The sequence below is a fragment of the Pistacia vera genome, unplaced genomic scaffold, assembly GCF_008641045.1.
Source record: "Pistacia vera cultivar Batoury unplaced genomic scaffold, PisVer_v2 Contig111, whole genome shotgun sequence".
Taxonomy (NCBI): Eukaryota; Viridiplantae; Streptophyta; class Magnoliopsida; order Sapindales; family Anacardiaceae; genus Pistacia; species Pistacia vera.
This window is the reverse complement of record NW_022195149.1, coordinates 175479-244880: the sequence shown is the minus strand read 5'-3', so window position 1 is coordinate 244880 and position 69402 is coordinate 175479. Positions and strand designations below refer to the sequence as shown.

Genomic DNA, 69402 nt, shown 5'->3' with positions numbered 1-69402 from the left:
ACTCTGATAATTTAATCATAACTATATTAATCCAGATGTCGCTAATAGTTGTCTTAGTGCAAATTCAAAATATTATGATTGCTTTTATGGTTTTAAAGTTGACTCCATGGGATAATAATAAATAATATCTCGTAATAGAAATATAATAAGAAAAATATTAAGGGGTTGGCGTAACGGTTAAAAAAGTTTATTTTATTTCTTGAGTTTTTAGGTTCAAATTTTGATGCTACTTACTATAATAACATTACGATTTACCTGATCATTTGGGTTTGTAGTCTATAGGGTGTTTACTGGATTATAAAGATTAATTGAAGTGTATATAAATTGATTTGGATACTCTGATTAAAAAAATAATAATAATAAAATAATGAGAAAGCATAAGTGTTCTGTAGGGGGCATCAGTCGGTATTTGAAAAAAACAAAAGAGAGTTAATTAACCATTATAATAAGAAATTTATCTATTCAAATAATTAAAAAGTGGTGGTTTATACGAAATTTTTATCGACTGCACCAACCTATAACAACCATAATGATGAACCTCACGTAATATATAAAACTTTGTTTAAATAAGAACTAATTTAATAATATACTTAAATATAAATAAATCCCCTGATTAATATGGAAATCATATCAGGTGATTTAACAATGTGTTAAATTAACATGTAATTATAATGTTATATTACACATTAATTTTCAAAGAATACTATCGAGTTAATCTCAGACGTGGAGAGAGCAGTCCCATGATGAATAAGTGCGGGAAAACATAACACGTGGGTGGGCATAGTGTATATAAATGAAAGGGCAAAAACAGTCCGTACCTTCGGAGAAACTGATGTGAGTAGCGAGTGTTGAGTCAAAAGACACTCACATGCGTAGCACGAAACCAAAGAATAAAATAATACAAAATAAATAAATAAAATTAAACAAACAGAAGCCTCCACCTCACGTGCAAGGCCATGCCCCTTTCCTTCCGTATATTATTATTATATTCTATATCTACAGTCGACAGGCCCTGCATGATAGCCATGCCATGCGGCTGTGCCCGCAATACAACAAATACTTCACGTTTTACCAAATATATTTAAATTTCTTCGCAATTTAATTTAAGATTATGGAGCTACAGCCCATAATAAAATAACTCCTTTAATTTTATATGATAATTATTAACAAAATCCATTGAGAAACAGAGATGAAGACGAGGGGATCAGGTTCAAATTCCTAGAATTCTTTTGGTATTCTATTATATTGACAGTGGGGGTCATTATTTATAAATAATTAAAACAAAACAACACACTGTGTTGTTGCTGCTTTGACTTTAGTTAGTTTATACAAAATTCTCCGATTCTCTATAAAATTTTGGGTGGGCTGTCAAAATTCTAAAATGACAGCATTCACATATGAGTTTGGTAATTTAACGATGAACTGCCACGTGGTGTATGATTTGACACGAACAAATCGTTCTCTGCGCAGTTAAGTGAGGATCCCAACTCCGAACTATACCACTGTCTTCATCTCCATAGAAGAGGAACAGTAAAAGAAATCTGTTACATCCAGCTGTTCCCTCATATCAGTATCCGGATGGGCCACAATTCCAAGTGGGTCATGGATCCGATACGCCCCAAGATTTTCTTTGCAGCAATCAAGTATAAATTCTTTTACCAGTTTTTACTATCATAGTGTTTATGAATTCTGTTTAAAACTTTTACTCAATGACTAATTTTTTGACTATCATATTCCAAAATTTAATTTAATTTGGTCAAATATTTAAACTGACGTGATCGATATATCAAAATTGTATATGTCATGATCTGTGTTAGGATGAGAGTGGTTAAATATTGGTAGATGAAAAGAAAATGTAAGTTGGTTAAAATTGAAATCACCAACCAAAATCTCATCACTATCTTTGGTGATATTTCTTCTCTCTCACCATCTTCTTTTAATGTTTTACTATTTGTATGTAGCTTAACTAATCTTCAAAGTCTTAGAATAATAGACTGAGTAAAAGTCTACTTTTATTAATGTCTGAAATACTCGAATTCAAAAGTTTATATAACCTCCTTTTAATATTTTAGCATTTTTGATTTATCTGTTTCTCTCCCTTTCTGCCTGCTCCATCCAATACTTCTCTCTTTTCCTTTAATAACTTAAGTGAAAGCATGAAATTGAACCTTTTATATCATCAATAAAACTATGCTTACTCACAATCTTACTAACCATCTTACAATCCTGGAAAATATAATAATATAGTATGGGTATTATACGTATGATACTTGTACTATACTATTATATTTTCCAGGATTGTAAGATGGTTAATAAGATTGTGAATAAGCATAGCATTACACTTATATTCAGGCTAAAAGTTAAGTATGGATTATGGATAAATATGATTTGATAAATTACTTGGCCAGTAGCCACTACCGGATCATAATGTGATAGGCCCTAGCTAGCCACATGATAAAAGGCTATATAGAATACGGAATGGTCGACAAAATCAGAAACTGGCAGACGAAACAGAATTATAGATTATGATTTTATGCATTGGACTGACCAACCCAAGACCAAGACCCAGAAAGACTCCAGAGCTTGAGTTGAAAATCAAAGTGTAAGTAAATACCAGTAAAAACCACATTGACTGAGGAGGTTGCTTCTCCAGCACTCGTATTCACCACAGAGTATTATAGAGTACCCCTTTTTTTTTTTATCTTTTCATCAGTTTGAAAAAGGCAAAAGAGTTACTGAACAGATCTTATCTTTGACCTTGTCAACAAACCGGATAATGAACCACCCAGCAACATCAAAAGACGATTTTCAGTGTGATTCGTGAATCGTCTTCCATAAGCTTTAACCATAACAACTGGTCTTCTTATACAGTAATTTTATTATTCAGTTTAATTGGTTGTTTGATGATGATGTTGTCCAAAATCATATAGCCATCAATTGACGGCCCTGATTTATATGCAAAATCCTTCCCCAGCTGAGCCTTATTGCGGCTCGTCAACATATCCTTTCATTTCAAATCTGGTCCCACGTCTTTAAATAACACACTATTGACTGCAGCAAGCAACAATTAATAATTAATTCAATCCAACAGCTTATTGTTTTTAACTGAGGCTAATACTAACCCCATAAATACAAGCCTTCCCTCTCCCTTTCCTGGCGCTCTCTTCTTTCAAGTTTCTCTTCTCTCTCGAGCTTCGTGTCTCCAGACACAAACTCAAAACTTAAAATCAAAATCAAATCCAGCTCAACTTAGAATACTCACCTGAAGTAGCACCCCTTCCGTACACCACCAGCACTGAAGCCTCGCGGCACTTTTCACGGACGACACAATGCCGGTGTTTTCTGTCTCCGTTAAGCAGGTGGTGCCGGTGGACTACGAGGCCGAGGTTTCTCAGAGACTTCTGGAAGCCACGCTTTCCGGCGATCTGAAATCGGCAACGGAGTGCATCGCCGATCCTTTCGTCGATGTCAACTTTGTCGGCGCCGTTTGCTTGAAGACGAGGAAGACGGAGTTGGTGCTTCGCGAGGAATCGGCGAGCGAAGTTTGCGTTGAGTTCGAGGAGTTTAAAACTGACGTTACGGCTCTGTTCTTAGCTGCTCATAGTGGAAATGTCACTCTTGTGAAGAAACTACTGGTATATGATCAGATCATGGGCTAACGAATTCAAATTTATTCTACTGTTTTATTTGCATTGTCGTTTCGGACTTTTTCCACCGTTTTTGTGATATATTTTTTATCAAAAAAAATTTTATGAACGTTTTGAAAGTGAGTCTAAGTTTTGCTTATCAAAACATGTAGATCACTGCCAAAGCAAACTGAGATTTGAACAGTCGTTTCAAGTGAATTTTAAATATTTTCGTGCTTCTATGATTATTTGGATTTTGTTAAGTGTCCTCTGTTCATATTTCATTGAATTTTTATTTTTATTTGTACATTTTAGTACTTTATCAAATTTGCATTCGAACACTGTTGATCGGATCACTGGTGTAGAGGACTTAAAGCCGAGACTCCAAGCTCTAGTTATCCACATTGTTGATTTAAGTGAAATCAAAACTTTTAAACTGCATATTTTTCTTCTCTTATGAAATTTATTACGAGACAATAGATTAGTTTTTTTTTTCCTCCTCTAGTTTTATTGTTGAGATTTGCTGATCTCATGATTCTTTTGCACTTTTCGATCTTTGGCTTTCTAGATTGAAGAAGCTAAGGTTTCATGTTATGTTCCGTTCTGCGGGAATTAACTTAGAAAATAAAGCTCATTACCCCTTTTGTATCTTCAAAGATTCACTGTCTTCTTAACTTTAATGCTTTTTCCTGTTCCGGTCCCATATCTGATTTGCATTCATTGAACAATTTTATTTTAGTATTATTTTAGTTCCGTTTTGAAAGACTAGATACATAGTAGATAGGAATCCCTTCCATAATCTTTGAGAGTAATATCTGTAATTAGGCGATGGAATTAAAGCATTAGATATTTTGTATATTTAATGGAGAATATTTTATGCAAAAGGTCCATGCTGAGTTGTCTGATAATTAGTCAAACCCTGAAGTACATAACAGTACACATACATGAATGATGATGCATCGCCCTCATCGTTCTAATTAATGAACCTTCACTTACTTTTTCATGAAAGTTCCATGCTTCTTTGTCCATTACACCAATTTTTGTCCGTGTGTGGCCATGAATATCAGTTCTCAGTGAAGAAACCAAGATGCTTACTACAGTTGTAATTTTGTTTTGTATAGTTAACCTTATTAAGATTTTGAGCAAATACAAAAGAGAATTTTTTTTTTTTTTTTTTTTTTTTTAAAGAAAAGCATAAATGATATCTTGTGGAGTCTTTTCACCATCTTTGCAATGTACTGAAGATTGGAACTGAAATGACAGAGCGTTGGAGCTGATGTGAACCAGAAACTCTTCAGGGGCTTTGCGACAACGGTAGCAGTGAGGGAGGGCCATCTTAAGATTCTGGAGATCTTGCTTAAAGCCGGGGCTTCTCAGCCAGCTTGTGAAGAGGCTTTGATAGAAGCAAGCTGTCATGGTCGAGCAAAGCTTGCAGAGCTGCTCATGGGTTCTGATTTGATTCGGCCCCATGTTGCTGTGCATGCTCTCGTCATGGCATGCTGCAGGGGATTTGTGGATGTGGTGGACACTATCATGAAGGTAAATCGTCATACTTGATAATAATGTGGGTTGTCTAGTAGCAATTTTCAGAAGAGTTAGACCCTAGCAGTAAAACAAAAATTAGAGCAATCATTGTTCTGCTGTTATGTATTTCTTATTATGTTTTCTAGGGAATTTAGTAATCTCCTAAATCAGTTATTATATGACTACATGTTTGTTAATGACATAGTTGTTCCTAATGGCAGTGTCGAGTTGATGTGAGTGCAACTGATCGATTTCTACTACAGTCATTCAAGCCTTCTCTTCACACTAATGTAGATTGTACTCCACTTGTTGCTGCTGTTGTTAGTAGGCAGGTCTCTGTTGTCCGTTTATTGCTACAGGTGAGCTTCCCCCCTCCATTTTCAGTATCGAATTCTAAATAAAATGGATCACTATAAAGTCCAAGTTTGTAGGAGCCCATTTCTGGGAACTCTATTTGTCATTCCTTTAATGGCCAATGGATGGGTCTCCTGTATGAAATGTGATTATGTAACAACTGTACAGCTGGATCTGTACCTTCGGATGCTGATTTGTTCTGAACAATAGTTCTCATGCTCCTTGCATACATGATTTATTGATCTGTTCGACTAACTAAATATTGGATATAAAAACTTTTTATCGTATATGCTGATAATCTTTTTTTTTTTTTTTTTTTTTTTAATTTATATATCCTTTCTATTAATTTTGTTTCCCTCATACGACTGATAACCCTCTTTTGATTCCAAAATGAAGCAGGCTGGTGCAGACATAGATGTTAGAGTAAGACTTGGAGCATGGTCATGGGACACTACTATAGGTGAAGAATTTCGAGTTGGTGCTGGACTAGCTGAACCCTATGCGATCACCTGGTGTGCAGTGGAGTATTTTGAAGTTAGTGGTTCTATCTTACGCATGCTCCTGCAATACGTTTCCCCTGACAGTCCTCACTATGGAAGAACCCTCCTTCACCATGCAATCCTTTGTGGCAATTCAGGAGCAGTCAATGTCCTTCTGGGCTGTGGTGCCAATGTAGAATGCCCTATAATAACAACCCAGAAAACTGAGTTCCGTCCTATACACATTGCTGCACGTCTTGGCTTGTCCACCATTCTTCAATCCCTGATTGATTTTGGTTGTGATGTGAACTCCAAGACAGAATCTGGTGACACAGCTCTGATGATATGTGTGAAATATAAGCAAGAAGATTGTCTCAAGGTTTTGGCCCAGGCTGGTGCTGATTTTGGGTTAGTCAATGTTGCTGGTGAGTCCACAAGTTCAATTGCTGGTTCAAACTGGTGGTCCCTTGGTTTTCAACAAGCAGTAGTAGATGTAATTAAAGCTGGAAAAATTCCAAAATCAAGCAATATATCTGTCTTTTCTCCCCTGATGTTTGTAGCCCAGTCTGGTGATATTGAGGCCTTGAAAGCTCTAATTCGATGGGGAGAGGTTAATCTTGATTATCAGGATGATAATGGCTTCTCTGCTGTCATGGTCGCTGCTTTGAAGGGTCATGTTGAAGTATTTCGTCTATTGGTATTTGCTGGGGCTGATGTTAAGCTGCTCAACAAATCTGGCAAAACTGCAATTATGCTTTCTGAGTTGAACCAGAACCGTGACCTCTTTGAGAAGGTGATGCTTGAATTTGCACTTGAAAAGGGAAACCGTTTTGCTGGAGGGTTCTATGCTTTACATTGTGCAGCACGTCGTGGGGACTTGGATGCAGTCAAGTTGTTAACAAGTAGGGGTTATGATGTTAATGTCCCTGATGGCAGTGGTTATACTCCACTCATGTTAGCAGCAAGAGAAGGCCATGGATCCATGTGTGAACTGTTGATCAGAAGAGGAGCCATTTGCGATATCAAGAATGCTAAAGGTGAAACAGCACTCTCGCTTGCAAGAAAGATTTCCGAATCGAAAAATGATGCAGAACGTGTGATTCTAGATGAGCTGGCTCGCAAGCTGGTGTTAAGTGGTGCCCAAGTACAAAAACACACCAAGGGAGGCAAAAGCACTCCACATGGTAAAGATCTAAGAATGTTGGGGTCAGAAGGTGTGCTGCGGTGGGGAAATTCAAGGCGTAAAAATGTAATATGCCGAATGGCAGAATTGGGGCCAAGCCCCGCATTTAGGAGGAATAGGCAGCGGAAAGGTGATGCTGATGAACCTGGAGTGTTTCGGGTAGTGACTACCAAGAACAAGGAGGTGCATTTTGTGTGCGAGGGCGGGTTGGAAGTGGCTGAGCTGTGGGTGAGGGGAATAATGCTTGTGACAAGGGGTGCCATTTGTGGTAAATAGATGTGACATGAGTAGTAGCATATCTGCGTTAACGATGTATAGGAATAGGAGTACTTCGCCTTGAAGTACTTGGAATGGCTGGTTTTTCATATAAAAGTTTTGATCCCTGTAGTTGTAAATGTCTCTCTTTCTGTTTCTCTTGTTTAAAAAAGGTAGGTTGGACATCGTTTGATCACCTTAGTAGGGCTGTAAAACAATGCTGCAACATTTCTACGATAGCCGCGATTATCAAGATCTTTATTTTAAGAAATAAACTAAAAACTGATTGAGCTCCTCATAATCCGACGATAAACAATTTCCAGATGGATATAAGCCCCAAAATAGTTATTTTGAATGTTAGAAGGCTAAACCGTTTTCTTTATTAGCAACCTCAAATCTTCCATGAGGTCTCGATCCACCAATCAGTTTTATATGACTACATGTTTGTTCGTGAATCGTCTTCCATAAGCTTTAACCATAACAACTGGTCTTCTTATACAGTAATTTTATTATTCAGTTTAATTGGTTGTTTGATGATGATGTTGTCCAAAATCATATAGCCATCAATTGACGGCCCTGATTTATATGCAAAATCCTTCCCCAGCTGAGCCTTATTGCGGCTCGTCAACATATCCTTTCATTTTAAATCTGGTCCCACGTCTTTAAATAACACACTATTGACTGCAGCAAGCAACAATTAATAATTAATTCAATCCAACAGCTTATTGTTTTTAACTGAGGCTAATACTAACCCCATAAATACAAGCCTTCCCTCTCCCTTTCCTGGCGCTCTCTTCTTTCAAGTTTCTCTTCTCTCTCGAGCTTCGTGTCTCCAGACACAAACTCAAAACTTAAAATCAAAATCAAATCCAGCTCAACTTAGAATACTCACCTGAAGTAGCACCCCTTCCGTACACCACCAGCACTGAAGCCTCGCGGCACTTTTCACGGACGACACAATGCCGGTGTTTTCTGTCTCCGTTAAGCAGGTGGTGCCGGTGGACTACGAGGCCGAGGTTTCTCAGAGACTTCTGGAAGCCACGCTTTCCGGCGATCTGAAATCGGCAACGGAGTGCATCGCCGATCCTTTCGTCGATGTCAACTTTGTCGGCGCCGTTTGCTTGAAGACGAGGAAGACGGAGTTGGTGCTTCGCGAGGAATCGGCGAGCGAAGTTTGCGTTGAGTTCGAGGAGTTTAAAACTGACGTTACGGCTCTGTTCTTAGCTGCTCATAGTGGAAATGTCACTCTTGTGAAGAAACTACTGGTATATGATCAGATCATGGGCTAACGAATTCAAATTTATTCTACTGTTTTATTTGCATTGTCGTTTCGGACTTTTTCCACCGTTTTTGTGATATATTTTTTATCAAAAAAAATTTTATGAACGTTTTGAAAGTGAGTCTAAGTTTTGCTTATCAAAACATGTAGATCACTGCCAAAGCAAACTGAGATTTGAACAGTCGTTTCAAGTGAATTTTAAATATTTTCGTGCTTCTATGATTATTTGGATTTTGTTAAGTGTCCTCTGTTCATATTTCATTGAATTTTTATTTTTATTTGTACATTTTAGTACTTTATCAAATTTGCATTCGAACACTGTTGATCGGATCACTGGTGTAGAGGACTTAAAGCCGAGACTCCAAGCTCTAGTTATCCACATTGTTGATTTAAGTGAAATCAAAACTTTTAAACTGCATATTTTTCTTCTCTTATGAAATTTATTACGAGACAATAGATTAGTTTTTTTTTTCCTCCTCTAGTTTTATTGTTGAGATTTGCTGATCTCATGATTCTTTTGCACTTTTCGATCTTTGGCTTTCTAGATTGAAGAAGCTAAGGTTTCATGTTATGTTCCGTTCTGCGGGAATTAACTTAGAAAATAAAGCTCATTACCCCTTTTGTATCTTCAAAGATTCACTGTCTTCTTAACTTTAATGCTTTTTCCTGTTCCGGTCCCATATCTGATTTGCATTCATTGAACAATTTTATTTTAGTATTATTTTAGTTCCGTTTTGAAAGACTAGATACATAGTAGATAGGAATCCCTTCCATAATCTTTGAGAGTAATATCTGTAATTAGGCGATGGAATTAAAGCATTAGATATTTTGTATATTTAATGGAGAATATTTTATGCAAAAGGCCCATGCTGAGTTGTCTGATAATTAGTCAAACCCTGAAGTACATAACAGTACACATACATGAATGATGATGCATCGCCCTCATCGTTCTAATTAATGAACCTTCACTTACTTTTTCATGAAAGTTCCATGCTTCTTTGTCCATTACACCAATTTTTGTCCGTGTGTGGCCATGAATATCAGTTCTCAGTGAAGAAACCAAGATGCTTACTACAGTTGTAATTTTGTTTTGTATAGTTAACCTTATTAAGATTTTGAGCAAATACAAAAGAGAATTTTTTTTTTTTTTTTTTTTTTTTTAAAGAAAAGCATAAATGATATCTTGTGGAGTCTTTTCACCATCTTTGCAATGTACTGAAGATTGGAACTGAAATGACAGAGCGTTGGAGCTGATGTGAACCAGAAACTCTTCAGGGGCTTTGCGACAACGGTAGCAGTGAGGGAGGGCCATCTTAAGATTCTGGAGATCTTGCTTAAAGCCGGGGCTTCTCAGCCAGCTTGTGAAGAGGCTTTGATAGAAGCAAGCTGTCATGGTCGAGCAAAGCTTGCAGAGCTGCTCATGGGTTCTGATTTGATTCGGCCCCATGTTGCTGTGCATGCTCTCGTCATGGCATGCTGCAGGGGATTTGTGGATGTGGTGGACACTATCATGAAGGTAAATCGTCATACTTGATAATAATGTGGGTTGTCTAGTAGCAATTTTCAGAAGAGTTAGACCCTAGCAGTAAAACAAAAATTAGAGCAATCATTGTTCTGCTGTTATGTATTTCTTATTATGTTTTCTAGGGAATTTAGTAATCTCCTAAATCAGTTATTATATGACTACATGTTTGTTAATGACATAGTTGTTCCTAATGGCAGTGTCGAGTTGATGTGAGTGCAACTGATCGATTTCTACTACAGTCATTCAAGCCTTCTCTTCACACTAATGTAGATTGTACTCCACTTGTTGCTGCTGTTGTTAGTAGGCAGGTCTCTGTTGTCCGTTTATTGCTACAGGTGAGCTTCCCCCCTCCATTTTCAGTATCGAATTCTAAATAAAATGGATCACTATAAAGTCCAAGTTTGTAGGAGCCCATTTCTGGGAACTCTATTTGTCATTCCTTTAATGGCCAATGGATGGGTCTCCTGTATGAAATGTGATTATGTAACAACTGTACAGCTGGATCTGTACCTTCGGATGCTGATTTGTTCTGAACAATAGTTCTCATGCTCCTTGCATACATGATTGGTTGATCTGTTCGACTAACTAAATATTGGATATAAAAACTTTTTATCGTATATGCTGATAATCTTTTTTTTTTTTTTTTTTTTTTTAATTTATATATCCTTTCTATTAATTTTGTTTTCCTCATATGACTGATAAACCTCTTTTGATTCCAAAATGAAGCAGGCTGGTGCAGACACAGATATTAGAGTAAGACTTGGAGCATGGTCATGGGACACTACTATAGGTGAAGAATTTCGAGTTGGTGCTGGACTAGCTGAACCCTATGCGATCACCTGGTGTGCAGTGGAGTATTTTGAAGTTAGTGGTTCTATCTTACGCATGCTCCTGCAATACGTTTCCCCTGACAGTCCTCACTATGGAAGAACCCTCCTTCACCATGCAATCCTTTGTGGCAATTCAGGAGCAGTCAATGTCCTTCTGGGCTGTGGTGCCAATGTAGAATGCCCTATAATAACAACCCAGAAAACTGAGTTCCGTCCTATACACATTGCTGCACGTCTTGGCTTGTCCACCATTCTTCAATCCCTGATTGATTTTGGTTGTGATGTGAACTCCAAGACAGAATCTGGTGACACAGCTCTGATGATATGTGTGAAATATAAGCAAGAAGATTGTCTCAAGGTTTTGGCCCAGGCTGGTGCTGATTTTGGGTTAGTCAATGTTGCTGGTGAGTCCACAAGTTCAATTGCTGGTTCAAACTGGTGGTCCCTTGGTTTTCAACAAGCAGTAGTAGATGTAATTAAAGCTGGAAAAATTCCAAAATCAAGCAATATATCTGTCTTTTCTCCCCTGATGTTTGTAGCCCAGTCTGGTGATATTGAGGCCTTGAAAGCTCTAATTCGATGGGGAGAGGTTAATCTTGATTATCAGGATGATAATGGCTTCTCTGCTGTCATGGTCGCTGCTTTGAAGGGTCATGTTGAAGTATTTCGTCTATTGGTATTTGCTGGGGCTGATGTTAAGCTGCTCAACAAATCTGGCAAAACTGCAATTATGCTTTCTGAGTTGAACCAGAACCGTGACCTCTTTGAGAAGGTGATGCTTGAATTTGCACTTGAAAAGGGAAACCGTTTTGCTGGAGGGTTCTATGCTTTACATTGTGCAGCACGTCGTGGGGACTTGGATGCAGTCAAGTTGTTAACAAGTAGGGGTTATGATGTTAATGTCCCTGATGGCAGTGGTTATACTCCACTCATGTTAGCAGCAAGAGAAGGCCATGGATCCATGTGTGAACTGTTGATCAGAAGAGGAGCCATTTGCGATATCAAGAATGCTAAAGGTGAAACAGCACTCTCGCTTGCAAGAAAGATTTCCGAATCGAAAAATGATGCAGAACGTGTGATTCTAGATGAGCTGGCTCGCAAGCTGGTGTTAAGTGGTGCCCAAGTACAAAAACACACCAAGGGAGGCAAAAGCACTCCACATGGTAAAGATCTAAGAATGTTGGGGTCAGAAGGTGTGCTGCGGTGGGGAAATTCAAGGCGTAAAAATGTAATATGCCGAATGGCAGAATTGGGGCCAAGCCCCGCATTTAGGAGGAATAGGCAGCGGAAAGGTGATGCTGATGAACCTGGAGTGTTTCGGGTAGTGACTACCAAGAACAAGGAGGTGCATTTTGTGTGCGAGGGCGGGTTGGAAGTGGCTGAGCTGTGGGTGAGGGGAATAATGCTTGTGACAAGGGGTGCCATTTGTGGTAAATAGATGTGACATGAGTAGTAGCATATCTGCGTTAACGATGTATAGGAATAGGAGTACTTCGCCTTGAAGTACTTGGAATGGCTGGTTTTTCATATAAAAGTTTTGATCCCTGTAGTTGTAAATGTCTCTCTTTCTGTTTCTCTTGTTTAAAAAAGGTAGGTTGGACATCGTTCGATCACCTTTGTAGGGCTGTAAAACAATGCTGCAACATTTCTACGATAGCCGCGATTATCAAGATCTTTATTTGAAGAACTAAACTAAAACTGATTGAGCTCCTCATAATCCGACGATAAACAATTTCCAGATGGATATAAGCCCAAAAATAGTTATTTTGAATGTTAGAAGGCTAAACCGTTTTCTTTATTAGCACCTCAAATCTTCCATGAGGTCTCGATCCACCAGTAATACTACACTTACAAACTTTTTTCATTAACTTTCTCTCATAAAAGCGAAATGTCAGATTATAATTAATCAGATCGAAATGAGTCTCGCCTAACCAAATATGAGTTAATCAATTACGAACTGTCACGTCAATGTTAATGAGAAAAGTTTATAAAAAATGTTTGTCAACCTATCTTTATTCTTGAAGAAATATATCACCAATTATGGTGTATGGAACACGAATAGAGCAAAATTTAAGATTTTAATCATTAATTATTAAAAAATAAAGATGGAAAAAGAAATTAATCTTATTCATTATGGATATTAATAATTTAGGGGTGAGCGATTTTGGGTACCCTGCATTTCTCGAGGGAATCAGAATCGGAACTGCACAGTATAGCTTCCCAAAAAAAGGAACTGGAACTGCACAGTGCAGGTTCTTAAATTTAAGGAACTGGAACCTAAAATGTAAGTTCTGGTTCCTTTTCCGGGTACCCTGTAAAAAATGAATTACCCCGTATTAGTTTAAAAAATGACAAAAATACCTTAAAAATTTACAAATGCACCCCTAACAAATTTTGATTACTCATTTATTTGTGTCCAGTGTAACTCATAAATCCTCTAATCTCTAAGCAACATTTGATTCAATTAATTCATCACAATTCACATAAAATTCCTCAATCAAAACCAAAACACAAACAATTATTCATCACAATTCACATTAAATAACTTCACCAAAATCATTCAAATAAACAACAATATAGAAAGTTAGAAATTGCCACCAACTTCTTTGATGCTCCCCTACTAAATACTAATGTAGTAAATTTAATGTTATAAATTATTAATGTTTATAATGTAATATAGTAATGTTGTAATTAATTAAGTAATTATTTAATTATAATGTAATGTTATAATTAATTAAGTAATCATACTATATATTTATAATATAATATTATAATTAATTAAATTTCTAATTATTTGATTAAATATTGTATTAATGTTTATAATGTAATGTTATAATTAATTAAATAATCATACTATAAATTCAAAATGTAATGTTACAATTAATTAGATTTTTTAACCATTTAATTAAGTAATGTACTAATAACCAATGTAGTAAATTAATAATGTTTATAATGTAATATTATAAAGTTATAATTAATTAAGCAATTATTTAACAATAATGTAACATTATGATCAATTAAATTTCTAATCATTTAATTAATTACTAATGTTTATAACATAATGTTATAATTAATTAAGTAATTGTTTAATTATGTAATGTTATAATTTATTAAGTAATTATACTACAATGTAAATTGAAATGTTATAATTAATAAAGTATTATCCTATTTAACTATAATGTAATATTATAATTAATTAAATTTTTAATCATTTAATTAAGTATTGTATTAATGTTTATAATAGAATATTATAATTAATTAAGTAATTATACTATAAATTTATAATGTAATATTATAATTAATTAAAATTCTAATCATTTAATTAAGTATTGTGTAAATTACTAATGTTTATAATATAATGTCATAATCAATTAAGTAATCATTTAATTATGTAATGTTATAATTAATTATGTGATCATACTATAATATAATGTTATAATGAATTAAGTAATCATACTATAAATCTATAATCTAATATTATAATTAATTAAATTTTTAATCATCAATTAAGTAATGTACTAATGTTTATAGTGGAATGTTATAATTGATTAAGTAATCATATTATAAATCTATAATGTAATATTATAATTAATTAAACTTTTAATTATTTAATTAAGTAATGTAATAATGTAGTAAATTACTAATATTTATAATGTAATGTTATAAATTTATAACTAATTAAGTAAACATTTAACTATGTAATGCTATAATTAATTAAGTGATCATAATATAATGTAATGTAATATAATAATCTTATAATTAATTACGTAATAATTTAATTAAGTAATCATTTGTTTAAAAGATAATGTTACAATTAATTAAGTAATCGTACTATAAATTTATAATATAATATTAATATATTATAATTAATTAAATTTATAATCATTTAACGAAGTATTATACTAATGTTTATGTAGTAAATTACTAATGTTTATAACATAATGTCATAATCAATTAAGTAATTAAATAATTATGTAATGTTATAATTAATTATGTTATCATACTATGATGTAACGTTATAGTGAATTAAGTAATCATACTATAAATCTATAATTTAATATTATAATTAATTAAATTTATATTTATTTAATTAATATATTGATGTTTATAATAAAATGTTATAATTGATTAAGTAATTATATTATAAATTTATAATATACTGTTATAATTAATTAATTTTTTAACCATTTAATTAAGTAATGTAATGTAATGTTATAAATTACTAATGTTTATAATGTCATGTTATAAATTTATAACTAATTAAGTAATCATTTAACTATGTAATGTTATAATTAATTAAGTGGTCATAATATAATGTAGTGTAATAATGTTATAATTTAATTAAATAATTATTTAACTATAATGTAATGCTTAATTAATTAAATTTCTAATCATTTAATTAATTAATTATTTGTTTATAATGTAATGTTATAATTAATATTTATAATATAATGTCATAATCGTCTAATTATGTAATCATACTATAATGAAATGTTATAATAAATTAAATAATCATACTATAAATCTTTAATATAATATTATAATTAATTTGTTTATAATAAAATGTTATAATTAATTCAATAATTATTTAATTATAATGTAATGTTAAAATTAACTAAGTAATCGTATTATAAATTTATAATGTAATGTTATAATTAATTAAATTTCTAATTATTTAATTAAGTATTATGCTAATGTTTATGTAGTAAATTAGTAATTACTAATGTTTATAATATAATGTCATAATCAATTAAGTAATTATTTAATTATGTAATATTATAATTAATTATCTGATCATACTATAATGTAATGTTATAGTAAATTAAGTAATCATACTATAAATCTTTAATGTAGTATTATAATTAATTAAATTTTTAATCATTTAATTAGGTATAAAACTAATGTTTATAATGAAATGTTATAATTAATTAAGTAATTATACTATAAATATATAATGTAATGCTATAATTAATTAAATTTTCCCAAATTCTTTATTTTTTTTTCAAAAGATTCTCGATTATGTATCAAAAGATTAGTATGAGACAAACGAAGGGTATTTATGACTTTATCTTACCTATCGTAGGTCTATTTCAGTCATTGTTTTAAAAACCAGACCTGAGGGCAACCCGCTCTGCTGGCCGGGTCATAGTTCAATCGGTCCAACCGGTTAGACCGTCGGTTGGATCGGTGACGTCATCACACATCATGATGACGTCAACACATTTTAAAATCATACTGTTATATACTAAGTGCTAATCTAACATTTCAAATTCCTCTTCCAGTAAGTTGAGTAATTAAAAGCTGGCCTCCCAACCATTACAACTGGCTTGTTGAAACTTTATTTGTATTACAACAACTACAAGATTAAAATATTTACAACACCCATGTAAATAAGTTTATGTAATGGCTACAAACTGGGATTGTATATTGTCCCCAATTCTTTACACTAAAGCATGGACAGTTTATGGCTTCCAAATGATAAAAGGGATGAGTAAAATTTCAAAATCTGGATTAACACTATTTCAAAACAAAAGCAAAAATGATAAAATAAAGTAGATCTTTTTATTTGCATATAAAAGTTATACAGTGGCTTGAATTCTAGTTCTGAAAATGCCTGTTATTAATACAAATAAAATTATATAACCATGGCAAAAATAATTCATAAGTTTGGAAATCACAGAGCTTAAAGGACATCCGAAGACAAACCTTCAAATGATTGAATCCATATGGCAAAATGTTACCAAAATTCATAGACAATCCACTATCTGCAACGCATCATTCAGAAAGGGTAATTTGAGAGTACTAAGATTGTAATATATACTGCCCATACATCACTTCCACCCAAACACCAACAACACCAATCAAAGTCAGAAAGAATTCCATGCCAAAAATAATCTCCACACATCACTTCCACCCAAACAACAACAGCACCAAACAAACAATTGCTTAAAAATTGTACAATAAGATATCCAGTACTACTTGGATAATGGAGTGCGAATTCTGTTAATAAATTGTAGCTCAAACAGTCAAACTTACTTTCTGTAGACGTAAAAATCTACCTGTATGGAAGGGGGGTCTGATCCCGTGAGGATGAGGCCACTAGCGATCTGCTGTACCTGCACACGTAGAAAAACACACGCGTGAAGCGAACGGGAAACACCGGGGTGGTGTTTACTGTAGGCACTCCGACGCTCAAGTCAGCAAGGCTGAAAGGCTAATATAGTGAGGGCTAGGGAGTAAGAGGTTACCGGAAGTCTAGTCGGGGACTGTGACTACGGCGGTGATGTAAAGCTCTCAACCACATATCACTATCTTTCAGCACGGGCGGATAATCTCTAGTCAAAATCCTGCTGCCTTGTTGGCTCGGCTCTTCCTTAGAGCCACTTCCGGAAGAAGATGGACTACCAACTCTTTTGGAGTCTTCCCCACTTCCCCCATGCCTGCCTGAGTCACTCGGCACAGCCTCACTCGACCTTGGAGCGGCTATACTAGTATGCTTGGCCGATGAGTAACTTACCCCACTGATCTCTGATCCCCCGGAGATGAGCGAACAGAAACCTTTCAGTGTGGGTTCCCATGGAGGGGGTGACGGTTCTTTGGAGCTTTTCTGGCTAATAGTGTTCTTCCCCTTGTCAGTAAGCAGATCATAGAGATGTCCCCTTTTTAGAAGTGCGGCAACCTCAAGTCGTAAGGCAATGGTATATGTTGGGCTGGGTTGGTGTTTTGCTTGTCAATGGTGTAAAGACCATTCATTTGGTCTGGTCGACCGAGTGTGCATTCCCTTAAACTGTAGTTCTTGGGTCGGATCGGGCCGACTGGGTGGTGAGAATCATAAGTCGTGCTGAGTTTCGTAGACCGAGTGGGGCCAATACTAAGGTGCAACTCGCGAATCGGGCAGGGTCGATATGAAGGCCTTAGTACGTTTATCGGCAAGGCCGATATGAAGGTGTCATCGTGAATCGAGCAAGGTCGATTCGAAGGTATACGCACGTTTATCGGGCAGGGCCGATTTGAAGGCGTTAGTACGTTTATCGACAGGGCCGAACTGAAGGTGTCATCGTGAATCGAGCAAGGTTGATTTGAAGATGTACGTACGTTTATTGGGCAGGGCTGATTTGAAGGAGTTAGTATGTTTATCGGTAGGGCTGATCTGACGGTGTCCTCGTGAATCGAGCATGGTCGATTCGAAGGTGTACGTACGTTTATCGGGCAGGGCCTATTTGAAGGCGTTATTACGTTTATCGGTATGGCCGATCTGACAGTGTCGTCGTGAATCGAGCATGGTCGATTTGAAGGTGTACGTACGTTTATCGAGCATGGATGATTTGAAGGCGTTAGTACGTTTATCGGCATGGCCGATCTGAAGGTGTCAGTAATTCATCGACCGAGGTCGGTTTGAAAGACAAAAGTTTCTGAATAATACTTCATTAAATTTTTGGCCATGAGGTAGAGATGGCAATGGGCCCAACATTTTCGAGTACCCGGCCCGGCCCGGCCCGAAAGGGGCGGGCTTTACCCGAGGTTGGTGGGCTTGGGCTTGGGCTTGGGCCTGGGCTTGATTTTAAGGCCCGACCTCGGGTACAGGCCGGGCATGGGTATATCTTTAGACCCGGCCCGGCCCGTCCCGTCCCAAAATTTTAGTATTAATTTTACTAATTTACCCTTATACTATATATTTAATTACAATATTATCCTACACACACACACACACACACACACACACACACACACACACATATATATATATATATATATCCTTTTTTCCCAAACCCTAACCTCAATTTTCATCTCATATTGAAGGTTTAACATGTTAAAATTGCCTTTAAATGAGTTAGATGGGTTTGGTTCAACTTATAAAAGTGGATTTTACTGTAACATATTATGTACAGTTGAAAAGTTAGTATAATCAAATATTATGAAGTTTTAATTGCTCACTTATTGCTTAAATTTTTTTTCGAAAATAGCTTCAATTAATATTTAAAAACTATTTCTAAAATTAAAAATATAAAAAAATTGAAATTTATTAATATTTAAAAATAAATATTATTAAAAAAGGCGGGCTTGGGCCGGGCCTACGGTTATAAAAAACCCGTCGGGCCGGGCTTGGGCTTTGCCTATCATACCTGTAGCGGGCTCGGGCCGGGCTTGGGCCTGTGTCATGAGGTCGGGCTTGGGCTTGGGCCAAGGGGTACCTGGTCCCGGCCCGGCCCATTGCCATCACTACCATGAGGCTGACTGTCTAAGAGGAGGTGGATAGGCCCACTCATCCTTTTTAAAATGAAAAATAAAGAAAAACAAAGTTCACCTAGTAGTAATAGCGTTTGAGGTGAATGGCATTCCAACTGTTGTTGATGTCTTTGCCTTCGGGGGTCTGGAGTTTGTAGGCGCCCTTCCTTGCTGTTTTGGTTATCTTGTAGGGGCCCTCCCAGGTGGGGCCGAGTTTGCCGGAGTTGATCTCCTTGGTGTTTTGGAATACCCTGCGGAGGACCCAGTCGCCTATCTTGAAAGTACAGATCCTCACATTGCGGTTATAATGTCGGGTGGCCTGTTGCTGGTAAACTGCGTTGCGGATGCTAGCCCGTTCCCGTAGCTCATCCACGGTGTCTAGGTTCTGGCAGAGATTGTGACTGTTTGATTCCTCGTCCGCCCATTGGAGCCTGGTGGACGGAACTGATACTTCTGTCGGGATGACTGCTTCAGAACCGTATGTGAGGGAGAACGGGGTTTCGCCCGTTGATGATCGAGCCGTGGTTTGGTATGACCAGAGGACTCCGGGTAGCTCGTCTGCCCATGTGCCTTTGGCTTTCTGCAGTCGCTTTTTCAATGTCTGAATGATGGTCTTGTTTGATGACTCGGCCTGGCCGTTAGACTGGGGGTTGCGGGGAGTTGAGAAACTCAGTTTGATTCCCCACTTGTCACAATAATCCCTGAAGCTTGAGCTAATGAACTGGGACCCATTATCGGTGACGATCTCCTTCGGTATCCCGAACCTACAGATGACATTCTTCCAGATGAAGGCCTTTACCTCTCGATCTCTTACTTGTGCGAAGGCTTCGGCTGCGATCCACTTGGTAAAGTAGTCTGTTACAGCCAACATGAAGACTCATTGCCTGGGTGCAGTAGGTAGCTTTCCCACGATGTCCATTCCCCACTTCATGAATGACCAAGGTGTGATGATGGAATGGAGTCGCTCTAGTGGGAGGTGTGAGACATGGGCAAACCTCTGATGGCTGTCACACTTCTTTACGTAAGCAGTTGAATCGGTGCGTATGGTCGGCCAGTAATATCCAACGGTGATCACCCGGTGTGTAAGACTGCGACCCCCTGCATGGTTCCCGCATTCGCCTTCATGGAGTTCGGCTAGAATGCTTTGGGCTTCTTCTGGGCTTACGCATTTGAGATAAGGGCCTGAGATTGACTTTCTGAGGAGTTGGCCCTCATGTATAGTGAATCTGGCGGCTCTTGCTTTCAGTCGGCGTGCTTCATTCTTGTCAGTCGGGAGTTCATCATTTTCCAGGTACCTTACTACCGGAGTCATTGATGCATGTTTCCTACAACATGCAAAATGTAGCAAGTATACTAATCGCACAAGTAATAAAATGATGAGTAGAGTATCGTTCCCACGAGGATTGTTAGCAAAGCACTGAGTTTCCTAATGTTATCAAGTTGAAGCAATCGATTTCTTTGGATTGATGGGAGCTAATTCTAATTAAACTTAACAATGAATTTTAAACTAAAAACTTAATTAAGAAAGCAATATGAAAACACGGATAATCAATTCAAGTAAAACGGGTAGGGTTTTGACTTCATTTGGATTTTATGGGTTAAACCTAAAAATTACACTACATTCACATTCATACGCAATGGTTGTAAATCGAACTCACTAAGGTGTTAAACATACCCTCTCGGGCTATGTTTTCCTATTCATCCTTATTAACCTTCCGCACCCAACAAATTGAAGAGTAATAATTCCAAACTCATTAAGCAAAAGAATCCTACAATGATTTCATTAATTCTTGAATCTATCTCTAGCATCCAATACTATAATGGTGATTACCCAAGAAGCCTAACATGATTCATTTCTCAATCTCATCATGTTCATTACATACAACATTAAAACTCAGAGTAAACACACAACCAAAGCATATTCATATGAAAATAAGACAATCAACACTTAACCCATTAAAAATCCAAACTACAATCAAAACCCTAACCCAAAATAGGTTAGTTCATAGCTAAATCAATAATACAAAAATGAAAAATGCAAATAAACAAGTTCAACATAATGAAACTGAGATAAAAGATAAGAAATCTCCCCAAAAGATGAATCCTTTAGTTAGAATCGAATCTTCTCCCTTTTACAATCCAAATCGCTCAAAGTTCATCCAAGAAAAATGTAAAAGTAGCTAACCCTACAAAAACGAAGACTACTTCCAAAAATCAAGACCCTTGGGCAAAAGGCTAAGTTTTTCTTTTATACTTCACCCAAATTACCTAGCCAAAACACGCACAAAGCAAAACTGTGCATTTAACAAAACTGAAAATAATGACTGTCGCCGCAGCGAAGAATTCTTCTTCGCCGCGGCAAAGAGAGAAGCAGACATGCTCGTTGCTAGCCTTCTTCGCCGCGGCGAAGACATTTCCTTTGCCGGGGCGAAGCTTCTTGAAAAGTTCTGAAATTACAGAACTGCCACTCTACTTGCTTCTTCGTTTGATTCTTCGATTCTCGGTGCTCTCCCTTGGGAACAAGCTTCATCGTGCTTTATCCTGTTTTAGAACTCTCCTAACTTCTGAGATCCGCTAACTTCTGAGTCAAAAATATCCAATTTTGTCCTTATTTGCTCAAAATGTCCATTTTAACCTAAAACACGAAAAGTAAAGAATTAAGCAACAATTCAGGTCAAAATACACTAGAAAGTACCTGAAATCTGATAAAAAAGTCTAATGAAAACTGTATAATCCACGGATTATCAGTCATCCAGCAGTCGGCTTGTTCAATGCCCATGGCTTCTGCGGGAGACTTGTTCAGTAGTTGTTCCTTCCAGTTGGCTAGCCACTGCATGAATAAGAGAGGAATGGATGACTGGGAGGAACATGGGAATGCTGAGCCAAGGTTAGCGAGGGCATCGGCATGGTAGTTCTCAGCTCTGGGGATCTGCATGATGGAGAACTCTTCAAATTGGGCCTGCAGTTCTTTGACCATGCTCAAATAGGATGTCATCTTTGAGTCGCGTGCTTGATACGTGCCTTGTAGTTGATTGACTATGAGTTAGGAATCGGACTTCACTTCCAGTCTCTTGGCTCAAATTTCTCTGGCCAAGGAAAGTCTGGCTAGGAGGGCTTCATATTCGGCCTCGTTATTCATGCACTTGAACCCACACTGGATTGCTCGCTGGACGATGTCTCCCTCTGGTGCGATTAATACTATCCCGAGTCCGCTTCCATTGGCATTACTCGATCTATCTACTAGAAGAGTCCACTTTGAGGGTGGTGTGCAGTTCATGCATAGTAACTCTCTTTCGGCATGGGTGGTGGCGCTTGGTGTGAAGTCGGCAATAAAGTCTGCTAGTGCCTGGGACTTGACGGCGGTGCGAGATTGGTAGGATATGACGAATTCACTGAGCTCTACTGTTTATTGCGTGAGTCGGCCTGATAGTTCTGGTTTGTGTAGTATCTTCTTGAGTGGGAAGGAGGTGATCACAACAATGGAGTGGCATTGAAAGTACGGCCTGAGCTTCCTAGATGCATGGATGAGGGCAAGGGCCAGTTTCTCCAGTTGACTGTACCGAGTTTCTGCGTCGAAGAGCGACTTGCTCACATAGTAGACCGGTAACTGCTTTGATTCTTCTTCCCGAACTAGCACTGCTGAGATGGCTGTCTCTAAGATCGCTAGATAAGAGTAGAGCGGCTCCCCATCCACAGGTTTGGAAAGAAGCGGGGGTGTGGTCAGGTACCTCTTCAACTGTTGTAAGGCTTCTTCGCAGGAGGGGTTCCAGTCGAACTTCTTGGACTTCTTGAGGGCATGGAAGAATAGGTGGCACTTATCAGCTGATCTGGAGATGAAGCGGCTCAGGGCGGCCACTCGTCCTGCAAGGCATTGGACATCTCTGATGCAAGTCGGGGATGGTATGTTGAGGATCGCTTTGATCTGGTCGGGGTTCGCTTCTATCCCCCTCTGAGTAACTATATAGCCCAAAAATTTACCTGATGAGACGCTGAATGAGCACTTGGCTGGATTCAGCTTCATGTTGTACTTCCGGAGGATGGCGAATGCCTGGCTAAGGTGGTTAAGGTGTTGTTCGGCAATTAGGGACTTGACGAGCATGTCATCGATGTAAACCTCCATAGTTTCTCCTAAGTAGTTGGAAAACATCTTGTTGACTAGCTGTTGGTAGGTGGCCCCGGTGTTCTTCAGTCCGAACGGCATTACTTTGTAGCAGTAGGTTCCCCTCTCTATGATGAAGGCTATCTTCTCTTGGTCGTCCAGATGCATCAGGATCTGGTCATATCCCGAGAAGGCATCCATGAAACTAAGGAGTTTGTGCCCTACAGTCGCGTCTACCATCATGTCGATATGTGGAATTGGGAAAGAATCCTTGGGGCAGGCTTTGTTCAAGTCAGTGAAGTCGATGCAGACTCTCCACTTCCCATTCTTTTTCTTTACGACCACGACGTTTGCTAGCCATTCAGGGTAGTGGACCTTTCTGATCATGCCGTTGCTCAAGAGCTTTTCAATCTCTTCATTGACGATCCGGTTTTGCTCAGGTACGAATTTTCTCCTCCTCTGCTTCACTGGTGGGTGATCCGGATCTGCCTTGAGCTGGTGGACCATTGTGTCTGGACTGATTCTGGTCATGTCGGCGTGGGATCAGGCGAAGCAGTCTTCGTTCTGTTTGAGAAATTCTATCAGCTTCTCTCTTGTCTCGGGTTCGAGATGGGAACCTATGTGTGTCTTTCTCTCGGGGTCGTCTGGATGTATCTGCACTTCATCCAACTCCTCAATGGTCGATTGGTCAGGCTCGGTCTGAGGGGTTGGATGAGACTGTAATTGCTATGAGGAGTTTCCTTTACTCTTGAAGGCGTTCTTGTAGCAGTCTCTGGAAGTTTTGGGGTCGCCCTTGATCTCTCGCACCCCCTATTTGGTTGGAAACCTGATCGTCTGGTGGAAGATAGATGGGATTGCCCGCATGTTATGGATCCAAGGCCGACCCAAAATGACGTTGTAGGGAGATGGGCAGTCGATCACCAGGAAGACGGTCTGTTTGTTCACTCTACCGGCGTAGATGGGAAGGACTATCTCTCCAATAGTGTATTTCTGCTCCGAGTTGAAACCAACCAGCAGCGTCGACCGCCTGTTGATGTTTGCTTCTTCTAGTCCCATTGCTTTTACTGCTTCGAGGAACAGGATGTTTGCTGACGAACCTCCATCTACAAACACCCTTTTCATTAGGATGTTGGCAATCTGCAAGGATACGACTAAAGCATCGTGATGAGGTGCGGCCATGGTGACCGGTTTGTCATCTTCAAACTGAATTACCTGATGAGAGTGTGACCGCGAGACCGGATGGATGGACTGGACTGGACTTCATGGTGGTGGTTGGCTCTAGCATACCGCTTGGCCGATGAGTAACTTACCCCACTGATCTCTGATCCCCTGGAGATGAGCGAATAGAAACCTTTCGGTGTGGGTCCCCGTGGAGGGGGTGACAGTTCTTTGGAGCTTTTCTGGCTAATAGTGTTCTTCCCCTTGTCAGTAAGCAGATCATAGAGATGTCCCCTTTTTAGAAGTGCAGTAACCTCGAGTCGTAAGGCAATACAGTCTGCGGTGTTGTGCCCATGGTCGTTGTGGAACTCGCACCACTTGGTTGTGTCTCTCCTTGCCTCGGGATGGAGCTTGCCAGGCCACTTGACGGTGGATCCCAATCCTTTCATTATTGGTATGACCTGGGTTGGTTCGACGCTGAGGTTGTACTCTGGTATTCTAGATCGGTTCGATCCGAACTGCCTGTTATCATTTCTCGAGGGTTGGCGATCATAAGGCTTCCTGACTCTACCCATATTACGTGTTGGAGGGTGGTAGCGGTGCTCTATCGGTCGAGGCTCTGGCTTCCTGTCGCTCCGCCTTGGTTCATATCTGGAGTGAATCGTTCGATTTATCTAATCCTCCTCCCACCTTATTTGGATCACTGCCCGGGCCAGGGCGTCTTCCATTGTTGTGCATCTGAGCTTTGTAAGTTCTTTGTATAGCTCTCCATCTGGGAGGAGACCCTTCCTGAAGGCATCTACGGCTGTCTCGGGGTTGCATGCTGGGATGGAAATCTTCTCTCTATTAAAGCTGCTGACATATTCTCTCAATGGCTCGTCCCTTCTCTGGTATACCCTGTACAAGTCGGCTGACAGCTTCTCGAGTTTCTTGCTGCTGGCAAACTGCTCCACAAACGTGTCGGTGAGTTAAGCGAATGAATTGATGGATCCATTCAAGAGGTTCGTGTACCATTGTAGTGCTGGGCCGGATAAGCTCAAACTGAAACTTTTGCACATGCAGGCTTCCCTAAGCGGTCAGGGTATCGAGACGGTGAACATCCGTTGTTTGTACGAGGCTATGTGATCATCCGGATCGGTTGTGCTGTCGTACATTTTCATGTTAGGGATAGTGAACTTCTGTGGCAAGTCGGCTAGGGCGATCTCATCCACGAAGGGTGAATCCGCGTAACAATGGGGCCTGCTTTTCTTGGTTGGGAACTGCATTCCTGGAATGCGTCGCATCACTGCTTCCACATCGGCCAACCTCTTGGCTAACACCTGTTCCATAGGAAAAGGGGACGCCATTAGGTCATCCCGCGTGACCGGGTCGGCCTTTGCACTTATCTTTGGTACATCCCGTTGGATCATCCCTCTTGGGGTAGGCTGACGAGTCCCTTTATGCGTTCCTTGGTAGCATAAGTCTTCGGTTATTCCTTCCAGTTGGATGACTCCCATGGTAACTACTCTGGTGTTTCGCCCTACATGGATGGTCAGGGGAGTCCTCTGATAGTCATTCGGTTGGTCAGGATGGATAGGCTCGGGTGCTGTTGGTTTTGTTTGGCCGTTCATCCCACGAGGATGAGCCGAGCCGAGTGGAGTATGTGTTGGGATGGTTAGATTGAGCTGGTCTTGTGGATGAGGGCTTTTGGCCGTTGGATTGTCTTGGTCTTGATGTTGGGATGAATCGGCTGATTGGTGCTCTTCAGGCATAATTTTATCTCCATGAATTAGGACAGAATTGTCGACCGCAGACAGGTTTAAGGGACGCGGCCTTTTGCGAGAGGCCGAGGATCGGGGCTCCGGCGTAAGCAGAGGTTGCATGGGCGGAACAGGGGTGCGGAACCGATTGAGGGGTGTTTGGCCGGGAAGGAACTCTAGGTCATAGAATTGACTCACCTTCTCCTTGAGGGATTGGTTTTCTGACCTGACGGATGCGTTTTCTGTCCGGATCGCATGGTTCTCAGCTTCCAATGCTGCCACCTTGTCCAAGTTCTGTTGCATGAGAGCGGTTAGAGCTTCCAGTTTGGCCTCAAGGCCGGGGTTAGCGTTATCGGAGTTGTCAGCCATGGAATGTTCTTCCAGGTAGCAAGGTTCGTCGAGCCGAATGATTGCTAGAGGCCCCACGGTGGGCGCCAAACTGTAGACGTAAAAATCTACTTGTATGGAAGGGGGGTCTGATCCTGTGAGGATGAGGCCACTAGCGATCTGCTGTACCTGCACATGTAGAAAAACACACGAGTGAAGTGAACAGGAAACACCAGGGTGGTGTTTGTCGTAGGCACTTCGACGCTCAAATCAGCAAGGCTAAAAATCTAATATAGTGAGGGCTAGGGAGTAGGAGGTTACCGGAAGTCTAGTCGGGGACTGTGACTACGGCGGTGATCTAAAGCTCTCAAATAGGAGCTTCGGGTGTGGAGGTGTAATCTAGTGTGTCCTTTGTGAGAGGGCTGGTCTCTGCTTATATAGTAACTGTCTGGTCTTCCAATCCTGGTAGAAGTAGGAGTCCTAGTATGACTCTGATGCAAACCCTAGAAGAATCAGGGTCGTGGTAAGCTGTCTTACCAATGTCCGAATAGGAAGGTGATTCAGATTAGGAGAGTAACTTCGAGTAGGAAAGTGATCAGGAATAGGAAGGTGATCTTGAACGGGAGATTGATCCGGAGTAGGAAAGTATTTTGAGGGGGCCGTGAACTCTGGATTCGCCCATGGACTTTTAGGAAATGGACTGGGATTAGGAGGCTTGTGCCCACGTGGGTTGGACCGGCTATATCTTGTACCGAATGGGCCCAATCTGGTTGGGTGACATCGGGATTGGGCCTGGCTTTTTCTTCAATGTCAGGCCCGTTCTTCCTATTTGGACCAAAGACGATTTTTGGCCCTAATACTCTCTATTAAAAAAGGACAAAGAGAAAGCACACATTTCAGATTTCACAGCAAAGGTCCCGAAGATTACAACTCACCTTGAATCAAATTGGATTGTCAAGACATGCATGCCAATCAGCCATCATGCGTTAATTTCTGGCAAGGTAGGAACACGTCGTCGATTTCTAGCGAGGGAGGAACGCGTCGTCGCGATTTCTGACGAGGGAGGAACACGTCGTTGCGATTTCAGAGACTGGAGTTGCGATCGATTTCAGCAACGAATGGTTGTGATTTCAGCAAGGGATGGTTGCGATTTCAGCAAGATTGAGTTTTGATTTGTGATACTTTTCAAATTTTCGCGATTTCATTCAAATTTTTTCAGACTTTTTTGTGCGTAAAGGAACTAAGGAAGAAGAAATGCGCAGCGCAAAGGGAGAAAGTGAGAAATTTAGGGTTTTTTCATTTTTCAGATTGGGCCAATTTTTCTTGCAGAACGGTTGAACCGGCGATCCAGCACTGTTTACATGGTCCAATGATGGGTTAAAGCGGTTTATTACGCAATAACGGGTTTTATGCTGACTCGAACCGGACACGTGACCGATTCACGATCCAACCAGTTGGACCAGCCAGTCTGGTCCGACTTTTAAAACAGTGATTTAGGTGTCACAAACTCTTTTCACAATAGAGGATTATTAACAGGATTTAGGTTATCAAAAAGTATGAAAGAAAAAAAAAAAAAAAACTTTGGGATTGGTGAGTAATAGCCAAAATAAATATAAGAAAGCAACAAGGCCATCATAGTATTTTTGAATTCCTTCAAAATAAAGAAGGGTGGTAATTTGATCATTTATCGATCTGGGTATAAGAGACCCCATATTTTCTCTTTCTTCGATGAAAGGTAAAAAAGTGAAGTCCATTGGAGAGCCATATGCAATGCGCAAAAATGTTTGTCCGATTGTTCAATTCTATCTTTTTTTACCAAATGTTATAAGTCAATTAATGAAGTAGTAATCAATTAATGTAATGTTATAATTAATTATACTATAAATCAATTAAGTAATGTTATAAAATTATAATTAATTAAATAATCATTTAACTATAATGTAATATTATAATTCATTAAGTATGATATTTAACTAGTAATTAAATTTATTAATGTTTATCAATTTATTTTTAATTGTTAATTTACTATAAATATACTTAGAACTTGATAATTGAAGTAAATAATAAATATATTATTATTCAATCAAATATATTATTTTATTAAAAAATAATTGTTTTAATAACATTTAAACAGTTTTTGTTGCATCCTAATTCAAATTATACACTTAATTAATCAAAACTTTATTATTAATATATTATAATATAATAAAGTTTTTAATATGATATAGTTTATATGTAATAAGTATAATTGTATATTTATTTAATTAGGTTATTCTAAAAATATAACTTTTTCTATTTTAAATTTTTTTGTATGTAAAATGATAAAAATCCCCCATTATTCACAAATATTTTATTGTAGCCCAGGTTCCAAAACAGGTTTCAAAAATCGGTTCCAAACAGGTTCTAAATAGGGTACCCGCTACAGGTTCCAAGCAAGTTCCAAACCGGGTACTTGTTTCAGGTTCTGGTTCCGGTTCCTCTACACATAAGAACCGAAACCGAAATCGCAAAGTTACGGTTCCAATAAAATAGAATTAGAACCGGAACCACACAGTTTTAGTTCCAATAAAATAGAACTGGAACCTAACCACACAATGCCGGCTCCAGGTAGGTTCCGATTCTACCCGTAGGTTCCGGTTCTACCCGCTATCTGTGCTCACCCCTAGTTCTAAGTATTATATTTACTTGAAATAAGATTCTTAAATGCTCAAACATCTCAATTCAGGAGAAAGTCTTAACTCATCTCGACATACAAAAATAAAGTCTCCCGCTTATCTACATGGCTGCTACTATGGAAACTTACAATCAAAACTCCAAATCTATTATTTTGAATGGTGAAGTCAACGGAAAACAAATTGTATTGGATGCTTTTGTAATAGAGTATCAGATCTCTAGATTTTCTCATATAAATGTGACATGCCCCATCCTCTCAGGAAGTGAACAGCCAATATTCGTCTAAATCTACAGATAACTTTCAGAATAGAGTAATTGAATTTCAGGTGTCTATAAATTAGAAGATATTAAATGATATCCGTATGGACCGTATCACATTGCTTACTCAGCCTTCCGTGATTTCCTTCTCTTTCGCCTTGCACATATCTTCTGCTGATTTGACAAACTTCTTAGTCAACTCATCTACCTGGAAAAGGAAGAAGAAGCAGGAAACATCAACACAAAACCCTTATTATTTTCTTTTGCCAGGATTAGCTAAAAACATGCCTCTTTCTCCAGTCTCTTTGCTTCATCTTTAGGAAAACTTGAACCTGCTTTCTTCATTGTATCCAATGCCTGTAAAAACAAGAATATAAGCTTCGAAACTTGGGGCAACAATGGCAATTTCTGAAAAGGAAAGGTCTCTGTCAAATGCATTTTCTTATATTATTTTTTCTAATAAAAAATCACAAATCAGAGGTTTAAATAATTTCCTACCAAAACCATAAGCTATAGCTAATTATAAGAGACATTAGAATACAAGGACATCTTTTAACATGATATAAACTAGTAACTGAAGCAATAGTATCATGAATCTGATGACATTACCTGAGATCTACACAGTGAAAGAGTGAAAAAAAATAAATAAATAACATTCCACAATGTGCTAGATTTTCCAACATCATATGAGAAGCAACAAAACGTTAATAAGGTGATCATAAACATATAATTTCCAGTCATTTCTTGCAGCAGCATAGGACTATTAAATGTGGGTAACCTCCACCTGGCTATGCACTTTACTCAAACACAGTTATTATTGGTGACATCAAACAGAAAAAATCCCCTATAAAGGTTTCATAACTGCATGACTCTAGATAATAACTTCTAATTGAATCTGATTTTTTAGGCAATAATCAAAATTTTTGATAATCTTTTATCATCATACCTTCTGCCGAGCTCTTCTTATACTCTGTTTAACATCTTCAGAAGTCTTTGATACCAACTTACAAATAGCCTGGTACAGGTTTCAAACATCAGATAATATAGCTGTTACGTGGTGAATTATAACAACAACGACAATAAGAGTCTATTAATACATGCATACCCGTATGTGCTCTTTGGTCAATCTGATCAATACAAGCCACAAAAGAATAAAATCAGTCAGGCAACGAGAGAATTTGACATTCTTAACGAACTCTTGAGACTTTACCAAACAAACTAGCGGATAGCTTCCGCTTGCATGCATTTTTTATTTAGAGAAGGCATATAATTATTAAAAAACAACTTCAAATAGATCAAGAGCTTACGGTGGAATAGCTGCAACCAACCGTTCCCCATCCACTTTAGGATTCAACCCTAGTGGAGATGAAACAATGGCTTTCTCTAACTCTTTTACAGTCTGCAAGAAACAATCACTTCATCAGGGGAACGATCTAATTGGCCTGGAAATACAAAAGGGCTCCTTTTGGAAGTGAATAAGAAAAATCAATTTATTTTTCAGTGATGTGTTTTTTCCAAGTTTTACAATTTAATTTGGAGAAGAGTGCATAAATTCTAAACTTGTTAAGATAAAACGTTGGGCATGTGTATAAAAATGAAACCATTGCTGACAAAGGGAAACAGAAGAAGCAAAATAAATCTGAGCTTGTTTAGATAATTACATTTGGATCATAAGGATTTATTGATAAAGTTTTAGAATCTAAGACCGAAACGACAGCTAAATGATTCAAGGGCATCCTCACGCCACCGGTTTCTACAATGATGTGATCAAGCATCCCTGAGAACAAATTTCATAAATATTTATGTCAGCATATCGGACCACCAAATATCGGCCACTAAATCAAAATGAGATCTTCTTTTATAATGTACCTGGAGATGCCCTTCCTGTTCTTAGTTTGGTTAATTCTCGTGACAAGGCAACTATTGCTGCATCCATCTGTGAGACAGCAGCTTCTTTAACAGTAGGCCCAATATCCACAAATTCAACCGTACTCCCAGAAGCTGAATCATCCCCTAGAAACATATAAAAAAAAAAAAAGAAAAAAAAAAGGAATAAGTTCATGCACAAGCGTTCAGAAACCACAATTTAAAGAACTACATTCATATGCAAATTGCAATCTGCGCAATGTGCATTAGTGACGCTGGTTTAGAGACCTCAGTCCAAAGCTATTTGAGATCGGCTACAAGAATCTCTTCCTCCCTTCCTATCACCATATCTAAGGCTATATTTCTATTATTAGTTATTAGATCAAATAACTTGCCCATACCAAAGCATATGCAGCAGCTAACATTAGTGATTAAGCATAACTGAAGCGTCAACCTTTGAACATAATTACAATTGGAATACACTATATAAAAAATAAAAACACTATCTTTAACAAATCAGAATTGCATTCACAATGACTCCTGCCACTGATAAAATAAAGCTAAAAAAATATTAGCAGCTGCTTCAGCAAAATAAAAACACACCCAAAAATTCAAATGTCACAAAACCACCCCATCAATCATCAAAAGCCATAAAATCACATTACAAAAACCCAAATCTAAAAATAACAACTCCATACTCAAAGCAACAAAAAGTAAACAGAGAGTTCAGAGAAGTACTCGACTTTTTGGATTTGGCAAAACCTCGGCGAAAATCTCGCAGGAACTCTAGAGAAGAAAGAGTGGGGTCATTGTACTGGGTCCCAATGATCCCCGAATTGCGATAGCAGAGAGCGTGAGACAAGTTTCTGTAGGATTGCAGAGAAGAGCTTCCGCTTCTAAGAAGTAGAATTGTGTTCCGGTAAGAGACTGCTCGTCTCAAATACATAGCCATGCTTTCTTTCGTTTATTTGTCGGTTATTATTACAGATCAATATATGGTTGCATAGGAATCATAACTTCAACTTGTTCTTGCTCAGGTGTGGTGTTGTGTAGGATTTTAGCAGTTGTCTTCGTTAATCGACTGACCCACTAGGGTTTTTGTGTTGTTTAAGATAAAGCCTTTGGGCTCTGTGTCCAGGTGGCCCAAAATTTCTTCAATCTAACATGGTTGGGCTCAGGGTCGGGTCCAAAATTTTGAATCAGAATTCCTAATTAAACAATTGTGCTGGAAGGTGAGTCGTGACTCACCTACCTCTGTAAATCTACTCTTGGTAACTGTGCACAACGGCACTAGGTAACGACAAGCGGTCAATCTGTTATCTGATTCTCATCTCCATCTTTTTTAACGGTAAATTAGTAAAATCTCTTCAATTATCTTTTATATCTTGCATTTTAAATATATAATGGTCTAATATTTATTTTGTCCTTATATTTTTACATTATCACTTATGAAGATCCAATAAGTTATCTTATTGTTATTAAATATTATACTATTATAGTAAATAAAAGACAAAATTGTCGTTGACAATAATTTCTCTAGAATTAAATATTATACCTCATCTGGTCTCACAATTATCTTTGCTATCCTATATAAATCTCTATTACATTTTCCTTAGTTTGAAAAAACACGATGAGAAAAATTGTAGGAGTGTCCATTGAGCGATTTACTCGGTTATCAATTTTAAAGTTTCGTGGGATTAATTAAGATGTACGTAAACTGATTCATATATTTTTAGTCAAAAAAAAAAAAAAAAAAAAAGGAAATTTTAAACCAAAAGGATGTGTTGTCATAAAATAAACCTCAGGGGGGCAGGAGATATTAACAAAGTATACATATTAGCAAAGATCATTCCTTCAAGAAAATAAAAAGAAAATAATGTTTATTTATTTTTTCTTTTCTCCGTAAAAGAAAAACAAAGACAAAAATAAAAGGCACAAGTTTTGGGCGGAGAAGCTTGTACGGTACCCCAGTCGACCGTTTCTTAATTGTCTTCCACAGTGCACAAAGTTCGTTCATATTCATTCTCTTAGCCGCCGTACAAATCCTTCTCTTTTGAAATTATCTCTCACCTCCAACGTGGTCATGAGCAGCAAAGTCTGGTAGAAGAAGAGAAAAATGTTCTATTCACGGAGTTTTCTGTCAAGAAAAGGCCCTCTAGGCGCCATATGGGTTGCTGCTTACTGCTTCAAAAGGCTTCAAAAAGCTCAAGTTTTTCAGACTGACATTCCTTCCTCTGTTGGTCAGTCTTACCCCTTTCAACTCTCTTTAGGTTTTTGTTTTCGTATTTTTTTAGTTTTCGGCTAGAATGAGAGAATACGATGCTAAAGTTTTCATTTTTATTGACATGGCTTTCGTTGAAATGGTGATTTCTCTTTGTGTATCCCTTGTTGGTGTATTTGCCTTCTTTTTTTTTTTTTTTTATCATAACAGAGCAAAAGCCAAGCCAAGGGTTATACAAATTTCTATTTGTAATTTGTTTTGGTTCCTTTAGTTTGAAGATAAATGTACGTAGGAATTGCTTGGGGAATGAACTTATACAGTGTTTTAGATATTTTGGATGCTTGTCAGTTGTATGATACCGTATGGGTATTCTGTTTATATGGCTTAATTAACTTAAAAATCATCTGGGTTTGTTGATTTTCTTTTCTTCTTTAAAATCAAGTTGTGTTTCTTTGCTCTGAAGTACACTGGTTCTGCGTGAGTTCCTCGGCCTCTATTCTGAACCTTCTAGCGTTTGGTTCTTTAGAAACCGTGGCCTCACCTCAGGTCTTTTTTTTTTTTTTTTTTTTTTGAGCTGAGGAATATTGTTCTTAAATTGAGGACTTGGCATCATTGATTGCTGGTAGAAATTTGGTAATTAGGGCTTTTGACATGGACACCATTTTTGTACAGTTATCCAGCATATAAATGTGAGTGGGCTGAGATTTTTTCCCCCCCTTCGCTTTGTTATGGAAAAATGTGGCTTTCTAAGTCACAATTTTGATCATGTTCTTGCGTTTTCTACATGAGTGTAAGGTATACTAATGAAATGAAGGTTTTGTATTAGCAGCTTTGGGTTAAAATTTTGCCAAATGTGACCATGGAGTTTCAATTGATCTATCACAGAGCACTTGATGCTTCTCAATGGTGGAAAAGGTGGTTTTCATGTCTCTTGTTGGATGACTGTGGTCTTTCGTGAACTAACTGAATGCAAATAGAAATAGATATCTGTATTAGATAGTCTACATGGAAAAAAAAAAAATAGAAGTTATAATTTTTGTTTTGCTTTTGAAAATTATTAGGCCTTTATTTGTGCATTTACTCTTATGCCTTTTGAATTGTCAAACGTACCATTGGACCTAGATTCAACTTGACTGGTTGATACAATCAAATTTTCACACTGAGGTTTGATGTACTGCCAACTTTTGCATTTAGTAGTTGCTTATTTGGTTGATTCAGAATGGATAATGGATATATGTAAAACCAAAGGTTTAGCATTATTTCAAGACAGTAAAAATCTACATATTAGAGTTCTTAAACACTTTAGGTACCTTGAAAGCTATGTGTTGGAGTCATAACCTTCAGAATCCGGTTTGAGTGAGATAAATTGATTGACATTTGATTAAGTCAATCTGTAATAAATTATATAGAAATGCAGGAAATGTCAAATGCCCCTCGAAGTACAGCAGAACAATTCTGATGGCATAATGAATTAAGTATTTTGGAACATGGCGACTGCCAAAACTACTGGATTGTGTTCTCTAACATCAGTGAGAATTTAGCTCACATCTTCAGTGCAATTTTTTTGTTTACTTTTGCAAGTTTAGATTATTGCCAATTTTTTCTGGTAACTTAAATTTCTGGTTCCACTGTACCTTCTTACCCATTATTTATTAATTTATTTTTCGTGGTTTGCAGAGGAGATTTTGCAAAATGAATTTGATGCTGTGACATATAGAGTTCTGGCATACCTTCTTTTGGGTTTAGTCAGGATATACTCCAAAAAAGTTGAATATCTGTTTGATGAATGCAATGATGTATTGATTAAGATTAATGACTTTGTGGTTGGTGAAAAAAGTAAGCCACGGAAGGGAAAAGTGAGTTTACCATATTATGCTATTACTGTACCAGACAGGTTTGAACTTGATGCTTTTGATCTGGGGATTCTTGAAGACATTGGTGGGTAAGATAATCTAGTTACAAAATCCACTGTTGTTAGCCATTTTTATTTCTTGTACTCATTTATAATATGTACTTTTGTCGTTTTCTCAGAGACAATGTGCTGCCTCTTGAAGAAATCACGCTTAAAGGTAATGGAATTGTTTCAAATACTCTCTTTATCATTCTGCCTGTTTTGCTTTTTATGTAATTTGTTATGTAATGAACAGATGGTGCCTCGAAAGCACGGGAAATGCAGCAGTACTCTCTGGGAAAGGTGTATATAGATTTTATACTCTTGTTTAGAGTGTTCAAGCTTCAGTTTAACTTTGTTCAGGGTGCTTTTGTTGATTGATATCGCCAAATACATATTTGTGTCTAAGATACTTTGTGAATCTCTCTGATAGGAAATTGAATAGTGTTTGTATATTCTTGTTTGCTTTCAAATTTTGCTTACCTGGAGAATATTAAGACATAAATTCAATCTGTTCATGCATTTTATCTACTCAATTTAGATCATAATTTGGTTACTTGAGATCTTTTACTTATTGGCTTTTTTAGTTCCAAAACTTTGGTTTAATCTTAACCCAATATTAGAGTTAGTATAAAAAATTAAAGCTAATTAACAAACCATTTGTAAATATTGTTTCTATTAAAAAAGAGTTGTAAATGTTGTTGAAATGGCCATCAGTTCCGTGTTCTGATATTTAACTTTTGTTGAATACTTGTATGAAAGGGCCCAACAATTATTTTAAAACTCTTTCATGTTACCCCTACTTGTGTGGCCGAATTTAGCCAATGAGTTAACTGTAATAATAACACTCTACCAAGTTTCAAATAAGATGTGTACTTACTAGTTTTTCTAATTTTGCAGTATCCTTTTGAGGACTTTCCTGCATGGCATGACACTTTTTCCACTGATTACATTCCAGCTGAAGAGTATGTACCATATATAATTTGTTGTACTTCTTGTATTTTGTTTGTTATAAACCAAGAGGTTCTTATGATTTCTTCTCTCTCTTTTTTGATATGCCCTTTGCAGCATTTTCGCATCTCACTTAATGGAGACTGATATGAATGTGCGCATATCACATGATTTCAGCAACTTAGAAGCAAGCATGGAGAAGCTTCGAGGCAATATTTTCACTCGAGAAGAAGGGGTAAACCTTGATACATTTTGTGGGACTGAAGGAGATGCTTCAAACCCTATTGAACCATTTGGAGAGCAGGTTCCAGAAATCACACAGTCAGAGAATGAAGTGCAAGGAGAACTAGGCGCAGAGATGCTTCTGGATGAGAGGTTACATGATGTTGGAGAAGAGCCTCTGGACCATGTTAAATTATATGATGAAGACCATCAATCTGATGGAGAGCTGACAAATCTTCTGGGTTTGGCACGGTTCGAAAAAGAGACATGCTTGGCTGTAAATGAATACAATAATTTAAGTAACTTACAAGCAAGCATGGAGAAGCTTCTAGACCACAGATTGTGTCAAGAAGCATCTGTAGATGTTGAAATGTTTAGTACGTCTAAGGAACCTTCAGAATTAATTAAATCATCTGCTGAAGACCATCCATCGGATGGAGAGCTGACAAATCTTCCACATTTGGCACAGTTGAAAAAAGAGACGTGCTTGGCTATAAATAAAGACAATAATTTAAGTAACTTACAAGCAAGCACGGAGAAGCTTCTAGACCATATATTGTGTCAAGCAGTATCTGTAGATGTTGAAATGTTTATTAGGTCTAAGGAACCTTCAGAATCAATTAAATCATCTGGTGGAGAGCATCATACTAACGCAGAGCTAATGAATTCCCAGGAAAAGTCATTGCCAGGAAATGGTAAATGTCAGTTTATGACAAGCGAGGATCCAGTATCAATTACAGTGGATGCAACTCCTCAATCCAAGTTCCTTGATGCTTCAGGTAAAAGAGAACTTTAATTATATGATATCGCACCTAAAGGGGTGTGTTTAAGCTCTCAATTTCTGAGCTGCAGAATATCAGTTTCCTCTTTAATAAGACTGGCATATCTTTGTCATGTAATGACTTGTAAAGCTTAACTGCCTTATTAGTTTTTAACTAGTTTCTCCTACTTAATTTTCCTTTGAATGCAGGAGATAGTACACCAGGGTTTATGGTTGTTCACACCCCAGCTACCAAGGAGCGTGCTCGGAGTAAAAAAAAAAGAAAATGTTGCTTTGATGATGTTACAGTGTTTCCCAATCAGTAAGTGAATGTTATCCTTATTTAACTCTTACATTTGTTCAAGTGGACAACTCTCAGGAGTCTCAGCTGCTAACCTGTAGATGATCAACTATACTTTATTTTATAATTTTGACATGGTTTTGATAATGGTTGCATGACTTCAGCAATTGTTACAGCTACCTGATGAGATGCACAAGACTGCTGCCATGTATTATTATTATTATTATAATAGTAATTTTCTTTTATGGCTTCTGTTAAATTAATTCTCTATCTCTTCTCTCTTTTTTCTCTGCAAGTCACTGGGGAAAGAGATTTTATGTGATGAGTTAAACTGAGAAAGAATCTTTTTACATTTGTGTGATGCGGAGCTCTGTATTCAAAGATATACATTTAACTGCTGCTACATTAAGGGCTAAAAGTTTTTCATTGTAGATCCGAGTGTCAGTGATTCAGTGTTTATGTGACACATAATTCTGAAAACTCTCTATAGCATATATTATTTGAGGGGTGAATACTAAAAATAAACAAAGCAAACTAAAATGAATGACGTAAGAGCCATGCAGCATTATCATCTAAAAGAGTTGAATAGGGAGTTTGTATGTGTATTATTATTCTTACATGAAAACACCTTAATTTGATTTTTTTGCACTCTTCATATTTAATGCAACTGATCCTGGAGGATAAAAGCTTTAGTTACATGCCATGTTTGAATGACTCCCATGAGCATATTCTTCTTATTATTGGGTAAAGTGAGGACCCTAGTTGGATGTCATTATCTTAGCAATTGTACAATGTATGATGTTCTGTTCAACTTTTGCAGTCTAATTAGGCAACATATAGAAGATGCAAGTGACTTGGTGTCAAAACGCAGAAAAGTTCGTACTGCTCTCACTGCCTGAAAGCCTTGCGGAATCCAATCTTTCACAGGGTTTCTTCGTGCCTTTGCTGCCTTGTAAGTAAATGTTATATTGCTCTTCATTTCCTAGTTTTATTATTACTAACCATTTTTTTTTTTTTTGGCAGGTATTTCTTTGAGCTTACATTTTGCCAAGAAGATTGAAGATTGCAGGGACTTCTGAAACAGGGAGCCTTAGAACCAGAATCTCCTGCTGTTGGTAGATCGATGGAGCAACTGGCTGTTGCTCCAGAAACACCACAGCTAGATCTTTAGAGCAACGGCTGTTGCCCAGGAACTCCTACAGCTAGATCTTTAGAGAAAATGGCTGTTGCTCCAGAACACCTACATCTAGATATTTAGAGCAAATTGCTCAGAAACACCTACAGCTAGATCTTTGGGCAAATTGCTCCAGGAACACCTACAGCTAGACCTTTAAAACCATGGCTGTTGATCCTGGAACACCTAGCAGATCTGAACAAATGGCTGTTGCCCCAGAACACCCATATTACAGTTAGTGGCTAAAACCATCTCTGGGGAGCCTCAAAAACTCTCTCTTGGATACAGTAATACCAGTCAGTCATTTCAGATTACAGAGAAGGGGCCATCTTCAAGCAAGGGTCAAGGATTCAACCCACTTTGATTACCGAGGTAAAGAAATTAAGCAAGCTTTATTTTAATGTTGCTTTTCTTTTAAGAGGCAGTAAATGCTGTCATTGCATATTGCATGTAGACTGAGCTGTATATTACTTGTGCTCGGGTAAATTTGTAATCCTACTTAGCAGTCTTCTTGTTAAAGTTTAGATACTATTTTTGACTTTTTCTTATAATTATTGGGATTAATGATGTCTCAACATGGTATTGGAGCTTGGTTCCCCATACAAAGCAGGTTGAGCTTGTAATGTGCTGGATGCTTCCACATGTCAAGTCCGTTAATTGAATATGTTATATGCATCAGGGGGTATGTTAGGGCTTACTGCCATGTTTAACCTTTTCCTATCAACTTAACTTTTTCAGATCAATTGTATTTCAACACTTCCTATTCAGAAGTTTTTTTTTAACAAGTGATTATATGCTGAGATATTAATTTCCTTTTATATTATGTAGTTGTGATAAGTTTGACTTTAACCAAATTGTGGTTCTCAATCAGCATGTGCAATATTGATGCTGCCTTCCAAACTTTAATGTCGTTTCATTACATAGTCTTTTTAATTGTTAAGAATTGCAATTCGGTCATTCTTTCTTTTTTCCTGTTTGTGGAAACACAGAATCATTGTAGTTATCGTTTATTCATCTTGACTTATTTCAGGAAGCAAATTTATTTGAGAAGATACCAGGAACTGCGTAAGCACTTTTTTTTTTTTTGGCTACTTAACAGCGAGCTTGTAATCATGTTAGATGTCATTTTTGTTCATGCAACATTCTTATCTGAATTTCATGTTGATTGCAGATGAATTCTCTGCAAGAACCAGGTAAGGCTGCTGCAATCATCCACTTTTGGTTGTACATTAATCCCAATACTGTTTGTAAGCTTTTTCGTTGAATTTGTTAAACTTGTGGCTGTACAGAACAGTGGCTGGGTACTTGCATCGAAGTTTTCAATATCACAAGAATAGAAGTGAGGATGAAGCAGTGAATTTGTCGCTGCTTTTGGAAGGAAAAACAAAGAAAGAAAGTGCAAGGCTTTTTTACGAGTACAGTATGTTCTGTTTGTGTTTTAGAATATTTCTTTAGTTCATAGGTTTTGTCTGGGGTGTTCAAAAAGGTTAACGAAACCGATTTTGTAAACCGAACGGTTTTTCGGTTCAGGAATTTTCTTGAACCAAAACCGAACTGGTTAAGAGGAAAACGGTTTTTTCGGTTAATCAAAAAACCGGTTAACCGGTTTTGAACGGTTTTAATTTAATGTTTTATATTTTTTTATTTAATTTTTTATAATAAACGGATATTTTTATTTTATATTATATTTATATTTTTATATAACCGGTGTTAGAATCGGTTTGGTTAACCGTTTCTCATTTCTCCCAAACGGTAATCGAACTAAAAATTCAATTTTTAATTCTTTGAACCGAAACCGAATGGTTTTTTGGATAACCGAAATTCGGTTCGGTTTCACTTTTTTTGAACATCCCTAGTTTGTCCTTCAACAAGCCACTAGTTTTTTATTTTTTAATGGTGAACCAATAACTTGTTTCCAAATAATTAGATTTGACATTTTGTACAGTACTTTTTTGAAATCATTTTTTGTTTTACAATCCAAAGCAGATATGTTGTATTGGGTTTTGAGAAACTAATATTTAACTCAAAAATGACTTTGAGCTTTTGATGCATATTTGAAAAGCAGCTGCTAAAAAACACAAGCTTTTTCTTTACTCATCCAAATACCAGTGACAGCGAATTTTCATTGTTTTATTTAAAAACTTGTTTTCAAATTATCAACCCAACACAATCTCAAATTTTGATAATACAATTTTTAATTTCTGATTTCCATTACGAAACGGGCTCTTATTATGTTATTTTTTTCTATATGTGTTACTATCTAAAGTTTCTTTCTTAGAAAAAGGATCCGTAGTCAATGTTCTGCCATGTTTCATGATGGAAATATCTCTTTTGGAACTTGTTTCTTCGGTTTTTTCTTCTGTCGATAGAAAGACTTATAGGGTCTATATTTTTTGCTTCAATTAATCTTCTTCAGTTTTTTAGTATTTTATTCTAAAAGTAGCAAAATTCTTCAAGTCATTCCTCTCTAACAATTGTGATATGAAGAGAAAGTTGACCTCTAGGAGTACTTGAAAATTTGGTCTAGATATATGTCTCGAAGTTTTCATTGTTCAATTAATGCTTATATTTTTTCCTTTGTTGTTGAAAAAGAAACTTGTCCCAGCCCAGCCTTCCCAAAATATGTTAAAGTTTCAATCATAAAATGTTATTCAGAACCCACAATTTGTTTTATATAACCACTTTGCAGGTGCTGAAAAGTAAAAGGTTTGTGGATGTGAGACAGGGTGATGCTTATGGTGACATTCTTGTCCGGAAAGTTCCTCAAGGGACCAAAGTATGAAGCTTTGTGTCTGTAAATCTGTAAGTATCGAGTTTTTAAGTACAGAGAGAATTCTTGTAGATGAGAGATCCTGACCATGTTAGATTAGTGAGTAATAGGATGTAGTTTTAGTTTCCATTGCAAATTTGGGTAATGTAGTGGAAATGTTTGACGTTGACAAGAAGTTGTAATCTTGTAGATTAGTTTTATAATAATTCCTGTAAACATTAAAACTCCTTAGTTAAATTAAAAGTATATTTGGATTCTTGAATCCTCTTTTTTTCTTTTTTCATTTTCAATAGAAATTTTTTCTTATTGGTTGTGTTCAATCGTCTATGCTGAGCAGCCCACGTCTGGAAAGAGTGAAACTGGAAACCACTCAGGTGAAGGCAAAAATTTAATCAAGTTCTTACTGTAACAAAATATGGGCAGGGTCTATTTCAAGTCTTCGCAGCCCTTTAAATAGTCTGGAATTCTGTAACTTGGTTTCTGTTTTCAGAGAAAAAAACCAAAAGAAAAAAAAAGGCAAAGGGGTTTGATTGGTGGAAGCATAGTCTTCGATTACAATAAAAAAAAAGGGCGAATTGCAGATACTAAATTAATCTTGTAACCAAAAAAATAAAATGAACATAATGCAGCAAGCATTGTCTCCAAGACCCCAATTACAATAGAAAATGGCAAATTGCAGATACTAAAATGGTATAATGACAAAGAAAATGAACATAATGGAGGGGTTAAAACAGCTAGACGTCACTTTCACATATTAAACAAGTTGAATCAAACAAAAGTTAGCCACAATAATGGGAATGGTCTCTTTCAGGAAAGGTTAGCAGTCGTTCAAAGCAAGATGGGACTGGTATATATCTTTACATCTAAAAAAAAAACTTTTTCAAGTGATTCAAAGTTAGACGTCATTGCTTAGTTGCTTACTGGTCCGGTACACTTGGGTTGGAATACATCCTCCTTTGAGGTTATCATATTCTTTTAGGATCATCCACACCCGAGAGACAAACGAACATACCTTGTTTTTAGTGTCTCTCTTTCTTGCATCTGGGTAAGTGTTTCTATATCCAGTAGAAGTAAATTGAACCAGAGGTTTCATATGCTAAACTTTCTTATATGAATATTTGATTTTTGAATTTTTCTGGGATGTAAATTGCTTCTGGAGTTGTGAAATTTTGATATGAAAAACTGATTATTGTAAGCAGTTGTACAAATTGCAATATAGCTTATCAATGGAAATCCTCAAGACTTTATGGAAAAGTCCTATTGGTCCCAAAACGACTCACTTTTGGGGCCCTGTTTTTAACTGGAGTCTTCCTATTGCGGTACACATTCATACTCAAATGCTATTTATTGTAGCTTTTTCTATGGCATATTGATATAGCTGATATAATTGTTTCTCACAGGCATATGTAGACAGAAATAAACCACCTGAACAAATCTCTGGAAGGATGACAGGAGGTTTAGTTTTACTGTTTGACAGAATCCAAACAAAATATATATTTTTCTTGAAGACTCCTTGTATGTTGGCTTAGAGTTGTAGTAATTTTGTTGCAGTTTTGTGCGTTTATTCTGCGTTGTTCATGAGGTTTGCATGGATGGTTCAGCCACGCAACTTACATCTTTTAGTGTGTCATGCTGCAAATGAGACTGTGCAACTCTATCAATTCTCACGCTGGGTAAATGCTCAAGGGTAAGCACCATGTAGCAAATTAAATTCCAATACCAGTTTGTTCTCTGTTTTATAGCTTCAATCACTTACGCCTCACCGAAGGTTCACCTAAACATAGAATAGTTTGCTTCTGGTGTTATATATGTGAGAACTGAGAAGTATCTTAGAATACTCGAAGAACCCAGATTAAAAAAGACAGTTGTTTGTGTTTTGTAACCACTAGACCTATTCAATATTTGATATTTAAGTTATTAACAGTCCTTGTTGACAGAAAGATTTTTGAACAAATGGCTCTGTAACATGCAGGTCCTCACCGCAGCAGGAAAAAGAGGAACCTGAAAGCTGAGAGACATGATCGATCCAGATGCTATGGAAGAATGTTTCCTTGCTTGGATCTCTGTCATCTTTTGAATAAAAATGGTCTCTGTCAGAAGATTCAACAACTTATTAGTTGGTCTATAAAATTAACCATGTAATAGCCATATTGGAAAAGAACAAAGCAGATGAAGGATTGGCCATTGTGGCTTATATTCTCAGCTTTGGCATTCTCCATGTAATGTAAGAACCTATCTATCATATTTTGTGCACATATTTTCCCCACATGGAAAAGCACAAGGGGAGAACTTTGATATATACAGAGACTTTCATTTAATAAAATTAATAATAATGATATACATTAAAAGTTTTTATTTTAGAAAAATTAATTCTGAGTGATCTATGATTCAGAAAATATTAATACTACCTTCAAATTTAATTATCATTAAATCGAATAATAATGATATGAGTAGATCTATTGGTATCCCCTTAATAGACTAGATAAACCCAACTTTTTTATAAATTTTATAATGACAAATTTATCCTTTTGTTAAATTATTAAAATTAGCTTAATTTCATATTCTTTATAAATACTTTTGACACTATTATTATCTCATAAGCCTTTATTTTTTTTTTTTTTTAATGATATTCAAATCATTCTTAAAACAAAAAGATAATTTTTTGTTATTTTTTTTCAAAGTATTGGTAGCTGTTTTAATCTATATATTCATTGTGTTGTTTAATTGTATTAAGTTCTTGGGATTATTTGTAAATGATTTTTTTTAATTTAAATTTTTTCTTAACATCAATTTTATTATCTAAAATTTTATCTTAAGAATAAAGATGATGAGGCTATACAGTAATAGCATAAGTAAAGAGAATGAAATGTTAATTTTTTTTAAATATTAAAATATGGAATAAAGGGTATTTATGGAATTTATGGGGTGTCATAAGAAAAAAATTTAATTTTAAAACTTTAAATAGGATATCTTATCCCCTGTTTGTTTACTTTTCCAACCCTATTATATTTTACTATCATATCCTAAAAAATGAAAAACGTGTTTGTTTTAATATTGTTCAAAATTCAATCCTATTTCATTCAACTTAAAACATTTATCAATTACTTTTCTCAATAAAAATTTATAAATTAACAAAAACACCTCCACCCACCCAAGCAACAGTCACCTGCCAACAACCACTGCTGGTCGCCAGTCGTTGCCGCTACCACCACCAACTATCGACGTCGAAACTACGCACAACCAGCCAGATCTGGCCAATTATGCATCGATCTGTCTGTTTTTTGTTAGATCTATGACCAAACAACGCCCATATCTTGGCCATTGTTGACAGCCAAACGACGGCAAAAAATCTGGCCATCAACGATGGCCAAAATATTATCATCATCAACAACTAAATGTTTGGCCGTTTCCAACCAGATCCATTGTGGTTTGGTTAGAAACGGCTAGATCAGTGTACGACCAGTCAGATCTATCCGGTCGTGTGCCATTCCGATGACTTTTGGCTACCGTCTGATGATGGTGGCCGACTACCATCAATTAGTTGAGTGGGTGGATAAGGGTGTTTTTATTAATTTATAAACTTTTATTTTAGGAAGTGTTTAGCTAAATTAACAAATGTAGGGCGTTAAAAAATAATCTAACTATTTTCAGAAAATATTTTCATAAAAATATATCAAACATATTTTCAAAATTCTATCAAATCCTATTAAAAAAGAATATTATTAAAAAAAGTATACCAAATGGAGTTGTCTTGCCCTTCATAACACAACAACTTCACGATTCCACCCTCAATTCGTTGACTTTTTTAATGATTTTTTTACTGCAGCTCTTGCCTATGTCCTTGTAAAAGAACTGTGGGATTGCAGGGTTAAAATAGGGGTGGCAGCAAAATACGGCAGTAGTCAGGCTCAATTAAGAGTTTTTCAATTGCGAGTCTTTTTTGATTGAATATTGAGATATCATGATGTCGTTTAGGCTCATTTATACAGTGAAATAGGTTAAGGTAAGAAAGAATTACTTTCTTTGTCACGGTAGGATTTCGGGTTAGAATAATGTTATAGTATAGTGTATCAAATTTGTGCACCGAATAATGTGATAAAATTCTAAATATTGATTAATATTAAATTAAAATTAATAAACGATCATGATTTTATCACGTTATTCGATGCATAAATTTAATATATTATCATCGGTGACTGTATTATTTCGGATTCCGAGTAGAGAATATGGGACCCCTTGTCCACATGCACTATCTACATAATTGAGATTCCTTAATTAGTTATGATTATACTTCCTATATTGAAGTATATAGGATTTTATAGGGTTTAGGGAGAGAATTTATTTCTTGAAATTTTTTTCTCTCAACTCAAGTTCGCTGCCAGAACTCTCACTAGCTGTTTTGCTGTCCCTTTGCCGGATTTGGTCCTCCAATATGGAAAGAGCTTTCTTCCCCGCTCTGTTTGATCCTTTTCCGACCATTTTTGGACGGATTTTCTTCATTTTCGGTGATTGCCTTTTTTCGTGAACCCCATTTTCTCAGCCAATTTTTGGGTGTTTCTATCATCGGAAATATGCGACACCACCACCATTGGATTATTTGTAATCTCTTTCTTCAAAATTTGCATCGGCCTGTCGCCTGTTCACTCTTCGTCTGTCGGAACAGCCCATAGCTTTTTCGCATAAAAGGCCGTTTTGCAACCCTTTTTCCGACAGTTTTTCCCATCGAAAACGGTCGTCGTTGCTGCCTTTCAATCCGCCTCCATCTTCTCTTTAAACCCCTGGTGTCCTTTTTCCTTAGTTGCTCACTGGTTGCCAGTTTCGACCGCATGTTTCCACCAAGGGATAGACAGTTTTGTGCCTCTGATCACCAGGTTTTTCCTAGGTTATTTTTGGTTTTTGTTGTTTGTGCAATTTCTTGGAGTGCTTGGATAGTCGTGAGTGGACCAAATCCCCCACATTTTTGCCTGGGGCTGGGTTTCATTACCCCCCACCTACTCGCTGCTTTTCCCAGTGCTTGCAGCAGTCTCAGTGCACCCAGCCTCTTACTGCGAGCAGTCTACACAGCCTGCTTGTTTTCACCCTTCCAACTCTCCCCACTTGTTTCCATCACCACAAACAAATCTCCACTCGCCTCTAAATACTTCTAACCATCTTCTCCACCTTTCCGTTTGCCCAGGCATAACCCTTTTAACCATGCCACCACTTGCTCGACGAAATGTCTCAACCAACTGCATCACTCTCAACCAACCCCATCTCTCCCCCATCCAAACTAAACCTTTAGCCACTGCTAATGCCTCTTCTGAGAAGCCCCTACCTACCAAAAAAGTGGGCCAAACCTTATGGATTGGAGACTTGAAATCTTGGATGGATGACAAGTATTTGCTTAATGCTTTTGCAAATGGAGCAATTAAAGGAGCTAAGATTTTTTATTACAAAATCAGCAGTTTTGGGTTTCTTGAGTTTGAGAATCATGATACTTCAGGTAAAGCTTTGGGAACTTTTCATATTTTAACAATACCAAATTCCAAGAAGCTCTTCAAACTCAATTGGGCGTCTTCTAAGCCACGTGAATAGTAACCAACTTCGAAGCCAGTTATTGACAAGAAAGTTGGGTATAAAAAAACAACAAAAACATTTTCCTCTTTGGGCGGATAAAGTAAGAGTCACAGAGGCTAGTACTCATTTCACACTTGATATTAAGGATGGGCAGCTTTGGATTTTTGATGATGTTATTGATGATAATGATGCCGATTGACATCGTTGTACTGTGGGTTTTTTCTAGGATATTTTATGCCCTTCCTTGTTGCACGCTCGATCGCCTTCCATGCATGGAAAATGGATGGTTTGGAAGATGCTATGTCCATTGACACTTGTTTTTTGATATTCAAATTTTGAGATGAGGATGATGTGCATTCGATTTTGGAGAGAGGGCCATGGATGTTTGGGGGTAAGTCCATTTTTTTTTGCAACAATGGCATGCTCATTTTTCTCTTGACATCATATGTCGGTTATCTTCGGAACCCATTAAGGTTAGAGTGGAATAAGAGTGGATCCCTAAGAGATGCCTAAGTGTTGTGATTTTGGCCATGTTTCTCACTCATATTCCACTCTAACATAGTAACCTTAGACAGACCCCCCAAAAACATCTGAATTATGCAGTGGAAAATAAATATGCTCAAACATGCATTGCTTAGGTTCAGGGTGAGGCATCAAACATGCATTGTCAGCTTCTGGGAGTTGTCTTTTCGCAAGGGCCATCTTCAAACTTACAAGATCCTGACGTGATAATGGGCTGCAGCACAAAAGAGTTGTTAACTATAAAAAGGAGGTAATCATAGTGAAATTCAACACAAATTAATTTCATATCTGAAACACCTAAAAATGCAAACTTGACATACATCACATGACTAGAAAGATTTAGAGTGCTTATTTTTATTCTTCTCCAAGTGAATGAATCAGCATTACAGGCATTGGACCCAGCCTCCCGATCATGCCTACAAGGTTTTGGTCACCACTCAGATATTTTGTACCGATACTGTAATATCTTCTCTAGCTAGTAATGCTTTTTGAGATATAAAATAAAACTCACTTACTAATTCTTAGAAAACACATGTGTATATAAGTGTGTCACATAGGGCCCAAAATATTAACCTTAATTTATATAAATATCTATACATCAAGTAACCAAATTACATAAACAAATATAAAATGCATTCGGACAGTGTTGCCAAAACCTTAATGCGGGTGTTACAGATACCGATTAAAAAATGAAAAATCACAAAGGGCGTCATACATAATACGATGAATGTTGAACTAGTCCAGATACTCAGAAACATATAAATAAATAATTTCAGTAATCACATTCAATAAAAAACAGAGTTAGATTAACTAAAGGAAAGTTAATAGAGTAGCATTTAAGGTAGAGTAATAGAACCAGTACTGTAAAGTGTAAACATAAACTTTTTACCCAATTTGCAGTTGCATACTCAGCAAGATAGTGGAATGTGCATTGGCCACACAAACATAGACAAAAATGGAGCAGATAAAGAACGAGTACAAAGCAAGATTGTAGCAGAGACGTGCATATTCTTAGAAAGGCTAAAAACTATTCACACTTTTCTTGTAATTTTATAAATATCTGTTTTCATAAACAAGAAAAGGAGAAAAAAGAAAATTAAAAGACATTGCATAAATTTTATAAAACATCTACTTCAGATTAAGTACTTATTGCTCTGAAAAATAGAATGAACACGATAAACCCCAGAAAGCAGCAGCTGTCAACAAACTCAAATCAAGGTGAACCAGTCACCCCATGGAAGATTTTGATATATTGGTGAAAACATCCATAACCTCAGGTTAAAAAACAATATAAATTAATAGTCTCTTAATTACTTATCAACAGTTCCAAGACATGCTAATACCTCAACTAATTAGCTGTTAAATAAACCATCCAAATCCACATGCTTCGTATCCAGCAGCCTGTGTTGTTGGCAGAGTCCTAATATATTTGACTATAAGTCATCGTTCTTTATTCAATAATTTGCTCTTTGAATAAAGGAATAAGACTGAATTTAATATTTATGATTGTTTGTTTGTAAATTTTAAATATCCATTGTAAATATTTGTTTTTACAAATTTTAAATATTTGAAAACAAGTATTTTACATTAATATCCTTATCAATGTTAAGGATGATATATATTTATAGTTTGTATTACAAATCATTAATTTGATAAAAGCGAAAATAATTAACTTTTGCAAATTAATAATTTGAGTTGGTATAATGAAAGTAAAATAAAAACGTGAATCAAATTACTTAATAAAGGGTAAGGTTTTAAGGGTTATGATTAAAATTTAACAACTAGAATATGTATCTTTTTGAAGAAGTCATTTAAGACAAGCAAAATTAGAAAATCTAATAACAAAAAGGAAAATAAAAACTAATTTTAATTTACAAAAGTCAGTCCTGCATCACTTACGCAAATCTCCAACTTGAGCTGCCCAGAATGACCAGAGGAATCAGCTGGAAGTAGGATGCCAGATGAAGGTTGGTTATCAATCCAGCTTTGAATGTTCTTTGCGTAAGACTGAAATCTAATAATGCTTCCCCCAGATTCTGCCACAATATCATAATAGATCTGTTCCTTCGCTGAGGGCGCAATACAACAAACAGAAATTACATTCGTCAGAGATTCAATTCTGATGTTAAGAATAAACAAGACACCATCCTTCTCTTCTTGAAGAACAATGAAAGTGTCATCAAAATTTAAGGTAATTTGGAAGACTTTGTTGTGCTGAAATTTTACTGATGAATTCTCATGTTCATCCCTGAAGTGTTTGTATAACTGGGTACAAGAACCAACAAAATTGCAGTCTGACAAGGGGCATGAGCATGGTGCATGGTGGCATGTCTTCGCATGATCGAGTTTCTTGCCATAACTCGTTGTTTCTTTGCACCCGTACCTTGTGTTTTGACATTTTACTTTGATAGATTCTAAAACTTTCTCAATTGCTAGGCAACGGTTATGTCCAATAGGCAAACGGCAGGAGGGACATTTGTTCCTGATTTGGGTGCAGCACGAAGAGCAAACTATATGCCCATTTTCACACTGACATGCCACGAGCATGAAAAAAAGACGTCAGATTGTTATATTTGGACAAGGAATTGCTAGCGCAGGGAAGATTATCAAACAGATTTCAAAACAGAATTATATGTAAATGCTCAAGCATGCATGTCCATTATACACACCTAATAACTTACATGCACTCTTATAACAGTGTAGGATATGACGCAGTATATACCACAATTTCTTCACAAAAACTATATATTTCACATTAAAATAGAGAGCTTCCAGCATACCAATATCTTCCTGTAAGAGAAAATTCTATGCAACAGAGAAGACAAGTACCCAGACTTTCCTGCTTGACATATCTACACGCATGTATTTATGCATGCATGTATGAATGTCAATAGACACCAACATAACACAAAATCTCAAAGATAAAATCTAAACTTAACAAGTTTGACTCTCTTGGTTTTTATCATCTACAGACCCTGTTTCTACAATATTCGAATGAATAATTAAAGACTTCCAGAGACAACAGGATCAAAACCCTTGGATAAAACTTCTTTAGTGTTTAAGTTAATTTACCCAACGAATTCATGAGCAAACTACAAGTTACATAAATCCCAAATAGGAAGTCTGCACAGGCTTCATCATTACAGCCCTGAACTGTTGTCTCAACTATCCAAATAAAAAAAAAGCCCTAAACTTTTTATTCTGGTGTGATTCTACTATACCGGGAAGGTATCATACAGGAAAATTGGGACTATCAGATGAGGATTACTTTATCCTAACCAACCGTCTACAACAAACCGGTATCCGTACCTCCCCAGTATAGTAAAATCGCTCTTAAGTTAATGATCCAATTATAAATTCTCCCCAGCCACAAAAACTACTAGTTCTTAAAAGCATCTCAATACAATCAACTCCGGAATAATAAAAATATAGGAAACCAAGCAAAACAAAATAAACCCAAATGAGTTGAACTTCATACAAGCACAAATACGTGTAAAAGACAAAACTTGAAGGAAAAAAAAATAAAAAAAAACCTGAAAGACGGGAGAGTACAACGGCTCAAAGCAGATGGGGCAATCAAAAACTTTTGGGTCAGTTAGCGTCACAGAAATTGACTCCACCACCGGATCTTCCATCTCTTCATCACCCGTATTAGTAACTCCTCCTTCTTCTACTCCATCGTCTTCTAGTTCTTCTTAAAAAGGAACTTCGCGATTAGAAAGGAACATTTGATAATCCTGATAAAAATCGTGATCTCTGAAATATCCATTAGAAACTAATCCTAGATAATCCTGATAATCCTGATCTATGAAACGTGTGGAATCGGATTGAGGTGAACGATCCATTTTCCGTCTCTCTGTGTATCTGGAGCTGGATCCTTCTCCCTCTTTTAATCTAGCTACTGAGAAGGAGAAAGATGAGAGTGGAAAAAGGGAGGGAAAGAGAGAGTGAGGGGCAGGGGAGTGTTTGTCCGGTTTTCAAATCTGTAAATACTTTAGAAAATGCTAAGGTGGCAAGTGGGTGACATGGCAAATAACGTCACTTTGTAAGGGATTAAGAAATGAGTTTTCTTTAGTACATTAATCGGGTGTCACTGTCAGTACATTAATGAGTTTTCACGTCACTGTGCATATCTTAAAATAAACCTGAAAAAAAGGGCTTAACATTGGGGCTTGGGCTCTCGATATTGGACAACTTACTGCCCAAAAGATAAGATCCAAATTAAGTTACAAGCCCCTCTGTTTTCCTTCGTTGTGATAAAGAAACTTGTCCCAGCACCAGCCTTCCAAAAAATGTTAAAGTTTCAATCATAAAATGTTATTCAGAACCCACAATGTTGTTTATATAACCACTTGCAGGTGCTGAAAAGTAAAAGGTTTGTGGATGTGAGACAGGGTGTGCTTATGGTGACATTCTTGTCCGGAAAGTTCTCAATGGGACCAAAATTATGAAGCTTTGTGTCTGTAAATCTGTAAAGTATCTGAGTTTTAATGTACAGAGAGAATTCTTGTAGATGAGAGATCTGACCATGTTAGATTAGTGAGTAACGGATGTAGTTTTAGTTTCCATTGCAAATTTGGGTAATGTAGTGGAAATGTTTGACTGTTGACAAGAAGTTGTAATCTTGTAGATTAGTTTTATAATAATTCCTGTAAACATTAAAAATCCTTAGTTAAATTAAAAGTATATTGGATTCTTGAATCCTCTTTTTTTTTTTTTTTTTCATTTTCAATAGAATTTTTTTTTTATTGGTGTGTTCAATCGTCATGCTGAGCAGCCCACGTCTGGAAAGAGGAAACTGAAAACCACTCAGGTGAAGGCAAAAATTTAATCAGTTTTACTGAAGGCAAAATTTAATCAAGTTCTTACTGTAACAAAATATGGGCAGGGTCTATTTCAAGTCTTCGCACGCCCTTAAATAGTCTGGAGTTCTGTAACTTGGTTTCTGTTTTCAGAGGAAAAAACCAAAAGAAAAAGAAAAGGCAAAGGGGTTTGATTGGTGGAAGCATAGTCTCGATTACAATAAAAAAAAGGGCGAATTGCAGATACTAAATTATCTTGTAACCAAAAAAATAAAATGAACATAATGCAGCAAGCATTGTCTCCAAGACCCCAATTACAATAGAAAATGGCAAATTGCAGATACTAAAAAGGTATAATGACAAAGAAAAGAACATAATGGAGGGTTTAAACAGCTAGACGTCACTTTCACATATTAAACAAGTGAATCAAAAAAAAGTTAGCCACAATAATGGGAATGGTCTCTTTCAGGAAAGGTTAGCAGTCGTTCAAAGCAGATGGGACTGGTATATATCTTTACATCTTAAAAAAAAAACTTTACTGGTCCGGTACACTTGGGTGGAATACATCCTCCTTTGAAGTTATCATTCTTTTAGGATCATCCACACCCGAGAGACAAACGAAACTACCTTGTTTTTAGTGTCTCTCTTTCTTGCATCTGGGTAAGTGTTTCTATATCCAGTAGAAGTAAATTGAACCAGAGGTTCATATGCTAAACTTTCTTATATGAATTTGATTTTTGAATTTTTCTGGATGTAAATTGCTTTGGAGTTGTGAAATTTTGATATGAAAAACTGATTATTGTAAGCAGTTGTACAAGCTGCAATATAGCTTATAAATGGAAATCCTCAAGACTTTATGGAAAAGTCCTATTGGTCCCAAAACGACTCACTTTGGGGCCCTGTTTTTAACTGGAGTCTTCCTATTGCGGTACACATTCATACTCAAATGCTATTTATTGTAGCTTTTTCTATGACATATTGATATAGCTGATATAATTGTTTCTCACAGGCAATGTAGACAGAAATAAACCACCTGAACAAATCTCTGGAAGGATGACAGGAGGTTTAGTTTTACTGTTTGACAGAATCCAAACAAAATATATATTTTCTTGAAGACTCCTTGTATGTTGGCTTAGAGTTGTAGTAATTTTGTTGCAGTTTTGTGCGTTATTCTGCGTTGTTCATGAGGTTTGCATGGATGGTTCAGCCACGCAACTTAAATCTTTTAGTGGGTCATGTGCAAATGAGACTGTGCAACTCTATCAATTCTCACGCTGGGTAAATGCTCAAGGGTAAGCACCATGTAGCAAATTAAATTCCAATGCCATTTTGTTCTCTGTTTTATGTTTCAATCACTTACGCCTAACCTAAGGTTTACCTAAACATAGAATAGTGTTTATATGTGAGAAGTATCTTAGAATACTCGAAGAACCAGATTAAAAGACAGTTGATTGTTTTGTAACCACTAGACCTATTCAATATTTGATATTTAAGTTATTAACAGTCTTGTTGACAGAAAGATTTTTGAAAAAAGCTCTGTAACATGCAGGTCCTCACCGCAGCAGGAAAAAGAGGAACCTGAAAGCTGAGAGACATGATCGATCCCGATGCTATGGAAGAATGTTTCCTTGCTTGGATCTCTGTCATCTTTTGAATAAAAATGGTCTCTGTCAGAATTCAACAACTTATTAGGGGTCTATAAAATTAACCATGTAATAGCCATATTGGAAAAGAACAAAGCAGATGAGGATTGGCCATTGTGGTTATATTCTCAGCTTTGGCATTCTCCATGTAAGTAAGAACCTATCTATCATATTTTGTGCCATATTTTCCACATGGAAAAGCACAAGGGGAGAACTTTGTATATACAGAGACTTTCATTAATAAAATTAATAAAATGATATACATTAAAAGTTTTTATTTTAGAAAAATTAATTCTGAGTGATTATGATTCAGAAAATATAATACTACCTTCAAATTTAATTATCTAAATCGAATAATAATGATATGAGTAGATCTGGTATCCCCTTAATAGACTAGATAACCCAACTTTTTTATAAATTTTATAATGACAAATTATCCTTTGTTAAATTATTAAAATTAGCTTAATTTCATATTCTTATATACTTTTGACACTATATTATCTCATAAGCCTTTATTTTTTTTTTTTTAATGATATTCAAATCATTCTTAAAACAAAAAGATAATTTTTTGTTTTTTTTTTTTCAAAGTATTGGTAGCTGTTTAATAATATATCTGTGTTGTTTAATTGTATTAAGTTCTGGGATATTTTGTAAATGATTTTTTTTAATTTAAATTTTTTCTTAACATCAATTTTATTATCTAAAATTTTATCTTAAGAATAAAGATGATGAGGCTATACAGTAATAGCATAAGTAAAGAGAATGAAATGGTAATTTTTTTAAATTTAAAATATGGAATAAAGGGTATTTATGGAATTTATGGGGTGTCATAAGAAAAAAATTTAATTTTAAACTTTAAATAGGATATCTTATCCCCTGTTGTACTTTTCCAACCCTATTATATTTTACTATCATACCTAAAAATGAAAACGTGTTTGTTTTAATATTGTTCAAAATTCAATCCTATTTCATTCAACTTAAAACATTTATCAATTACTTTTCTCAATAAAATTTATAAATTAACAAAAACACCTCACCACCCAACACCGTCACCTGCCAACAACCACTGCTGGTCGCCAGGCGTTGCCGCTACCACCACCAACTATCGACGTCGAAAACTACGCACAACCAGCAGATCTGGCCATTATGCATCGATCTGTCTGTTTTTTGTTAGATCTATGACCAACAACGCCCATATCTTGGCCATTGTTGACAGCCAACGACGGCAAAAAACTGGCCATCAAAGATGGCCAAAAATTTCATCATCAACAACTAATGTTTGGCCGTTTCCAACCAGATCCATTGTGGTTTGGTTAGAAACGGTAGATCAGTGTACGACCAGTCGATCTATCGGTCGTGTGCCATTCCGATGACTTTTGGCTACCGTTGATGTGGTGGCCGATACCATCAATTAGTTGAGTGGGGGGAAAGGGTGTTTTTATTAATTTATAAACTTTATTGGAAGTTTAGCTAAATTAACAAATGTAGGGCGTTAAAAAATAATCTAACATTTTCAGAAAATATCATAAAATATATCAAACATATTTTCAAAATTCTATCAAATCATAAAAAAGAATATTATTAAAAAAAGTATACCAAATGGAGTTGTCTTGCCCTTCATAACACAACAACTCCAGATTCCACCCTCAATTCGTGACTTTTTTATGATTTTTTACTGCAGCTCTGCCTATGTCCTTGTAAAAGAACTGTGGATGCAGGGTTAAATAGGGGTGGCAGCAAATACGGCAGTAGTCAGGCCAATTAAGAGTTTTTCAATTGCGAGTCTTTTTTGATTGAATATTGAGATATCATGATGTGTGTTTAGGCTCATTTATACATGAAATAGGTTAAGGTAAGAAAGAATTACTTTCTTTGTCACGGTAGGATTTCGGGTTAGAATAATGTTATAGTATAGTGTATCAAATTTGTGCACCGAATAAGTGTAAAATTCTAAATATTGATTAATATTAAATTAAAATAAAACGATCATGATTTTATCACGTTATTCGATGCTAAATTTAATATATTATCACGGTGACTGTATTATTTCGGATTCCGAGTAGAGAATATGGGACCCTTGTCCACATGCACTATCTACATAATTGAGATTCCTTAATTAGTTATGATATACTTCCTATATTAAGTATAGGATTTTATAGGGTTTAGGGAGAGAATATTTCTTGAAATTTTTTTCTCTCAAATCAAGTTCGCTGCCAGAACTCTCAATAGCTGTTTTGCTGTCCCTTTGCCGGATTTGGTCCTCCAATTGGAAAGAGCTTTCTTCCGCTCTGTTTGATCCTTTTCCGACCATTTTTGGAGAGATTTCTTCATTTTCGGTGATTGCCTTTTTTCGTGAACCCCATTTTCTCAGCCAATTTTTTGGTGTTTCTATCATCGGAAATATGCGACACCACCACCATTGGATTATTTGTAATCTTTCTTCAAAATTTGCATGGCCTGTCGCCGTTCACTCTTCGTTGTCGGAACAGCCCATAGCTTTTTCGCATAAAAGGCCGTTTTGCAACCCTTTTTCGACCGTTTTTCCCATCGAAAACGGTCGTCGTTGCTGCCTTTCAATCGCCTCCATTTCTCTTTAACCTGGTGTCCTTTTCTAGTGCTCACTGGTGCCAGTTTCGACGCATGTTTCCACAAGGGATAGACAGTTTTGTGCCTCTGATCACCAGGTTTTTCCTAGGGGATTTTTGGTTTTTGTGTGTGTGCAATTTCTTGGAGTGCTTGGATAGTCGTGAGTGGACCAATCCCCACAATTTTTGCTGGGGCTGGGTTTCATTACCCCCACCTACTCGTGCTTTTCCAGTGCTGCAGCAGTCTCAGTGACCCAGCCTCTTACTGCGAGCAGTTCCACAGCCTGCTTGTTTTCACCCTTCCAACTCTCCCCAATTGTTTCCATCACCACAAACAAATCTCCACTCGCCTCTAAATACTTCTAACCATCTTCTCCACCTTTCGTTTGCCCAGGCATAACCCTTTTAACCATGCCACCACTTGTCGAAGAAATGTCTCAACCAACTGCATCACTCCAACCAACCCATCTCTCCCCCATCCAAAAAACCTTTAGCCACTGCTAATGCCTCTTCTGAGAAGCCCCTACCTACCAAAAAAGTGGGCCAAACCATGATTGGGACTTGAAATCTTGGATGGATGACAAGTATTTGCTAATGCTTTTGCAAATGGAGCAATTAAAGGAGCTAAGATTTTTTATTACAAAATCAGCAGTTTTGGGTTTCTTGAGTTGAGAATCATGATACTTTAGGTAAAGCTTTGGGAACTTTTCATATTTTAACAATACCAAATTCCAAGAGCTCTTCAAACTCAATTGGGCGTCTTCTAAGCCACGTGAATAGTAACCAACTTCGAAGCCAGTTATTGACAAGAAAGTTGGGTATAAAAAAAACAACAAAAAATTTTCCTCTTTGGGCGGATAAAGTAAGAGTCACAGAGGGTAGTAATCATTTCACACTGATATTAAGGATGGGCAGCTTTGGATTTTTGATGATGTATTGATGATAATGATGGATTGAATCGTTGTACTGTGGTTTTTTCTAGGATATTTTTATGCCCTTCCTGTTGCACGCTCGATCGCCTTCCATGCATGGAAAATGGATGGTTTGGAAGATGCTATGTCCATTGACACTTGTTTTTGATATTCAAATTTGAGAGGAGGATGGTGCATTCGATTTTTGAGAGAGGGCCATGGATGTTTGGGGGTAAGTCCATTTTTTTTTGCAAACAATGGCATGTCATTTTTCTCTGACATCATATGTCGGTTATCTTCGGAACCCATTAGGTTAGAGTGGAATAAGAGTGGATCCCTAAGAGAGTGCCTAAGGGTTGTGATTTTGGCCATGTTTCTCACTCATATTCCACTCTAACATAGTAACCTTAGACAGACCCCCCAAAAACATCTGAATTATGCAGTGGAAATAAATATGCTCAAACATGCATTGCTTAGGTTCAGGGTGAGGCATCAAACATGCATTGTCAGCTTCTGGGAGTTGTCTTTTCGCAAGGGCCATCTTCAAACTTACAAGATCCTGACGTGATAATGGGCTGCAGCACAAAAGAGTTGTTAACTATAAAAAGGAGGTAATCATAGTGAAATTCAACACAAATTAATTTACTATCTGAAACACCTAAAAAGCAAACTTGACATACATCACATGACTAGAAAGATTTAGAGTGCTTATTTTTATTCTTCTCCAAGTGAATGAATCCCATTACAGGCATTGGACCCAGCCTCCCGATCATGCCTACAAGGTTTTGGTCACCACTCAGATATTTTTTCCGATACTGTAATATCTCTCTAGCTAGTAATGCTTTTTGAGATATAAAATAAAACTCACTTACTAATTCTTAGGAAACACATGTGTATATAAGTGTGCACATAGGGCCCAAAATATTAACTAATTTATATAATATCTATACATCAAGTAACCAAATTACATAAACAAAATAAAATGCATTCGGACCGTGTTGCCAAAACCTTAAGCGGGTGTTACAGATAACGATTAAAAAATGAAAAATCACAAGGGCGTCTACATAATACGATGAATGTTGAACTAGTCCAGATACTCAGAAACATATAAATAAATAATTTCAGTAATCACATTCAATAAAAAACAGAGTTAGATTAACTAAAGGAAAGTAATAGAGTAGCATTTAAGGTAGAGTAATAGAACCAGTACTGTAAAGTGTAAACATAAAATTTACCCAATTTGCCGTTGCATACTCAGCAAGATAGTGGAATGTGCATTGGCCACAAAACATAGACAAAAATGGAGCAGATAAAGAACGATACAAAGCAAGATTGTAGCAGAGACGTGCATATTCTTAGAAAGGCTAAAAACTATTCACATTTTCTTGTAATTTTATAAATATCGTTTTCATAAACAAGAAAAGGAGAAAAAAAAGAAATTAAAAGACATTGATAAATTTTATAAACATTACTTCAGATAAGTACTTATTGCTCTGAAAAATAGAATGAACACGATAAACCCCAGAAAGCAGCAGCGTAACAAACTCAAATCAAGGTGAACCAGTCACCCCATGGAAGATTTGATATATGGTGAAACATCCATACCCAGGTTAAAAAACAATTAAATTAATAGTCTCTTATTACTTATCAACAGTTCCAAGACTGCTAATACCTCAACTAATTAGCTGTTAAAAAACCATCCAAATCCACATGCTTCGTATCCAGCAGCCTGTGTTGTTGGCAGAGGTCCTAATATATTGACTATAAGTCATCGTTCTTTATTCAATAATTGCTCTTGAATAAAGGAATAAGACTGAATTTAATATTTATGTTGTTTGTTTGTAAATTTTAAATATTTGAAAACAAGTATTACATTAATTCCTTATCAATGTTAAGGATGATATATATAGTTTGTATTACAAATCATTAATTTGATAAAAGCGAAAATAATTAACTTTTGCAAATTAATAATTTGAGTTGGTATAAGAAAGTAAAATAAAAACGTGAATCAAATTCCAATGGCTGTTGATCCTGGAACACCTAGCAGATCTGAACAAATGGCTGTTGCCCCAGAAACACCCATATTACAGTTAGTGGCTACAACACCATCTCTGGGGAGCCTCAAAAACTCTCACTTGGATACAGTAATACCAGCTCAGTCATTTCAGATTACAGAGAAGGGGCCATCTTCAAGCAAGGGTCAAGGATTCAACCCCACTTTGATTACCGAGGTAAAGAAATTAAGCAAGCTTTATTTTAATGTTGCTTTTCTTTTAAGAGGCAGTAAATGCTGTCATTGCATATTGCATGTAGACTGAGCTGTATATTACTTGTGCTCGGGTAAATTTGTAATCCTACTTAGCAGTCTTCTTGTTAAAGTTTAGATACTATTTTTGACTTTTTCTTATAAATTATTGGGATTAATGATGTCTCAACATGGTATTGGAGCTTGGTTCCCCATACAAAGCAAGTTGAGCTTGTAATGTGCTGGATGCTTCCACATGTCAAGTCCGTTAATTGAATATGTTATATGCATCAGGGGGTATGTTAGGGCTTAACTGCCAATGTTTAACCTTTTCCTATCAACTTAACTTTTTCAGATCAATTGTATTTCAACACTTCCTATTCAGAATTGTTTTTTTAACAAGTGATTATATGCTGAGATATTAACTTTTCCTTTTATAATTATCTAGTTGTGATAAGTTTGACTTTAACCAAATTTGTGGTTCTCAATCAGCATGTGCAATATTGATGCTGCCTTCCAAATTTTAATGTCGTTTCATTACATAGTCTTTTTAATTGTTAAGAATTGTAATTCGGGTCATTCTTTCTTTTTTCCTGTTTGTGGAAACACAGAATCATTGTAGTTATTCGTTTATTCATCTTGACTTATTTCAGGAAGCAAATTTATTTGATGAAGATGACCAGGAACTGCGTAAGAACCTTTGTATTTTTTCTGGCTACTTAACAGCAAGCTTGTAAATCATGTTAGATGTCATATTTTGTTTCATGCAACATTCTTATCTGAATTTCATGTTGATTGCAGATGAATTCTCTGCAAGAACCAGGTAAGGCTGCTGCAATCATCACTTTTGGTTCGTACATTAATCCCAATACTTGTTTGTAAGCTTTTTCGTTGAATTTGTTAAACTTGTGGCTTTACAGAACAGTGGCTGGGTACTTGCATCGAAGTTTTCAATATCACAAGAATAGAAGTGAGGATGAAGCAGTGAATTTGTCGCTGCTTTTGGAAGGAAAAACAAAGAAAGAAAGTGCAAGGCTTTTTTACGAGATACTAGTATGTTCTGTTTGTGTTTTAGAATATTTCTATTTAGTTCATAGGGTTTTGTCTAGGGGTGTTCAAAACCGGTTAACTGAAACCGATTTTGTAAACCGAACCGGTTTTTCGGTTCAGGAATTTTCTTGAACCAAAACCGAATTGGTTAAGAGGAAAACCGGTTTTTTCGGTTAATCAAAAAACCGGTTAACCGGTTTTGAACTGGTTTTAATTTAATGTTTTATATATTTTTTTAATTTAATATTTTTATAATAAACCGGATATTTTTATTTTATATTTATATTTAATATTTTTTATTATAAACCGGTTAGTAGAATCGGTTTTGGTTAACCGTTTCTCATATTCTCCCAAATCGGTAATCGAACTAAAAATTCAATTTTTTGAATTTCTTTGAACCGAAACCGAATTGGTTTTTTGGATAACCGAAAATTCGGTTCGGTTTCTACATTTTTTTGAACATCCCTAGTTTTGTCCTTCAACAAAGCCACTAGTTTTTTATTTTTTAATGGTGAACCAATAACTTGTTCTCACAAATAATTTAGATTTGTACATTTTGTACAGTACCTTTTTTGAAATCATTTTTTGTTTTACAATCCAAAGACAGATATGTTGTATTGGGTTTTGAGAAACTAATATTTAACTCAAAAATGACTTTGAGCTATTTGATGCATATTTGAAAAGCAGCTGCTAAAAAACACAAGCTTTTTCTTTACTCATCCAAATACCAGTAACAGACGAATTTTCATTGTTTTTATTCTTAAAAACTTGTTTTCAAATTATACAACCCAACACAATCTCAAATTTTGATAATACAATTTTTAATTTCTGATTTCCTATTACAAAACGGGCTCTTATTATTGTTATTTTTTTCTATATGTATGTTACTATCTAAAGTTTCTTGCTTAGAAAAAGGATCCGTAAGTCAATGTTCTGCCATGTTATTCATGATGGAAATATCTCTTTTGGAACTTGTTTCTTCGGTTTTTTCTTCTGTCGATAGAAAGACTTATAGGGTCTATTATTTTTTGCTTCAATTTAATCTTCTTCAGTTTTTTAGTATTTTATTCTAAAAAGTTAGCAAAATTCTTCAAGTCATTCCTCTCTAACAATTGTGATATGAAGAGAAAGTTGACCTCTAGGAGTACTTGAAAATTTGGTCTAGATATATGTCTCGAAGTTTTCATATGTTCAATTAAATGCTTTATATTTTTTCCTTTGTTGTTGAAAAAGAAACTTGTCCCAGCTCCAGCCTTCCCAAAATATGTTAAAAGTTTCAATCATAAAATGTTATTCAGAACCCACAATGTTGTTTATATAACCACTTTGCAGGTGCTGAAAAGTAAAAGGTTTGTGGATGTGAGACAGGGTGATGCTTATGGTGACATTCTTGTCCGGAAAGTTCCTCAATGGGACCAAAGTTATGAAGCTTTGTGTCTGTAAATCTGTAAAGTATCTGAGTTTTTAATGTACAGAGAGAATTCTTGTAGATGAGAGATCCTTGACCATGTTAGATTAGTGAGTAATAGGATGTAGTTTTAGTTTCCATTGCAAATTTGGGTAATGTAGTGGAAATGTTTGACTGTTGACAAGAAGTTGTAATCTTGTAGATTAGTTTTATAATAATTCCTGTAAACATTAAAACTCCTTAGTTAAATTAAAAGTATATTTGGATTCTTGAATCCTCTTTTTTTTTTTTTTCATTTTCAATAGAATTTTTTTCTTATTGGTTGTGTTCAATCGTCTATGCTGAGCAGCCCACGTCTGGAAAGAGTGAAACTGAAAACCACTCAGGTGAAGGCAAAAATTTAATCAAGTTTCTTACTGAAGGCAAAAATTTAATCAAGTTCTTACTGTAACAAAATATGGGCAGGGTCTATTTCAAGTCTTCGCAGCCCTTTAAATAGTCTGGAGTTCTGTAACTTGGTTTCTGTTTTCAGAGGAAAAAACCAAAAGAAAAAAAAAGGCAAAGGGGTTTGATTGGTGGAAGCATAGTCTTCGATTACAATAAAAAAAAAGGGCGAATTGCAGATACTAAATTAATCTTGTAACCAAAAAAATAAAATGAACATAATGCAGCAAGCATTGTCTCCAAGACCCCAATTACAATAGAAAATGGCAAATTGCAGATACTAAAATGGTATAATGACAAAGAAAATGAACATAATGGAGGGGTTAAAACAGCTAGACGTCACTTTCACATATTAAACAAGTTGAATCAAACAAAAGTTAGCCACAATAATGGGAATGGTCTCTTTCAGGAAAGGTTAGCAGTCGTTCAAAGCAAGATGGGACTGGTATATATCTTTACATCTAAAAAAAAAACTTTTTCAAGTGATTCAAAGTTAGACGTCATTGCTTAGTTGCTTACTGGTCCGGTACACTTGGGTTGGAATACATCCTCCTTTGAGGTTATCATATTCTTTTAGGATCATCCACACCCGAGAGACAAACGAACATACCTTGTTTTTAGTGTCTCTCTTTCTTGCATCTGGGTAAGTGTTTCTATATCCAGTAGAAGTAAATTGAACCAGAGGTTTCATATGCTAAACTTTCTTATATGAATATTTGATTTTTGAATTTTTCTGGGATGTAAATTGCTTCTGGAGTTGTGAAATTTTGATATGAAAAACTGATTATTGTAAGCAGTTGTACAAATTGCAATATAGCTTATCAATGGAAATCCTCAAGACTTTATGGAAAAGTCCTATTGGTCCCAAAACGACTCACTTTTGGGGCCCTGTTTTTAACTGGAGTCTTCCTATTGCGGTACACATTCATACTCAAATGCTATTTATTGTAGCTTTTTCTATGGCATATTGATATAGCTGATATAATTGTTTCTCACAGGCATATGTAGACAGAAATAAACCACCTGAACAAATCTCTGGAAGGATGACAGGAGGTTTAGTTTTACTGTTTGACAGAATCCAAACAAAATATATATTTTTCTTGAAGACTCCTTGTATGTTGGCTTAGAGTTGTAGTAATTTTGTTGCAGTTTTGTGCGTTTATTCTGCGTTGTTCATGAGGTTTGCATGGATGGTTCAGCCACGCAACTTACATCTTTTAGTGTGTCATGCTGCAAATGAGACTGTGCAACTCTATCAATTCTCACGCTGGGTAAATGCTCAAGGGTAAGCACCATGTAGCAAATTAAATTCCAATACCAGTTTGTTCTCTGTTTTATAGCTTCAATCACTTACGCCTCACCGAAGGTTCACCTAAACATAGAATAGTTTGCTTCTGGTGTTATATATGTGAGAACTGAGAAGTATCTTAGAATACTCGAAGAACCCAGATTAAAAAAGACAGTTGTTTGTGTTTTGTAACCACTAGGCCTATTCAATATTTGATATTTAAGTTATTAACAGTCCTAGTTGACAGAAGGATTTTTGAACAAATGGCTCTGTAACATGCAGGTCCTCACCGCAGCAGAAAAAAGAGGAACCTGAAAGCTGAGAGACATGATCGATCCAAATGCTATGGAAGAATGTTTCCTTGCTTGGATCTCTGTCATCTTTTGAATAAAAATGGTCTGTGTCAGAAGCTTCAACAACTTATTAGTTGGTCTATAAAATTAACCATGTGATAGCCATATTAGAAAAGAAAAAAGCAGATGAAGGATTGGCCATTGTAGCTTATATTCTCAGCTTTGGCATTCTCCATGTAATGTAAGAACCTATCTATCATATTTTGTGCACATATTTTCCCCACGTGGAAAAGCACAAGGGGAGAACTTTTATATATACAGTGACTTTCATTTAATAAATTAATAATAATGATATACATTAAAAGTTTTTATTTTAGAAAAAGTTAATTCTCAGTGATTTATGATTCAGAAAATATTAATACTACCTTCAAATTTAATTATCATTAAATCGAATAATAATGATATGAGTAGATCTATTGGCACCCCCTTAATAGGCTAAATAAACCCAACTTTTTTTAATAAATTTTATAATGACAAATTTATCCTTATGTTAAAATATTAAAATTAGCTTAATTTTATATTCTTTATAAATACTTTTGACACTAGTATTATCTCATAAACCTTTATTATTATTTTTTTTTTATGATATTCAAATCATTCTTAAAACAAAAAGATAATTTAATGTTATTTTTTTTCAAAGTATTGGTAGCTCTTTTAATCTATATATTCATTGTGTTGTTTAATTGTATTATGTTCTTGGATTATTTGTAAATGATTTTTTTTAATTTAAATTTTTTTCTTAACATCAATTTAATTATCTAAAATTTTATCCTAAGAATAAAGATGACGGGGCTATACAGTAATAGCATAAGTAAAGAGAATGAAATGTTAGTTTTTTTTTTAAATATTAAAATATGGAATAAAGGGTATTTATGGAATTTATGGGGTGTCATAAGAAAAAAATTTAATTTTACAACTTTAAAATAGGATATAAAATTTGTTTAACTTTTCCAACACTGTTCTATTTTACTATCCAGCAACCACTGTCGGTCGCCAGCCGTTGCCGCTACCACCACCAACTGTCAGCATCAGAACAACGCACGACCGATTGGATCTGGTCGATCGTGTGTCGATCTGTTCTGTTTTCGACCAGATCTACGACCAAATGACGACCATATCTTGGTCGTCGTTGACAGCCAAATAATGTCCAAAAATTTGGCCATTAACGATGGCCAAAATATTGTCATGATCAACAACCAGATGTTTGGCAATAGATCTGGCTGGAAATGACCAAATCGGCACACGATCGACCAGATCTAGTTGGTCGTGTGCCATTCTGGTGACTTCTGGCTACCGTCTAGTGATGGTGGCCAGTTGCTAGCAATCAGTTAGGTGGGTGGGTGGGGGTATTTTTGTTCATTTATAAACTTTTATTTTAGGGAGTGTTTAGCTAAACTAACAAATGTAGGGGGTTAAAAAATATTTTCAAAAAATGTATCAAACACATTCTTATAATCCTATCAAATCCTATTAAAAAAGAATATTATTCAAAAAAGTATACCAAACGGAGTTGTCTTGCCCTTCATAACACAGCAACTTCACGTTCCGCCCTCAATTCGTTGACTTTTTCAGATGATTTTTTTATTGCAGCTCTTGCCTATGTCCTAGTAAAAGAACTATGGGATTACAGGGTTAAAATAGGGGTGACAACTAAATACGAGGGTAGTCAGGTTCAATTAAGAGTGTTTCAATTGCGAGTCTTTTTTGATTGAATATTGAGATAAAAAAATGTCGTTTAGCCTCATTTATATAGTGAAATAGATTCAGGTAAGAAAGAATTACTTTCTTTGTCGTTGTAGGATTTCAGGTTGAAAGGGGATTCCAAGTATTTGAGGAGAATATGTGACCCTTTTCCTTATTTGGACCATTTCTTGTCCACATGCACTATCTACATAATTGAGATTCCTCAATCAATTATGTTGATGCGTGATTTTGACACCAACCAAACGCATGTGTAAAATGCTGAGCAGGCCCAGAAGACGCACGTGAATGTGAGAATGAGAGTAAATGCAATGGAGAATAGCGTTTAAAGTGGTTCGGATGCTAAGGAAGCAAATCCTACGTCCACTGATTTTGTATTAATGATAGAGGTCAGGTCGCGTTCAGCGGACTAACTTACAAATGATTATACAAGAGAGAGAATGCTATTTATTCTTGAGAGAGATCAGCTAATCCCTTAAATGAGAGAGGAGCTCTCAATTTATAGTGGGATGCATTAAGGTTATGATTACTAAATCTGTGAGTTGGTGGGATTATCCGTGCAAATCCTTCTTTATGTCTCATTGCCCACCTTCTAGAGTGATTTACGCGATTTGGCAGTGATTAGACACATGGAATCACTCTAGCTCCTTGCTGGTCTAACGCGCACCCACTGCCCTGACAGGAGCATGTCGTCCCTGTCATTGTGTGACGTGGTTGCCTCTGACTGGCCGCAGACATACGCAAGCTCTGACTTTTTATGCTGACTGGGTCTTGCATTAGCCCTACTTTTTCAGGCATAACAGAAGTCCCCTAGTTTTTAAAGTGCGAGGATCGGACCTTAGAAACTACAATTCATGTCGTAACAAGGTGCCTTCGAGGAAATTCTGGTGATTTTGACCTGTTTGAAAAGAGGTCGAGACTGCACTTTTGCGTGCGCGACTTGATATGGTCTTTGCTTAAGGATGAATGACCCGATTTTGGACCATTCTAGTGCTTTGATTTCGGTTTTCTGAAGTTCAAGACCTAATTATTCTCGGAATTCCCCCCCTGGACAAGGGATTGGGCTACTTCTAAACTTAATACTCATCGAGAGTCACGTCGCTTCGTGACCAATGGGGTAGAATCGAGGAGTCACGTTGCTTCGTGACTGGTCAGACGAAGAGTGTTCTACATAACGATCTCTTCAGCCTTACCCGTTGCATTTTCGCAAGGGATACATTTACTGAAATGCCTTCTGCTCCAACAGACGTGTCCTGTGCGCAATTAATGCCAGTCATGCGCATTAAATGCATCACATGCCAAAATGATATCCCTTATCAGAACATTAAATGTAGATTGGGGCGCATTTAATGCAGCAGGAGAATCGTGCCGTCGCTTGAGTTTTTCAACGGAAAAGGATGACGATTTGGTTTTCTTGGAGCATGACGGTCACCTTTCCCCGTGGATCTGTGACACGTGGTCGCGATCAACAGTGAGGTACATTTTTCTGCCCAAACGTCGTTTGATTTCAAGAAAATCAAGCGCCAGTTCTTTCACTATAAAACCCAGGTTCATTTCAGGCAATGTTACCACCCTCATCTTTTCAGAGAGGGCAAGAGACTTTTACAAACTTGGATTCTTTGCCTTCCAAACTAGCGTGTACCTAATATCCGAAGCAGAAGGATCCATCTTCATATTTCGAGAGGTAAGAATCGTTTTCCGTTTTTATTTCTTACTCTTAATAGTTGATAAATGATACGTCTTCCAGTAGTTGATCAAAGACGAAATGTTCTTGCTGGGTTCGAGCCATGAATGGCGGCTCGAAATATTCTGTTAGGGTTTTCCTGGGATTTAGGAAGGGAAGTGTTTGCTTTCCTCCACGTTATCGTACGAAATAATGTACGAGGGTTAAAAAGATTCTTTGCTTGTCGCTTTTGCAGACTGCAGTAGAATGGACCCCTCAATGACCAGGTTCGAGGAAGAGACCAGTTCGTCTACGCAGGATGTTCTTGTGAGTCCCACCTAAGAGATCTTTTTCGTACTTACTGAGGATGAGCTCGATAAAGTGGTAGACTAATACGGTATCCGCGCGGATGTCTTCAGCGATAGAACGCGCACAGCTCGGCATCCGCCACGTGGGTTAGTCGCGATCTCCGAGTAAATCTTCAAGGGTGGGGGGTTGATCCCTTTCCACCCTTTTGTCAGGTCGGGCCTGGATCATTTCGGGATCGCATCGATGCAACTCACGTCAAACGCGTACATGATTGCGGTTACCATGTACATCACGTGTCGCGAGAACGGGTTGGGCGAGCTAACCGTAGTAGAACTCGATTGCTCGTACATCCTAGAAAAGAGCAAGGACAGGGATTCCTACTACTTGTCCAGGAGACCTACTATAGAAGCTGGGATACACAGTTACCCTAGCAACGCGGGGGCCTACGAGACGAAGTTTTTCTTCTTTCGTTACGATGGCCTCTGTCACTTCCAGGACCCCAGTATGTTTTTTTCCCTTAACAAACTCATTTTTTTTTTTATTACTAATGAACTGTTTATTTTTCTGGCAGTTAACAAAACGACCAGCTTGGAGCTACTCGTGGATTCGGACAGGATCGTAGCCTTCGGTTTCTTACCTGAAGCGAGCCGCAACGCAAAGCTGCTCGTGACAACCACGAATCTGCGAAGATACGACTTTTTCAACGTAGACGCGACCTTAGAGTCCCCATCGAGTAACTTACGCTAATTGGGTCTTTCGATTACGCAATGAACTATTTTTACTAACGATGTTCATATATAGCAACCATGCCTCCGAATGTGCCAGGGTCGCCACGACGAAGGTAGTTTACTTTCCCTTGAGCGAGGACCGCTAGGACGATCGAAGTTGCTCCCAGTGGTCCCCCGGCCGAAGGGGCAACATCGGGGTCTATGCATCTTGAGGCTCCCCAAACCTTCGGCGGGCACCCTGATCTGACCTACAGGCGCTTCCCAACCTTCGGCTGCTCGACCAAAGCAAAAGATAACGGCCCAGCGACCCAGGAAGAGGTGACAAATTTGGGTCGAAGAGTTAGAGTCCGAGCAGGAGGATCTGGGCGTTCAGCCCGGGAGGTCGCAGCCAGGCATTCCCATTGCTTCGGGAGCATCTCGATCAGGGCAAAGCAAGGTCGCAGGTGCTGGAAAGAGGTCGGATAAGGGGCGACACCCCTGCCGTGGGCACCAGCAAGGACACT

General features: G+C 36.7%; 8 protein-coding genes and 1 pseudogene across 11 annotated transcripts; 7 read left to right on the top strand and 2 right to left on the bottom strand.

The window, feature by feature from the left end:
• Window positions 1–3169: 3169 nt before the first annotated feature.
• Window positions 3170–7565, top strand: LOC116140761 (ankyrin-1-like). Of its 2 annotated transcripts, none has more exons than XM_031426350.1 (4): window positions 3170–3635; window positions 4890–5165; window positions 5372–5509; window positions 5904–7565. In XM_031426350.1, the coding sequence occupies exons 1-4, from the start codon at window positions 3330–3332 to the stop codon at window positions 7440–7442; spliced, it is 2259 nt and encodes a 752-aa protein (XP_031282210.1). In that variant the 5' UTR covers window positions 3170–3329; the 3' UTR covers window positions 7443–7565. The 2 variants fall into 2 exon arrangements, with proteins under 2 accessions (XP_031282210.1, XP_031282203.1); XM_031426343.1 differs by having other exon boundaries at window positions 5901–7565.
• Window positions 7566–8220: 655 nt separating this feature from the next.
• Window positions 8221–12616, top strand: LOC116140752 (ankyrin-1). Its single transcript, XM_031426332.1, has 4 exons — window positions 8221–8686; window positions 9941–10216; window positions 10423–10560; window positions 10955–12616. The coding sequence occupies exons 1-4, from the start codon at window positions 8381–8383 to the stop codon at window positions 12491–12493; spliced, it is 2259 nt and encodes a 752-aa protein (XP_031282192.1). The 5' UTR covers window positions 8221–8380; the 3' UTR covers window positions 12494–12616.
• A 16787-nt stretch (window positions 12617–29403) lies between these two features.
• LOC116140714 (ribosome-recycling factor) lies at window positions 29404–32468 on the bottom strand. Its single transcript, XM_031426311.1, has 8 exons — window positions 32140–32468; window positions 31405–31548; window positions 31197–31312; window positions 30843–30934; window positions 30641–30662; window positions 30482–30550; window positions 29824–29892; window positions 29404–29743 (listed from the first exon to the last, which is right to left on the bottom strand). Exons 1-8 carry the CDS (start codon window positions 32351–32353, stop codon window positions 29663–29665), a joined length of 807 nt encoding a protein of 268 aa, XP_031282171.1. The 5' UTR covers window positions 32354–32468; the 3' UTR covers window positions 29404–29662.
• An 847-nt stretch (window positions 32469–33315) lies between these two features.
• LOC116140813 (sister chromatid cohesion 1 protein 2-like) lies at window positions 33316–38902 on the top strand. Of its 2 annotated transcripts, XM_031426393.1 has the most exons (8): window positions 33316–33641; window positions 35300–35564; window positions 35654–35691; window positions 36414–36478; window positions 36582–37465; window positions 37657–37768; window positions 38568–38699; window positions 38771–38902. In XM_031426393.1, the coding sequence occupies exons 2-7, from the start codon at window positions 35495–35497 to the stop codon at window positions 38644–38646; spliced, it is 1248 nt and encodes a 415-aa protein (XP_031282253.1). In that variant the 5' UTR covers window positions 33316–33641; window positions 35300–35494; the 3' UTR covers window positions 38647–38699; window positions 38771–38902. The 2 variants fall into 2 exon arrangements, with proteins under 2 accessions (XP_031282253.1, XP_031282258.1); XM_031426398.1 differs by lacking the exons at window positions 33316–33641; window positions 35300–35564; window positions 35654–35691 and adding an exon at window positions 35719–35816.
• A 116-nt stretch (window positions 38903–39018) lies between these two features.
• On the top strand, window positions 39019–62659 carry LOC116140847 (sister chromatid cohesion 1 protein 2-like). Of its 2 annotated transcripts, XM_031426432.1 has the most exons (6): window positions 39019–39082; window positions 59725–59941; window positions 60609–60645; window positions 60757–60778; window positions 60876–61008; window positions 62338–62659. In XM_031426432.1, exons 2-6 carry the CDS (start codon window positions 59729–59731, stop codon window positions 62446–62448), a joined length of 516 nt encoding a protein of 171 aa, XP_031282292.1. In that variant the 5' UTR covers window positions 39019–39082; window positions 59725–59728; the 3' UTR covers window positions 62449–62659. The 2 variants fall into 2 exon arrangements, with proteins under 2 accessions (XP_031282292.1, XP_031282285.1); XM_031426425.1 differs by lacking the exon at window positions 62338–62659 and having other exon boundaries at window positions 60876–61158.
• Window positions 42615–54176, top strand: LOC116140547 (annotated as a pseudogene).
• On the top strand, window positions 42758–43991 carry LOC116140864 (mitochondrial pyruvate carrier 1-like). The gene is made up of 4 exons (XM_031426442.1): window positions 42758–43010; window positions 43092–43146; window positions 43243–43378; window positions 43664–43991. The coding sequence occupies exons 1-4, from the start codon at window positions 42918–42920 to the stop codon at window positions 43701–43703; spliced, it is 324 nt and encodes a 107-aa protein (XP_031282302.1). The 5' UTR covers window positions 42758–42917; the 3' UTR covers window positions 43704–43991.
• Window positions 49605–51710, bottom strand: LOC116140828 (E3 ubiquitin-protein ligase SINA-like 10). Its single transcript, XM_031426407.1, has 2 exons — window positions 51303–51710; window positions 49605–50298 (listed from the first exon to the last, which is right to left on the bottom strand). The coding sequence occupies exons 1-2, from the start codon at window positions 51402–51404 to the stop codon at window positions 49636–49638; spliced, it is 765 nt and encodes a 254-aa protein (XP_031282267.1). The 5' UTR covers window positions 51405–51710; the 3' UTR covers window positions 49605–49635.
• Window positions 62660–63378: 719 nt separating the features above from the next.
• LOC116140536 (mitochondrial pyruvate carrier 1-like) lies at window positions 63379–64467 on the top strand. Its single transcript, XM_031426163.1, has 4 exons — window positions 63379–63774; window positions 63856–63910; window positions 64007–64142; window positions 64428–64467. Exons 1-4 carry the CDS (start codon window positions 63682–63684, stop codon window positions 64465–64467), a joined length of 324 nt encoding a protein of 107 aa, XP_031282023.1. The 5' UTR covers window positions 63379–63681.
• The last annotated feature ends 4935 nt before the right edge of the window (window positions 64468–69402 follow it).

Excerpts from the sequence above, each read along its gene's own strand:
- LOC116140828 (XM_031426407.1), bottom strand. The coding sequence starts at position 51,404 with ATGGAAGATCCGGTGGTGGAGTCAATTTCTGTGACGCTAACTGACCCA. Across the intron at positions 50,299-51,302 it reads TGTACTCTCCCGTCTTTCAG|TGTGAAAATGGGCATATAGT; the intron begins GTTTTTTTTTAT and ends GTGGCATGTCAG.
- LOC116140714 (XM_031426311.1), bottom strand. The coding sequence starts at position 32,353 with ATGGCTATGTATTTGAGACGAGCAGTCTCTTACCGGAACACAATTCTA. Across the intron at positions 30,551-30,640 it reads TGACCAAAGAGCACATACGG|GCTATTTGTAAGTTGGTATC; the intron begins GTATGCATGTAT and ends AACCTGTACCAG. Across the intron at positions 29,744-29,823 it reads CAAAGAGACTGGAGAAAGAG|GTAGATGAGTTGACTAAGAA; the intron begins GCATGTTTTTAG and ends TTCCTTTTCCAG.
- LOC116140864 (XM_031426442.1), top strand. The coding sequence starts at position 42,918 with ATGGAAATCCTCAAGACTTTATGGAAAAGTCCTATTGGTCCCAAAACG. Across the intron at positions 43,147-43,242 it reads CTCTGGAAGGATGACAGGAG|TTTTGTGCGTTTATTCTGCG; the intron begins GTTTAGTTTTAC and ends ATTTTGTTGCAG. Across the intron at positions 43,379-43,663 it reads CGCTGGGTAAATGCTCAAGG|GTCCTCACCGCAGCAGGAAA; the intron begins GTAAGCACCATG and ends TGTAACATGCAG.
- LOC116140536 (XM_031426163.1), top strand. The coding sequence starts at position 63,682 with ATGGAAATCCTCAAGACTTTATGGAAAAGTCCTATTGGTCCCAAAACG. Across the intron at positions 63,911-64,006 it reads CTCTGGAAGGATGACAGGAG|TTTTGTGCGTTTATTCTGCG; the intron begins GTTTAGTTTTAC and ends ATTTTGTTGCAG. Across the intron at positions 64,143-64,427 it reads CGCTGGGTAAATGCTCAAGG|GTCCTCACCGCAGCAGAAAA; the intron begins GTAAGCACCATG and ends TGTAACATGCAG.
- LOC116140813 (XM_031426393.1), top strand. The coding sequence starts at position 35,495 with ATGCTATTACTGTACCAGACAGGTTTGAACTTGATGCTTTTGATCTGG. Across the intron at positions 35,692-36,413 it reads TGAAGAAATCACGCTTAAAG|TATCCTTTTGAGGACTTTCC; the intron begins GTAATGGAATTG and ends CTAATTTTGCAG. Across the intron at positions 37,466-37,656 it reads CAAGTTCCTTGATGCTTCAG|GAGATAGTACACCAGGGTTT; the intron begins GTAAAAGAGAAC and ends CTTTGAATGCAG.
- LOC116140752 (XM_031426332.1), top strand. The coding sequence starts at position 8,381 with ATGCCGGTGTTTTCTGTCTCCGTTAAGCAGGTGGTGCCGGTGGACTAC. Across the intron at positions 8,687-9,940 it reads CTCTTGTGAAGAAACTACTG|AGCGTTGGAGCTGATGTGAA; the intron begins GTATATGATCAG and ends CTGAAATGACAG. Across the intron at positions 10,561-10,954 it reads TTGTCCGTTTATTGCTACAG|GCTGGTGCAGACACAGATAT; the intron begins GTGAGCTTCCCC and ends AAAATGAAGCAG.
- LOC116140761 (XM_031426343.1), top strand. The coding sequence starts at position 3,330 with ATGCCGGTGTTTTCTGTCTCCGTTAAGCAGGTGGTGCCGGTGGACTAC. Across the intron at positions 3,636-4,889 it reads CTCTTGTGAAGAAACTACTG|AGCGTTGGAGCTGATGTGAA; the intron begins GTATATGATCAG and ends CTGAAATGACAG. Across the intron at positions 5,166-5,371 it reads TGGTGGACACTATCATGAAG|TGTCGAGTTGATGTGAGTGC; the intron begins GTAAATCGTCAT and ends TCCTAATGGCAG.
- LOC116140847 (XM_031426425.1), top strand. The coding sequence starts at position 59,729 with ATGGCTGTTGATCCTGGAACACCTAGCAGATCTGAACAAATGGCTGTT. Across the intron at positions 59,942-60,608 it reads ACCCCACTTTGATTACCGAG|GAAGCAAATTTATTTGATGA; the intron begins GTAAAGAAATTA and ends GACTTATTTCAG. Across the intron at positions 60,646-60,756 it reads TGAAGATGACCAGGAACTGC|ATGAATTCTCTGCAAGAACC; the intron begins GTAAGAACCTTT and ends TGTTGATTGCAG.